The sequence below is a fragment of the Engraulis encrasicolus genome, chromosome 15 (assembly GCF_034702125.1).
Source record: "Engraulis encrasicolus isolate BLACKSEA-1 chromosome 15, IST_EnEncr_1.0, whole genome shotgun sequence".
In the NCBI taxonomy this organism is placed as follows: domain Eukaryota; kingdom Metazoa; phylum Chordata; class Actinopteri; order Clupeiformes; family Engraulidae; genus Engraulis; species Engraulis encrasicolus.
The window spans coordinates 33,830,627-33,902,715 of record NC_085871.1 but is presented as its reverse complement, the minus strand read 5'-3'; the positions used below and the strand labels follow the sequence as shown (position 1 = coordinate 33,902,715).

At 44.2% G+C, this 72,089-nt stretch overlaps 1 protein-coding gene across 1 annotated transcript; it reads left to right on the top strand.

The window, feature by feature from the left end:
• The first annotated feature begins 37,350 nt into the window (after window positions 1-37,350).
• On the top strand, window positions 37,351-60,348 carry mtpn (myotrophin). The gene is made up of 4 exons (XM_063217423.1): window positions 37,351-37,717; window positions 42,915-43,028; window positions 48,050-48,133; window positions 58,555-60,348. The coding sequence occupies exons 1-4, from the start codon at window positions 37,649-37,651 to the stop codon at window positions 58,639-58,641; spliced, it is 354 nt and encodes a 117-aa protein (XP_063073493.1). The 5' UTR covers window positions 37,351-37,648; the 3' UTR covers window positions 58,642-60,348.
• The last annotated feature ends 11,741 nt before the right edge of the window (window positions 60,349-72,089 follow it).

The following is a 72,089-nucleotide window of genomic DNA, read 5'->3' as shown; positions in this document are numbered from 1 at the left end:
AAAACAATTACATGTTTGCTACTTAAATGGCATACACTGTTTAGCAAAACAGTGTTATATACAGGTATGTGGAAAATGTGCCAATGCACAGTGCACACACATGTGCACAATGTGGCTTTTTCTCTGCTGAAATAGTGACATTGAGAACTTTGTCTGACTCACTTTCAAGAAACGGCATTAAAGCAATCAAGAAGTAATGTAATAGACTGTTGCGGGAGTGCGGTGGTGCACTGTGGTAAGACCCATAGGCCTACCTATTGCTCATGGGGACCCAGGTTCGATTCTGGCCTGAGTCATTTCCCAACCCTACCCAATCATTCTCTGCCCATCATTTCCTGTCTACGCCTTGCTCGCTCTGTCAAATAAAGACACTAAAACACTTTTTAATAAATGGACAATTTTGGCCCTTTCGTGGTCTGATGGTGGGGCACTGGGTTGCTGCACTGCATGGCGACGCGGGTTTGATTCCGGCCCGGGGTCATTTGCCAATTGTTCCCCGTCTCTTTCTCTACACTCATTTCCTGACTCTCTTCCACTATTCGGTCAGAAATAAACCCAAAAAAGCCCTAAAAAAATATTATTTATATCTATTTATTTATAATTATTATTTATTCATTATATATATATATATATATATATATATATATATATAATATAATTTATTTATTATGTATTTATTCATAATTGGTTTTTTTTAGTTTTGCCTGTTCCCTGTCGCCCTAACCCGGACTTGCCATCCGTTAGGCTCCTGTCAATTGTCAATTCATATTTCCCACCACATCACATCTGTGTTTAATTTTCCGGGAGGAGATCATTCTTGTTGCCAGACAACCTACCCATCAGTAAATGATGATCAGATTTGGCAATAGACAGCACAATTTCAATGAGCACCAGTAGCCTACCTATTCTGGCCAAAATCCTACATAGTGCAAATCCTACATTTAAAACTTCCAACTCTCTCTTTTCTCCTCTTTCCAATAGAATTCATGACACTGGGAAAGGCCATGCTTTGTTAGGCAAGACATAGGCCTACAAAATAACAGTTTGTAAAACTTTCATGGTTCTTGCAAAATGTATTCAATATTATGGAGCTGTCAAGGTTGTAGCTGTGACCATGATGGCAGAAAAGACATGCAGAAAACAGCCAAGGAAAAATAACCTCAGTGGAAAATGAATAATAACTACAAGGTGGATATGCACACCTGAACTGAACCACAACAATGGACAACGGGGAAGGTGAATGGAGAAGGTGTGTGTGTGTGTGCGTGTGCGTGTGCGTGTGTGTGCGTGTGTGTGTTTGTGTGTGTGTGTTTGTGTTTGTGTGTGTGAGAGAGAGGGGTCATGGATGGCCATGCATAACGGGAATAGGTGAATTAAGAAGATGTGGTTGTTTATCTGTGTGTGTGTGTGTGTGTGTGTGTGTGTGTGTGTGTGTGTGTGTGTGTGTGTGTGTGTGTGTGTGTGTGTGTGTGTGTGTGTGTGTGTGTGTTGGCTGGTGGGGGTGTGTGCGTGTGTGTGTGTGCATTCATGCATGTGTGTGAGATGCATGTCAAACAGAGCTGCGATCGAGCAAAGAGAGTTGTTCTGACCCCCTATGTTTCCCGGAGGGAGAAAATCTGCCCAGTTTTCCTCCCTGCACATCTCACGACTGCCTCTCGCTGAGCCAGCCCGGATCACACAGCTGGATCCCTGCTGTACATTACCATGTTGCCCTCTCGTTTCTGCACTCTATACCCTCCCCTGCTAGCACCAGATCATTCTTCAGCATTATTTATTTATTCATTTATTTATTATATATTTATTTCATACACGCACACGCACACGCACACACACACACGCACATGCACACACACACGCGCGCGCGCGCGCACGCACACACACACACACACACGCACACACGCACACACACGATCCAGCACAAAATTCAATCATGTTACCTCCATTTCATCATGAAAAACCTCATCATGAAGAATGAAGATATTCAGTCTCCATCTACCTCGTCTGAGTTTGTTTGGGTGCAAAAATTTTCATTCAAATGAAAGAATATTTAGATTTTGAATATTATTTGGATTAGCATACATCCAGCATAAATTTAACCATGATATCTCCTTGACAAATGCCTCCAGATGCTGATTTGCTGGTGCCGATTGTCTGTATCATATGTTGGCTGGTAACACTGTCCATTATGTCTTAGACAGATGTTATAAATAGGAAGGTGGGTGGGCAGAGGGGGTTTGGAGGGTGGGAGGGGTGGGGGTGGGGGGGCCGGGTGCACTGATGGTCTTGCCTACGGCCATTGTGCTTTGCCGCGCTGCACTAGTCCCTGTAGGTGTTATTTAAAATTGATTGCCGGAGAGGGAGAGAGAGAGAGAGAGAGAGAGAGAGAGAGAGAGAGAGAGAGAGAGAGAGAGAGAGAGAGAGAGAGAGAGAGTCCCTGCAGAGAAGCATATGCAAGGAACAGTTGGAGAACATAGAGGTTGAAGGAGAGGGGTTTACAGTACGGGGAGGGTGGCAGACCTTCCTGCCTAAATATAGGTTCCCCTACCCCTCTGTGGAGGCAAGCTGAGAAACATGCCATGGCAACGATGATGGACCCCAGTGAAAAAAGCTACCCATGATGCCTCCACATTCAGCCCCACACTCAAAGACACTCAAAGACATCCCATGCTGTCTCATCATTGAACCTAAGGGTGGTGGACCTTCCTGGCCAAATATAGATAGGCCTATCCCTACCCTTCTGTAAAGTGCCTACACTAGTTGGGCTGATAATCATGGCATAGCGATGATAATGGACCCCATTGAGAAAAATCTACTGCATGCATCCATGTTCCGCCTCACACTCAAAGATACTCAAAGACATCTGCATGCTGCCTCGAACCGAAGGGTGGTGGACCTTCTTGGCTAAATATAGATATCCCTACCCTTCTGTAGGTCACTGATTCTTGAGAAAGCGGCTAAAACATGTCTCAGCAATAAACTGCCAATTCTGTTGAAAATAAACTACATTTTCATGAACAAAATGAATCCAGGTAAAGACCCAGGGGTCTGTTACATAAATGTACAGTCGTTTGAAATATTTAAGTGTAATTTTATTACTTTTCATGGCTATAAACCTGCCCACACCCTGTAAAAACAGCTGTCCCAAGGACAGACATCATCATTTCAATTGACTTAAAATGTAAAAATCACTGATATTATTGAATAATATCACCATGATGTGAAAGTCCATATTGAAGTGGTTCTGCAGATATGCACATAGTCATAGTGCGTGTAAAGCAACATTTACGATTGCTCAAAGTGTGTCCAGCATATTAGTCACCACCGTCAGATTTTTTTTAAAAGACAATAAAATCAGGTATGCGCAAGGTCATTGTCATTACTTAGGACCCCTTTTCAAACCTTTAGCTCTACTGAATACTTCACCATCACTGAAGCTCCTGTAAGTTTACTAATTTCTCCTCAATTTGATAATTTGTTTGGACACTGGTACTGTCCCAACCATAAACTGTCAACACCGTCGGGGGTTTTAATAGTTTTATGTTACATTAATGTTAATTATATATACTTTTTCAGAAGCGGCATGAAGCCCCTACGAAACAGAGCGAAAACGAAGTGGCTAATGTGAGCAAAAAATGCACAATATGTAAAAGAGTGTTTTTTTGTCTCACACCGTCAGATGTCACCACCGTCAGATTTTGTTCCGCTCATCATCTTGTTCCATATTTTACTAAATTGTGCTGGTTAATGAAACATTACCAGACATGTTAGTAATAATTGTGACCCAAACTTATACTCCAGCCTCCACTGAGATGCATTTGGAGGGTTTTTTGTCACAAAATCTGACGGTGGTGACATCTGATGTAGTTCACAAAAAAGCATGTGTTTTACATGTTTTTGACAAGTTTTAAGAATATGCTTCCAATAAGTATCTACAATTATGTTGAATTGTAAAAGTAATTCACTTAAATACAGTAAACTTATTTTTTTACTTCTAATTCTGTCTGACGCTGGTGACAAAACCAAGAAAGAGCCCATTTTATGAAAAATGTAAAACATGGGGAGCTTGGCGAATACATTCACTGCACAGCCAAGACGTTCATCTATGATAATACACCTTTATATTTTGGATTTGAACAACTTAACCCCTTAACATTCCTGGCGATTTGCCTGAAAAACGCCTGAAAAGGCGTACCCAAATTGAAGTTGTAACTGTACCCCAGCCCTTTGTGCTATGGACAAAATAAGACCACTTTTGTAAAGCAGACATTCTCTAGTTTCTTTACATATAGTCAGATCCACTGTAAATTCTTCTGGTGAAATCTGTAGATTAAGTAATTATTGTAACTTTTGATAATTTTTGACCCTCGCCTAGAATAAATAAAATGTACATCTATGAAACATACCCTTTACTGTGAGGTAAGGGGTTACAGACAGAATGAAACAAAGGCAACAAGTCCTAAGAACTTACATTTCAAATTTCAAAACAAAATCTCAAAAGGTGGGCTCTCTACACCATTTTATATGTGGGTATGCCTAGGCGTTTTTGCAAGGTACCATTTGGAGTCTCCAAATGGACACTTTTGGAGACGTATAGGTATGATGATGGAAAATATGCCATTACTTGTAAATGCAACATCACCGATAAAAAAATTACATATCTTTGGAAAGGTTACACTTTAGAGAATTAGATTGTACTGTTAGAATACTCTCAAAACCCTGATTTTCTGAAAACCCTGACTAAAAAGGCAAAGGAGGGGGAAAATACATTCAATATCGATTTTTGTACTCTAGATATCTACACATTTCTGTCATTATTGTAAGTGACTTTTATATGCATATAGCCCATGACAGGCTGACAGAGGTGTGTGTGTGTGTGTGTGTGTGTGGTGGGGGTGGGGGGTGATTGGGGGGTGTTGTGTGTTCGGGGCGCAGATCGGGGGGGTGGGGGTGGGTCGCAAATCTGTGTATTTACCCTGAACTCAGATTACGCACTGCCAAACACACACACTGCACACACACACACACACACACACACACACACACACACACACACACACACACACACACACACACACAGACACACATACCACTTCTCTATGCACCTTCCCACACATAGTTTTTCTTTCTGTTACTCACTATGGGATAGAAATCCTCCTCTCCTCCTCCTCCTCCTCCTCCTCCTCCTCCTCCTCTCCTCTCCTCTCCTCTCCTCCTCTCCTCTCCTCTGAAGGAGCACAAAACAGTCACTAGAGGCACAGTCCCAAGTTTGAAAACAACAGTTATGAGTGACCTGGATGTATACCTTGGCAAAAAAGGGGGGAAATACATGCAATCTCGATGTTTGTACTTTAGATATACACATTTCTGTCTTTATTGTAAGTGACTTTTATATGCATACAGTCAATGACAGTCTGGCAGGTGTGTGTGTGTGTGTGTGTGTGTGTGTGTGTGTGTGTGTGTGTGTGTGTGTGTGTGTGTGTGTGTGTGTGTGTGTGTGTGTGTGTGTGTGTGTGTGTGTGTGTGTGTGTGTGGAGGGCGTAATCTGAATCGAGAGTAAATACAGATCTGCTCACACACACACACACACACACACACACACACACACACACACACACACACACACACACACACACACACACACACACACACACACACACACACACACACACCTGCTCTATGCACCTTTCCACACATTGAAATTAGTCCTTGTTGCTCACTATGGAATAGAAATCCTCCTCTCATCCTCCTCCCTCATCCTCTCATCTCAAGGAGCACAACACAGTCACAAAAGCCACTGTCTCAATGAAAATAGCAGTGTTATGAGTGACCTGAATTCATAACTTTTAGACAGTCACTCCTCTATTAGTTTCCCTGGGGCATACGTGCACAAATTAGTCACAGCAAGGTCTGTGTACAGTATGCTCTTGACGCAACACTCCACAGACAGTCTCACTCCCTGTTATTTGTTACTTTCTCTTTTTCTCCCCACACCCTTGTTACGTTCATAACACTAAAGGCATAGTATACAAACACTCAACCAGCGAACGTGTAGTGCATCGTGAAGGTTTATAGCATGGTGTTTTCATTCCCTAGCGTCCTAGTTTCGTGTAGCGCATATGCGCGCACAAACAGCTACAGGGTTGCAAAGGCTGTGTACAGTATGCTCTCGATGCAACACGTCTCCACAGACAGTTCTCTCACTCCCTATCTGTTCCTTTCCTTTCACGGAGCTGGTCACCCTATCTCACCCCCTTCTCTTTCTTTCTCTCCCCATGCCCTCGTTACGTTCATAACACTAAGCGCATAGCCTAGTCAACTCTGCTAGTTAGCCTCCATTACATGTAGGCTACAAACAAACAAACAACGAAATCTACCCTTTTATGTAAATACACTTATGAGGAACAATGTGCCACCTTCTATAACTGAGAACCGTTGGGTTTTCAAATGTCTAAGAGCATCATGAACAGTTTACTGAAGACATAAAGATGGAAAACATACCCCTTGAAGAGTTTATGAAATGGTCGACATCCGTCTTAGTTACAGGCAGCAGTCATATATCCATCTGAATTTCATCTGATTCATCACTGTCATGTCCAGTACATTCTTCCATTACACCCAGAAGGGTGAATCTTTATATCCCTTCGAGTTTAGATGCCGTTCTGCTCCAAACAACAAATACGGAACCGAGCGCTTACGCGCGTAGCATAGTAGCGAAAACAGCTGTGCGCAACAGCTGATGAGAAAAAAACTCGCGTCTCGGTTTACGCCCTGGTTTTTTAGTGACATTTCCAGTCAAAACCCATACAATCTACATATCACTGAGTTCCTTAGATTCTTGACTACAACACTGATAGCTTCATTTATGTGATATTTCTAGAAAAATGTGAAAACCAGGCTCCTAAGTGCAGGAAGTAAAGTTATGCATGGTCAGCACTGATTGGCTTTCAAGCCTATGAGTCATCACATACTTCACTGTCATTGGTCAAACGGTACTTGAATCTACAGAAGAAAAGTGTGGTTGCACGCAGATATCAAGGAAGTGTGTGAACACAGATCCTTTCTGGTGGATTTTTGCTTCTCAACGGCAAAAAAATGTCGCGTTTTTTCCATGTTGCAAGATGCAGCTGCCAATTCAAGCCTTTGATGGACATAAAGTGAGGATATTTACCAAAACTTTTGCACTGGGTGTGTTCTATGAAGACTAAGGAAGGGGCTGGTGGTTTGTTTGATTGACGTGGTCGATCTGATAACGCTACGAGGTCTTCAGCGGTAAGCGATTACATAATTTTATCGAATATGACTTTTCATAATTTCTTCATAAAACAGTGAAATGAATGCAGGGTGTGTGTTTGGGTCAAAAATGAGTCTTATGGCTGGAAAGACGAAAGGGAAAGCTTTAATTTGGTATGATGGGTGACTATATTTCGTGCAATACACAAAATATGAAATATGAAATATGATCATAAACGGGGGCGAGGGCGCCCCCTGGAACGTTAAAACCTGTTAATGCCACATTTTCAATAATCTAGGCCTACTTCCTAGAGTATCTAACAAATGAAGAAAAAACACATGCACAAACATACTGTGCACACACAAAAATAAAGTGTTTATGCTAGATGTCATTGACTTGAGAGGGCTATTTATTTTGTTAAATGTAGGTAATAATTAGGTCTCTTTCACTACCTTCAGATTACTGTCACCACCGTCAGTTCTTAAGTCACCACCGTAAGAAGGAGTTTTGGACATTTTAAATGAATGTGCTTACAAAATTTTCCTTTGGAGTTGTTGAATTATCAAAGTAAAAGCAAATTTAAGCCTACACGAATATTTGTGAAATTACAAAAAAATGTTTGATCTATTTAGGCATTAAGTAAGCATTGTCTGACAGCACATATTTTTTAATTAGAACACATGAAGCAGTATTAAAATAGAATGAAAGTGAATTTTCAACATTTAAAGGCGTATGTGTGAACCAAAAAACACACACAATCACTTAAAAACTCCAGATACATATGCAACCAAATCAATACACTTTTTATTGCTTTTAATTGTGTCTGACGGTGTTGACAAAAAACAAGGTATGATCGGAGAAAAACCTGATTTCTGAAAAACATAGAAAATGGGGAGATTGGCCTTGTGCATTTCTGAAAAGCCAAGACCTTTGTCTACGAGGATATACCATATTATTTTGTAATTCACTTTGTTTTTTCTTTCAAGATTACAACCTGTTTTAGCCACTTTCTCAAGAATCAGTGAGGTGTAGTTGTGTTGAGAATCATGGCATCGTGACGATGATGGACCCCCGCAAAAAAATCTATCCATGCCTCCACATTCAGCCTTACACTCAAAGACATTGACGCCCCATGGTGTCTCGTCACTGAACACAGCAGAAGGGAAAAACACAACCTGCTACATGCGTCAAAGCAAAGTAGGCTGTTAGGCAGTTACATTTGATCCAGCATATCAATACCTGTCCTGCTGTACCTCCGTCCATTTCGGCTTGTCATCCACCCATCCTGGTATTGATTTGCATGAGAGAATTAGGTCAGTATGGAGAAAAGGTGAGATGGGGGAGAGAGAGCATGTCAATACAATGCATTTGGGTTAGAGATGTACAGGATCCAAGATCCGGTTCCGGATCCGGCAGGATAATAGGGTTTTTCAGACTATCCGGATCCGGCAGGATCTTAAGCAGTGAATCTGGTATCCGGCAGTTACTGTACCTAAAAATCAGGATCTGTGGCATTTCTACTTTTTACGTAGCCTAGGGTTTTCAGTCAGTCTTTCACAACTCCAATCGCTGTATGGAGTGAAAGCCCTTTGGAAGCTTCCGTTGAATTTCCTGATGAACCAGTAGCCTGCCAGTAACTGGCACACTGCCCTTTCACGCGTCTCCGCAGGCGGGGTTTAGTCAAAAGATGCTTGCACGCGGTTGGAGCAACCTCATATGAATGACATGACACTTCGACCACTCACGTTGAAGCTTTGTGACGTAGGACGTGTCGTCACGTCAGCGCCGCCAGGTCGGGAACCAAAACAGAACAACGTCCTTTAGAAAATCAACTTGAGGTATTTTGGATAACACCGCTGAAATTGCTAACTCCTCGCACGCCGCCATTACTGTTGTGATTCAGGGAGGGGGCGGGCACAGCCGAACTACCCTGGGGGAGGGTGTTGCGTTCGATAAACGTCATACCCACTGAAATCCCTCCCTACGATCCTGATTCGTCGAGCTGCCCCGTTTATTTCGTAAACGGAGGAGGAGAGCGAATCACAGGTGCACCAGAAGGTTTGTGTAGCCCAGCCCCCTGGGCGTCAACACATAGCTTCTGGTTCACCAGGAAATCCGTTGAAGGCAGTGTGGCAGTAAGCCAATGAGTCTTAAAAATAGTTTGCGCCAACGTAATAAAAGGGCCCATGTGTGCGTGTTGGCTATGTGTTTCAACCCTTTTGTAGGATCCGGGATCCGGTTCCGGATCCGGCAGGATCTTAAGCAGTGGATCCGGTATCCGGCAGGATCCTAAAAATCAGGATACGGTGCATCTCTAATTTGGGTAACACTTTCAATGACATGGTGCACATAAGGGGGTTATGCAAACGCTGTAAGAATGACCGACACATGTCATGAACATTAATGACACATTTTTGATGTCTCTGACATCTCTGTTTTTCTTGGAATGTCATGAGACCCAAACAATAACAAATACACATTCCAAAAACCATTGATGACACATTACAGACATCAATAATGTGCCATTAATATTCCGGACATGTCATTCTTGTTTCTTCAAAGAAATTGTTACCCAATTCAGTGCTGATACTCAAAAGTAGGTTAGCTAATTTCCACGTAGCCTACCGGTATCTATAATGTGCAATATCATTAAGACAACATGGATATCCACACAGTGGAGAGAGCTTCCCACTGAAGTCCGTGTTTATTGCTTTTGCATTGGCCTTCAAGATGTGCAGATTGTCACTTGACCTCCATACCTAGTGTTATTTTGGACACTCCAACCTATTTAATCCATGGCAGTATGCACAATTATATCATTTTCCACCTTAGCTGCTTCATTGTACAAGTCCATTTCTCATGATTCACACATGGGCACCCATGTCCTCATCGTGACATGACATCCATCTAGCACAACGCAACAGCTGTCAGTTGAATGAGTTTGGGCTCGGCGTGAAAAATGATATTGCTGCTGTGTTGTGTTCAGGGCTGCTGACGGCTTTGACTGGGCCCAGGTGTCAAATATTCAGAATCCCCCCCTTTCTCTGGGCCCTGGACAACTAACCGTTTGTCCCCCCTCCTATCGATGGGCCTGGCTGTGTTGAATCGGTTGTGGTGTGGTGAATCCATGATCCTATTCATCTTCCTCTTAATCCCTTGCATGTTTTCCCCTGGCTCCTTGCTTATGGATGTTCCTTACGATGCTGAGGCGGGGTCACAAAGCCTCTTGAGGGTGGGGAATAAATAACCTCAGCATTGGATTTTTTTGCTAGCACTGACTGGATAATCCGCCACCCCTTATAGATAGACTATTTAAACTATAGTAGGCCGATAAACCAGTTACTTGAATTACTGTTACAGGATGCAGTGCTTTGTATGCTCTCCTATGGCAACATTCAACCTGTTCCAATATCAGAGTGTTTATTTTGGACGTCAGAGGGATAACCTGATTCTCGCCAGATGAATGTTGCTCCACGAACATTCATCTGGAGCTAGGCCAAAGGTGTAGGTCTGCGAAGGTGTGGTTTAATCGAAAAATCCTTGCACTTGATTGTGGAGACACTTGTATGACATTTTTAATGAGGTGCTACTTTAACTCCTCACAGATTAGAAAATATAATTGAAATTGAGGGGCGCTGTGGCGCAGCGCGCTAAGCCCCCCACATTGAGGCTTACATGCCCACGGGGACCTCGGTTCGAGTCCGGCCAGGGTCATTGCCAACCCCTGCCCCATCTCTCTCTCCCAATCATTTCCTGTCTACTCTCACACTGTCCTATAATAATAGAGGCAAAAAGCCCACAAAAAAAGTAACAAAGAAAGAAAATAATGACTGAGTCCATTGTTGTCTGAAACAACTCTCTCATTTTGCTTGTTTTTCCCTTCTTCACTATATTTACATTTTGACTATGTCTCTTCTCTGGAAATCCTGCGATCCTGATTGCGTCTACTGTAATTTGGTTCGGGAGAAAGGCCAATCAGAAGGTCCTCCACATGCTCATGTGGGCTCACGAAGCTGAGCGGAAATACGCAAGAGTCTGGCAAGAGTTAGGCAATAAGAGTGATACAGATGGGGAAGAACATACCACATGTTGTCTCTCCAAAAGAGATACATGTATGCAGTGTAATTATGCACAAAAGAAATAACATAACAATATTGCTTCAATGTGCTAAAAAGGTTTAAATAGACGCAGCAAAGAATTCCATCCCTCACAAAGGAAAGTCTGACTTTCAGTGTACGTAATTATAATGAGATGCAGAGAAAGCTATGAGTAGGCCTAGCCTCTTCAACATGAGAAAAAGAAAGAATTGTTTCATTATTGTTATCCTTATGATCTCACATTATTGTGTTAACGTAAAATGCATCCTGAAAATGGGGCAGCTGCTGGATAGTATGAGCCCAGCTACTTTAATGGCAGACCTTTGAAGAGGAAAAGTGCAAAAACTGAGGAATAAAAAAGTAATCTGGGTAAGCAAAAACCGGTTTCAAAATCAGCTATAATTATAATTACCATTCCCCCCGCCTCTCACCCTGACACGCTCTCTCTCTCTCTCTCTCTCTCTCTCTCTCTCTCTCTCTCTCTCTCTCTCTCTCTCTCTCTCTCTCTCTCTCTTGCTCTGCTCTGCTCTTTCCCCTGCAAGACTCAGCAAATTGCATCAAGGCGAAGACGTTGCCTCCTGAAATTTCAGGGTGGATTACACATGCAGGCCAATTTATGGCATTCACTGGCAGCAGAGTGCAAAGTGAGGCGAGGCAGGAGGAACTCCAATCTCATCAAATAGCTCACCTGAGGCAGTGACGGTGCCGGGAATCACACAGGTAATCACAATCACGCAAATGAGCTGAGCTGGGAGATGGAGGGAGCACACACACACACACACGCACACATGCACGCACGCACACACACACACACACACATCAATGCAGAGATATGTGAATATGCCCACACACAGATGTTTGGAGACACAGATGAGTGGATAACCCCCCCCCCACACACACACACACATAAGCAGACACACACGCACACACACACACACACACACACACACACACACACACACACACACACACACACACACACACACACACACACACACACACACACACGCACACAAGCAATGCACGCAGGCATGCACACACACACACACACACACACAAACGGCCACACACATATCCACAAACCATCATCATCATCTCCACACATTCCTTTTGCACCAATCTCTGTTTCTCTCACCCTCAATATGCAGAAAGTGAATGAACCATTTACTTACATTTTTTGTCATACTCACAGTCTCGCCTACCAAAATAAACAGCAATTAGGACAAGGCACAACAGAAAAGGAGGGGCGAATGTGCTTAATGTCACGAGAGAATGCCATCTGATGAACAACCCCATTACTCACTCAGCTCATCTCAAGGGGAGAAGGGGGGTGGGGGCGGGGGCGGGGCAGAGGACAACAGGTGCGGAGAGAGGAGAGACAAGAGCGGTGAAAAACTGGTTGGGGTTGTGTGGAGAGAAACAGAGAGAGAACGAAAGAGAGGACGAAAGAAAGACAGAACAAAAGAAAGACAGAAAGGAATTGCAGACATGAAGATTGAGATGGAGATGGGGAGAGTTAGAATGGGAGAACGAGAGCAAAGCACAGAGAGAAAGAGGAAGACCGACAGAGATTGAGAGAAACGGAGAGAACCACGTGAAGGGGCATCTTGGATGTGAGCTACAGTTGGTAGAACATGTTGCCTGCACTGTGAGTGTTTTCAACCGAGTGAGAAGTGCCATCATACCATCACCCAAACCCATCCAAGGGACCCAAACACACCCACCCACATGCCCCTTCAAATGCCCAGCACACTTACCAAGGCTAACTCTAATTTCGAAACAATAATAACCTCATCTCTCCTACTGGGGACTCTGGAGGGACCACTCTCCCCTGAACGAGGAGGTGAAAAGTGAAATGGGAATTTTATGCTGAAGTACACCCCCCCCTCCCCCCCCCCTCCCCCCCCCCACCACCCTCCTCTCTCTCTCCTCTTTCTCTCTCTCTCTCTCTGAGACGAGTTCTCTAGCTCCCGTAATAGCCAGTGGTCTTTTTTACAAAATGTACAGTAAACGTTCCCTTGGTTAGCTTAACGAAGCACGAAGGTGTGTGGGTATGCCAATCACATTGCAGGCATTTTAGAGGGCAGGAAGTTGTATACTTATTTATTTTTTTCAGCTAAAATTGGGAAACACGTTCATTTAGCGACTGCAGAGTTAGCGGTTGTCATCTTTGGGTGTTCTGATAATAAATTTTGAACTTCCAAAATCCCAGAATCAATGCTTTATGTATGTCAATGGGAAAACTTGCAGACGACAGCTTCAAGGCAAGACTGCCTGGTACCTGCCTGAGAGAAATGTGCAAGATCATGTGGTGCAGATCGCAGGGGAACCAGAGCAGAAATGTATAAGGTAAAAGTAGAATTAATCGTATAGTGCACATATACTGTACCTACCTCATTAGAGTACAGTGAAAAAACGTGCAGTATGTGTAAACTGTTAATTCTCTTAGTGTTGTAATTACGTCCATAAAAGGGCTTCTCCTTCTACCTACTACATCTCTGGACAGGAGAGACATATGGCCACACTCCTCCCCCATAAAATAAATGAAACTAGAAATGCATTCAGAGAACGCAGACCTCCGCCAAGGAAGTTCAGTTCGTTTTGGACATAGGTGTAGAGTCCTGATGTGGTTTCATGCATTTAGGCCTATAGGCTACAGTACATAGCATTTGTGTTCAGGTAATTGAACCGTCAAGTCGTAACCAAATTATAGTTCTACCTGTCTCTTTTATCATTTCCATGTCCTCTAGCTGTGGTCTGTTTAGTTCACCTTTGATTGTTTTATTGGCAAAGTGATTGTTCATGCTATAGCCTATGCCTTCTGTGATTTGCAAATGCACTTAAGCCTTAAAGCTCATTGCTACATATTAGTCACATTGTTGATGATTGGCATGCCTTTCATTGGGCTACCATCTAAAACAAAATGCAAATTAAAAAGCACAATTTTCATTGGCCAAAACCCGTAGTAGGCCTACATATTCTACAGTAGTGCAGCGGTCCCCAACGCGCAGTAATAGGCCTATATATTATATTATATTATTATTTATATTTTTGTAATAACAAGACAACATACTGTGGCTACAGAGCCGTTCCCTTAATTATTGAATCAGAATGAAATGTAAAGAATCCCCTTATCCAGTGGCAGTGCATGGATGGTTGTGGAGTGTCAGTTATTGTTTTGGGCTATTTCATAAGGCTAAACAAACTTTTGAGAGGTAAATCCACTTCTATCATTTCTAGCTGTTGCAATATCGTGACACCAACGTTGTGGTGCAAACGCAATTGCTTAGCGAGAGACATGTCGACTCGACTGGCGGAATCATTGCCTACCCCCATGGCCGTAGTTACATTTGAGGCTAGCGAGGTCCGGACCTCGCCTATCGTGAGAGGTTTTTTTTTTAATTATTATTATTTTAACGGCAAATATGACCAACTGAAACACACAAAAACATCTATAAACCTTTGTGAAGCGTCCTTTGCAAACTGTGGTTAACATCCATGTGCTATGTGTTCTAGTTTTGCCTTTGTGTTCTGTTTTTGAGAGTAAACAAGATTGATTAATATCGCAAGTGGTGCGACTCGTGGGAGAGAACGCAAGTCAGCCGACATCGCAAGTGTTTGGTCGCGTTCGTGACAGAGCATTGCGCAAAGCAAAATTACCATGCTTTCTGGTTGGAAAAATGCATTGAAATGGCAAAGTGTGCGTGTGCAGCCTGCGCAGTAATGTGCCGTCACGAACGCGCCCATTAGGCACGCGCTTGGTGAGATCTCCGATATCAGAAAGCCCGCGCTTGGTGAGATCTCCGCTAACAGAAAGCCAACCGTTGTATAGCCTACATAAAGCTCATGCGTAACAAGTAGGCTATGGTGTCTTAAAAAGCCATTTGAGTCATTATTTTAAGAAGGCCGGCTGCTGCATCAGCTGCTGCATAAAGGTAAAAGCAGGATATCTGTGAAGGTAATAGATTGTAAATTGGAAAGCATGTGATAAACACTGACAGAGGAGGTCACCGGAACATCTTCAGGTGTGGATATTTTCCTGTTAATTTGGACAAGTGCCAAGACTATCGACGTTGCCACGTCTTCGTCAGAGTCAATCGCAGTAAAATATCCACACCTGAAGAGGCTCCCGTGACTACTGTGTCTGCATAGCCGTGCCGTGAGGCATCAGATGGCTCAGGAGCGCGGAGGATAGGCTACTTTTCTTTCTCGTTGATAGACTTTTGTCTTCTGCGCTTGTGAAGAACTATAACAACTAAATAAAAACAAAACGTTTGATGCGACTCTAGCTATCCCTGTATCTGTGGAGGAACAGCTGAAGTGTAATTTCATTGGGAGAAAAATATGAATGGCTGAGCAACTTGCCATCTGAGGATGTAGCTTATTGTGCAACTTCAGGGTCAAGCTTTAGTTTCCTTACAAAGGGCTTTACTGACTGGGAGGATGCTGTTTATAATAAAAGAGGCATGATACCAAAGCATAGCCATTCAAAGGGAATAGGCTGAGTTGGCTGAAAACTACAACATATTTGTTATTATACATGTCTACATATTTACTATTTCACATTAGGCCTATACATTCATAGAGGAGGGTCCTATATATAGGCCTGTGTAGCCTATATTTATTTATTTTATGAATTCATTTTTAATTTATATTTTATATTAATAATACAATTTCGCATCATGGACCTCGCCTACTTCACATGGCTGGCTACGGCCATGCCTACCCCGACACTACACTTGTTGGAGAAGTTCCTCCTACCTGTGAATAGGCCTAGCCTATGGGAATCCGTTCATGAGGGTTATTGCGAGCTGATCTTGGCACTGTGGGCAGTTGATCGGCAACCGGGCCTGCTCTCTATTTCGTATTGAAAATCACTGTTCGCCGCATCTCCACCGTTCATTCGTTATGAAGTCTAGGTCTATGGAATGTTTGTAGTGCTGATGGCTTCAGTGCGCGGGGATTGGGGAAGCAGCAAATCACCGTGGACTAACGCAATTCGCGCGCGCCTTTCTTTGAGCTTCATTTTATATTAATGTTTTGTGACAGCATTGTGAACTTAAACGATCTGCGAGGCTGTAGCTAAGCCTGCTTTTTGATAGCGATTTTGACTGCGGTAGGCTAATGCATTTCACTTCAATGCTCTGCCCCGGTGTGGCTGTGTGAAGGTAGCCTACGCCAGTTAGTGAGTCAGGTAAGTGGTGCTGCTCAGGGCTCCTCCTCAGTGGTCCTTGCGCACCCTGTGGCAGGCCATGTAATAGCAGCGTGACGAACACACACACAAATTCGGGCGATCACATAACCTCCTGGCGGAGGTAATAATTTCAATTAATTATGACATGGTTTGAGCTATTGGTCAGTGGTGTAGTCTACTTTTTTGAAGTCGGTATACTGTATATATTTGAGCATTTTTTGCGGTGGGTATACCGTAGGGCTATATATTTGCGATATTCTAAATAATGGATCAAACAATTTTAAGTGGGTATACTGAAATCCCAGAAATGTTCAAGTGGGTATACTGTGTATAGCGTTCTACGTAGACTACACCACTGCTATTGGTTAAGGCAGAAGTTTGTGCCCATCCCAGGTAGAGGTGCAGGACCAAGGCTAACTGAAGTTTTAAAGTGAGGAGTCTCTCAGACGTCAAATACATTTTTCAGTTTCATGCAGAACAGCAATTCAACCATAAAGATTCAATATAAAGAAGACCATAATGGCCAAAACAGAGTTCTGCCATGGAATGAGACTCAAACTCAGAGTTGCATACTGACAATAAAAATTTCTTCTGTGTGCTGTTTCCCAACACTATATCTGCAGCAGTGGCGGAACAATTGTACACAGGGCCCTAGGGCAAAACACTTATCGGGCCCCCTATATGACCTGACAAGATCACAATTTGGCCCCCACCACCAATGCAATGCAAGGGTGCCCTGGGCCCAGGGGCAAATGCCCTGCTCGCCCTCCCTATAGCTCCGGCCCTGATCTGCAGGCCGGTGGGGTGAGGTGATAACAGTGGAGCTGCACGTCCCTTTTGACAAAGGAAGGATTGAAAGGAGACAGAGAAGAGGTGAGGTGTGGGCAGCGAGAGGAGAGGGGACGGGAGGGGAGAGGGGAGTGCGAGTGTGAGAACAACCCCTGGGTTTCTCCAGTGATCCAGAGATGGCCTCGCGCTCCAGGAGCAAGCTTCGAATTAGACCTAATGAGCTCGTCCTGCGTTAATTTAATTTTGCACAGTCCCTTGCACAGGAGTCTCCTGCTTCCTTCTGGTGAAGTGGCACCCGCTGATGTGACGCCATTAGCATGCTGGATGGGAGATATTACTGCTGGAGGATGCGGGGGCGAGGCAAATGGGGAGGCAAGACGGTGGCAGGAATCAGGCCGAATAGGGCACACACACACACACATACCGACACACACAGATATACACAAACACATGTGCGCACACAGACATACAGGCACGCACACACAACCCCCCCCCCACACACACACACACACGCCTGCACACACACACATAGACATACATGAACACAGATTTTTCCGCACTCACACACACACACACACACACACACACACACACACACACACACACACACACACACACACACACACACACACACACACACACACACACACACACATACATGCAAAGACATACTCCCATTATCCCTGCACACATTCACGGCAAACATTAGCATGTTTTGCTTACTGGGAACTTTGTAGGCTATGCAGATTATGCAATTAGGCCTATAGATGCTTATACTGTCTACTCAGTTCAATGACTGCCAATCCTTAATTGTTTCTCATATACCGGTACACACAGATTTGCATGTGTTTGCATCCAGAGAGAGAAAGGCAGGCACATTCACACACACACACACACACGCGCGCACGCACACGCACACGCACACGCAGACACACACAATGGCCACTAATGAATTAACTACGGACAAACACCCACACCCACGCATGCACGCGCACAAACACACACACTCGGCTGGTTCTAATAAAGTCGGTGCCCTGGGAGAACACCCCCTTTACTTTTTGTACATTTAGAAATTGGTATTTGTAAACATAATGGCGTACATCTGATCAAGCACATATGTTCTAGTAGGCCTACCTATTAACACACTGAGTGCCCATGAATAATCATTGCAAATGTTAAGTTTAATGTTTTATTTCATTTGACGTTCTAATTTTGTGGGACTTATGGCTGTTACTGGTGCCCCCTCAACATTTGGCGTCCTAGGTAGGCCTAGGTACCTAGGTAAGTCACACACACATGCACGAACACGCACACGCACACGCACACGCACACGCACACGCACACGCACACACACACACACGCGCACACACACGCACACGCACACATAGACAAAGACACACATATGCACATGCACATGCACATGCACATGCACACAGACACACACACATTAACAAATTACCGTAATCCAGGGAATTATCCATCACAGTTTTTTCCTCCATGTTTTTTCCATTCTTCAGAGACATTTGAAAAACTTAAAGTACAGTTAACACACCATGACATTTCCCAGCCATATAACTGTAGACAGTGCTATAACTGTATAAATATGATGACATAGGCTATGACGTAGGCCAGACGTGGGCAAACTCAGGCCCGGGGGCCACATGCGGCCCCCTGAGCCATTTCATGTGGCCCGCAGAGCCTTTCCAAGAGAGGCAACTTTTTAATCCAAATTCAAACCTTTACTGAACATTCTTAAAATGCTACCTAAAACAAGAGTCTTTTGAATTTGACATTACCCAAAGACATAGGCTTCATCTAAATACATTTCATTACAATGTGCAGGAATATCATAACTGACAAGGTACATCAGCATAGTACACTGTTTCTTATTATTGACACAAGCAAGTTGCTTGTGGCATTTGGCCCGTCGGTCAATATTCTAAACGAAATGCGGCCCTTGAGCCAAAATAATTGCCCACCCCTGACGTAGGCTATACTGCTGATTGCATTTTCTTTACAGACAGGATAACCACAGCAACAGTTTTTAAATGTATTTTATGATTTTTTTTTTCAAATGCTTACACAGTGTGTCAAAAATGAAAATACAACATCCAAAACCTTGTAAAATGTAAGAATGTAGAATTGCTTTCACATGCCTTCACAATTAGCACAAGCACAGTGTACAGATCATTGATAAAAAAAAGTGAAAAATTCCTCCAATTTCATTTGTTTCATTTTGACAACTGTTACAGTAAATTGAAAATGTGAAATTGTGAAGAAAGTGATGACAGACTAAAAATGCATTTGATTCTTAAAGCGATGGTTCGGAGTAGAATCACCCTAATGCCATTTGAACCGTGACACCCATCCACCTTTACACCCGAAGTGTTTTCTGCCGCAGGCTTACATCAACAGAGTTGCCGTGTTATTCGATGTTTATTCCGGATAGCTTGACTCAAGCGCATATGGATCCTGGACACCGTCTCCAAACTTTCCCCACAAAAATAACATGTCATGACACCAAACTTCTACAGTATAACAAATGTGGTTTGTACTCACAAAAAGATGAATTTGAAACTTTGTACATAGTCCAGGAGTTTATTAGTAACAACACACGAGACGATTAGCTTTTCTGCTGCTAAACATCCGTCGACGTCACTTCCTCCAGCTGGGACTGTCCACAGCATGGCAGGTTTGTGTTTTTGTCCACAGCCAGGATATATGCACGAGTGTGGCATCGTCTTCTATTTATTAAACGTGGTAAAATTTAAATCCGAAGTGGTTAATTTCTAGTTGTAGCGCAAGCTGTCTTTTTGAGTTTTCCGCCTTCCGGACTCACGTGTATTTGTTTCCATCAACAAAGTCCCAGCTGGAGGAAGTGACGTCGACGGATGTTTAGCAGCAGAAAAGCTAATCGTCTCGTGTGTTGTTACTAATAAACTCCTGGACTATGTACAAAGTTTCAAATTCATCTTTTTGTGAGTACAAACCACATTTGTTATACTGTAGAAGTTTGGTGTCATTTTTGTGGGGAAAGTTTGGAGACGGTGCCCAGGATCCATATGCGCTTGAGTCAAGCTATCCGGAATAAACATCGAATAACACGGCAACTCTGTTGATGTAAGCCTGCGGCAGAAAACACTTCGGGTGTAAAGGTGGATGGGTGTCACGGTTCAAATGGCATTAGGGTGATTCTACTCCGAACCATCGCTTTAACAGCTGGAAGAAACTGTAGGCTCACAAGAAGAATGTCTTGGCCTAAAAACATGTAATTTATGAAAAACTACTGTTTCATTTTTAGAAATGGCCACTGTGCAACACGGTGCACTGTGTAGGATGTGGTACAAAGTAGGTAGGCTACTGCAACTATGCTGATCAGTAAAACTGTGCTGTTAACTGCCAAAGTTGATCTTTTCATGATCATTTACTAATTAATGAACTAATATTTACTAGTATGACCAATGTACAGTAAGCATTTCAGCTAAAAATGCCTATTTCTGGAAATACGAAATGGAGAAGATCCCCCTTTTCATGTATGAAAAGTGCAATTTTCCTGGCCCTGCCGTGGCCAACCGGTGGGGCAATCGCCTGCCATGGGGCTGACCCGGGTTCGATTCCTGACCTGGGTCCTTTGCCGAGCCCTCCCCGTCTCTCCCAATTCGCTTCCTGTCCACCTCTGTCCTATCAAATAAAGTTAAAAAAAAAAAACCCAAAAAAGTGCACATTTTCCCAGTCATACTTAGAATTTTAGGATGGTGGTAAGTATACATGAAAAGGGTAACATTAGTGAATGTGCAGCCTGAATTGTGGAAATGAACTACTAAAAATCTTACACACTGCACCTTTAATTAGTCAGAGTATGGGAAAGCGCTTGTTGGAAATTGAGAAAAACTGTGAAGCTTCACTTGAAATCTAGTGTCTTGCTTTGAACGTGGCTGCTCTTCGCTGCTCGTTCTTGCTTTTCTTATTTTTCATTTCTGTCTTTTTTTTCGGACTCTGATCGAAGTGTCTTTTATCTCATGATAATTAACCTTATCTCCAGTGTGCTTCCATTCTGTTTCATTATGAAGTGATAAAACTTTGCAGAGTCAGCAAAAAACAACGCCGCATTCATCCAGCCGACGACAAGGGTCACCTTGTGTGACTAAGACTTCATTTCCCCCCTAAATGAAAAAAAAAGAATAAAAAAGAAATCCCATTCTCCAGACCCATAAATATTTGTATGCGATAGAAGCCTCTGCCAAAAACACACTTTAGTTGGCACAGACTTTGAAAGGTGGACCTCTACACATACATTTTTGTAACTAAGCCAGAGTTCTACGTTACAAAATGGGTAACCAGTCAGTGCTCATTGCCTTTGGCACTTTTATCCAAAAAGAAAAAGAAAAAAAGAAAAGAAAAAAATACAATAGAGGATAAACAGAGAAGTCTTCCCCATCAGTCTTATCTCCTGAAGGTGCCTGCTGTAAGTTAGAAGACAGGCTTCATCTGTTCTGCTGTCAGGCCTCTCTATTCCTCCCAACAGGGCTGGACTGGCCATCTAGCATACCGGGCATTTCCGGTGGGCCCTGCACCTCGTGGGTCCCTATTTTCAGAAATGTAAAAAAAGTAATAAAATATATATTTTTTACATCTTTGAAAATAGGGGCCCACTAGGGTGCGGGGCCCACTGGTAAGTCAGTTCTGCTTCGCTAATTCTGAGGGGGCCCTTTAAACCAAAATTGCCCGGGCCCTCTTTCTCCCCCCAGTCCAGCCCTGCCTCCCAATATGTCTCTGATTCCAAAACAGCAAAGTTCACCATCCTTGGCAGATGAGGTGTATTGATTTTGCCGAACAGCAGTCTCAGCCCAAAAAAGCCGAACATGGTGCGTGGATAGAGTGAGTGAGTGAGTGGAGAGAGGGGAGAGAGAGAGAGAGAGAGAGAGAGAGAGAGAGAGAGAGAGAGAGAGAGCGAGAGAAAGAGAAAGAGAAAGAGAAAGAGAAAGAGAGAGAACGAGTCAGGAGGGGAGAGATAGAGAAAGAAAAGAAAGTGAGTCGAGGGATGGAGAGCAGATTGAACAAAGAAAGCGAGAGAGAATGAAATACAATATGAGTGTAAAAAGAGAGTGCAGAGAGACGCACAGAGGCAGAGAGAGAGGGTAGGACATAGACAGAGACAGAAAGATCAAGAGACAGAGAACGTTTCCTTTAATAGTAAGAAACCAGACAGCACTGATATGTTGGGTCTTGTTGTGTTGTGTCTGTCTGTGAAAAGCGCAGCAAAGCCTAATGATTTACAGTTTCTCATGATTAGCAGGCAGACGCCATGACCTCGAGACGATGACTGAAGGCCAGAGAGACAGACAGAGAGAGAGAAAGAGAGAGTGAGAGAGAGAGAGAGGACAAGATAAATAGATCTAATCATTTTAACGGATCAACTAAGGCTGAAGAGAAGAGAGTTCACACAGCAATCTCTCTCTCTCCCTCCCTCCCTCTCTCTCTCTCTCTCTCTCTCTCTCTCTCTCTCTCTCTCTCTCTCTCTCTCTCTCTCTCTCTCTCCCCCCCTCTCTCTGCTCAATCGCCCGGATAGCACTTGTATTGAGGAAGGCTGGAATTGGATTTGCATGCCTGCATTGATTAATGAATGTGTATGGAGGGGGAACTAGAGATTTTCAGGCTCAGATTCATCTTCACTCGGAGTCGGCAACAACATCCTGAAGCTATGCGCAAACACAATGAGGAAGTCAAGCAGAAGCATGATGGCGTGAATAGAGAAAAAAGGAAAGACTGACTTTTTATATGTTCTTCTCAGTTCCTCTAAGTTAACTTTGAGTGAGTGAGTGAATTAAGAAAGAGTATGATTTTTATGTTTTCCCATTCAGACTTGACGAGTGTGTGAGCTGCTTGAAGTGAGTGAGAGAGTGAGTGAGCGGGCGGGAGAGAGAGAGAGAGAGTGAGTGAGTGAGTGAGTCAGTGAGTGAGTGAGTGGATGAAGTTTCATATCCGAAATCAATGTAAAACCCCTCTCTCTCCTCCCTGTCTCAGACTATGCAAGAAGTTTTAACATATGCAAGCAAAATGCTGCTGAGGTGAGCAAAATATATGTTTCCCTACCCCAAACTGATTAAGGCCTGCCTTCTTTTCCTCTACTTTGCCAAAAAATCAGACCAAAAACAGTGGTTTTCATTTAAGGGGCCTTTAAAAAAAGACCAGCGACAGCAGTAATCCAAACAGCCTTTGCTTTGTCACTGTTCCTCGCTTGTCACATTGACAACAAGATTTATGCCACCGCTACAGAAAGAGCCAGATTGATCTCATTTTTCAATGGTCTCACCTGAAGCAAAGTCTTTGCACCACTCCTATCGTCGATGAGCTTTTACAAAACATGTTGTACAACCACAAACAGAACCTGAAATTGGACAGACCTTTTGAAGTTTCTTGAAAGTTTATGGAATGAGGAATAGAGATGCCCCACGGGGGCTTGAACCTTCTGGGGTACCAAACTATGGCTGTGACCACTACACCAAAGAGCCAGTCAGAATACACAACTCGAGTGATTATGAATCCCTTACATTACCATACTCTGCCGGGATTCGATCCAAGACCTTCAGGGGTACCAGAACCACAGAGCCAGGCGCGTTGGTGTGACAGTCAAGAGTACACCCATAAACCTAGTGATGGTCACTCCATCACAGTCTACATGATCAATACGGATGAAGATTTAACAAAGACAAACCCCCGTAACTTTCAAATGTCTGAGTACACCTAGCAGAGTAGGCTACCGATTGAAACCACTAACACCGGGGACACATACACATGAATTTGGCCAAGCGACGCAAACTTCGTCATTCCTTCCAATGAGGGAGGCAACGGCAAGCAAACAGGAGCAAAGTGAAGTGAAAATATTCAGCCAAGTTCAATAATGTTCAAATAAGGAGCTAATTTCGCCTGAGGTGGCCAATCAAATCAACAAAATCAGTGTTTCGTTCTCTTTGATTCACTGTGACGACCTGATGACCATAGAGCTGTCAGAATGGAACACTAAATTTCGCCGTTCTTTGCTTCGCTCGTTTCACCTGCATGTGCCCCCGGCATGATACTGAAAACAAATGGGTAGTAGCCTATTTGTCTTTCATTCATACCCCAATTTCACAGGCCAAGCAACAGCCCAGAACAGGCATGTAGAGCAGGTTGTCCAGGCTGATTTGAACGTGATATTCAAATGCAGTAGACAAAGGCAGTATACCGTGCGCTCAGGACCCACACTCCATAAATTATCAGGACATGTTATGAAGTGTCTATTAGGTGGCCGATTGCCTCTTGTCTGTGGTGGCGAAGGCAACAGCAGCGGTGGTGATGATGATGGGTGGGTGGGTGGTGGAGGGGGTGGAGGGAGGTGTCGTCTTTATTTCCTGGTGACAGAGAGACCCCATGGCTTCATCACAGAGCATAATGGATGGCAAGGGGAGAATGTAGATAATGGGTTAGATACGCAGTGAGAGATGGAAGGATGGAGAGAGAGAGAGAGAGAGAGAGAGGGAGAGAGAGGGAGGGGGAAATGGAAGAGAAGACAGGAAGATGTGTAATGCAAAGTTAAAGAGAAAGGTGGAGAGAATAGAGGGAGTGAGGCGTGAGGAAAAAAAGGGGAGAGTTGGTGTTTGGGGTGTGCCCATGGAAGAAAGAAAGAAAGAAAGAAAGAAAGAAAGAAAGAAAGAAAGAAAGAAAGAAAGAAAGAAAGAAAGAAAGAAAGAAAGAACGAAAGAATGAAAGAAAGAAAGGCACCATTTTTTTTCTCCCCCCCTCTCTCTCTCTCTCTCTCTCTCTCGCTCTCTCTCTCTCGCTCTCTCTTTCTCTATCTCTCTCTGATACACACAGCCAACATCACTCAGGCCCAGTTCCACAGAACGAGACCAAGGCTGTAGCTGATTCTCCTTCTAATAAAGATGTCACATCCTATCAGTGGCCACATCTACCACTACTACATGCTGAAATCCCACAGCTTCGGTCCAGTCAGGGACAGCCATGGGCAGTCAGCGGTGGACGGCGGACGACAGCCTGGGCTGGGCTGGGCTGGGTCGCCGTACCGTAACATGATGGATGGTGGCCAGGAGCAGTGCATGATGGGGAGTTTAGGGGCGGAATGATGGAGGTGATGAAGGTTAGTGGTTATTTTCTTCGGGGAGAAATATAATTTATGTCGTTGTGCACTCTGCGTCTTGTTCTACTACTGGAGGATGAGGAGGATGGTGGTGTAGCCATGTGGTTGAGCTCAAAAAGTGTGTGTGTGTGTGTGCGTGTGTGTGTGCACACGCGCTCCGCTGGCAAGATGCCGGCAGGGCGCACTCCTGGCATACCATGCGAACACAGAAAAAAATTAGGTCTGTGCTCGTCGTAAATGGTGCCGAAAATGCAGAAAGAGCATATTGTGTTGATATAACATGAACATTAAATTAAGCTTAAAATGTGTGTGTGCGTATGCGTGAGTGTGTGTGTGTGCGTGTGTGTGTGTGTCTGGGGGGGGGGGGGGGGAAATAGACTGTACAGGATCTATCTATCACGTACAGGTACATGGAGATGAACACACACACACACACACACACACACACACACACACACACACACACACACACACACACACACACACACACACACACACACACACACACACACATTAGCATTGCTACATGTACAAAACACATTAACACATTTTGCTGACGGGGAACTTTTTGCACCTATATAATGCTACATGCTATTACTGCACTATTGCAATGATGCAATATCGTATCTACACAGCTTAATGACTGTCATGCATTATTTGCTACACATGCATATGTGTACATACCATAGATAGGCCTAATTACTCGATCTGTCATAGACACTGTGCCATACATACAGACACCTTCAGTACACATCATCACTACGCTCACAACCAACCCCTGCACACGCACAAGCACGCAAGCACTCATACATACACGCACGCACAGACACACACACAGACACACACGCACGCACACACGCACACACACACACACACACACACACACACACACACACACACACACACACACACACACACACACACACACACACACACACACACACACACACACACACACAGAGACACGCACAATCTCCATGCCAATCCACACGCCCACAAATACATATAGTGACCATGACCCGTAACAACCAGCGGTTAGCCCATGTAGTCCTAATGCATAAGGTCCTGTGAGTCACCATGCACCTTCCCAGCTCAGTGGGCAGTGCAGTGCAGTCAGAGAGAGGAAGAGAGGAACGGGGCCTTTCGCCGTACCTCAATAAAACTTCCCCGGCTTGTTTGGCCGCCTCCCGTGGCTAAATTCGCCTCCACGACAGGAGCTTCTGGATTTTCATATCTCCACGGCCTTTCATCGCCACTCCCGTCGTGGTTTTTGGTTTCTCGCCACCACCGTTTCCATAACATCATGGTCACAAAACCCTCCATACCGTTTATTTTTGTTGCGTCTTTCTGTTGTAGCCTACTTTTGTCGAGTTTTGTATTTCTGAATGTATGTGTTTTTGTTTTTTATGTTATGCTCTGTAAAGCGCTTTGGGTATCATGAAAAGCGCTATACAAATCCCATGTATTATTATTATTATTATTATTAAAAGAGAGAAGTGTCAATGGCCTATTATTTGCGGGTTCTATTTTCACAAAGGGAAGGAGTTTGGTGTAGTGGGGATTTTTGAAGTGGGGTTACGCTATCCGTGACGTCATGAATTGGATGTTATTTAAATAGGCTACTTATCATTGATTGACAGAGGTTATTCTTTTTTTTTTTTTTATCTCACCTCAGGAGAAGTGGGTGGACTGCGTACCCCCACGTACCACGCCCACTACACCCCTGGGCCCTGCCCCCCCCTTTATGCTGACCTAAGGACTGTTCAACTGAATTGAATGAGCTGCATGGATTTAGAAATGTTAGATTGTAACTTTCTGGGGATCGTTGAGGATCTAGGCGTACTTGAATGAATGATAAAGCCAAGCCTAAAGCTGCAACTTGTAGGCCTACTGTTTGAATTTGGAGGAAAAACTAACAGGGCAAGTGGACGCCACACGCCCCTTTTATGCAGACCGGATCCTGTTCACGTTTGGCACCCATAGCAACGCATTAAGTTGCCGTATCTCTATATAATCTCAGAATCTCTGGTGCCCAGGACAAAGTAATGTGAAAGGGCCCCTCCATTCAATACATACGTAAAATGTAATGACAACCCAACCCTTGGCCCAGAACAACTGCTCTTTTGACAATGACATCTTGGAAAAATTCCAGTCTAGCTTCAGAGCTAATAGCACTGAAACCGCTCTCATGAAAATGACTGTGCTGTGGTAAAGCAGCTGTAGTGGTGGCTGGTGAGATGCCCTAACTCAGTCCCAGTGGAGCTATGCAGTTGTAGAGGTAAAAAAATGTACTCGCTAAAGAAGACAAGAACGTCTGTCTGTTATGCTCAGGGCTGGACTGGGAGAGAAATAGGGCCCATGCACTTTTGGCTTCAAGGGGCCCCTCATAATTAGCGGCGCAGAACTGACTCATTGGTGGGCCCCGCCCCCTCGTAGGCCCCTATCTTCAGAAATGTTAAAACAAATATTATTATTATTATTGTTATTATTATTATTATTATTATTATTATTATTATTATTATTATTTTACATTTCTGAAAATAGGGGCCCACAAGGGTGCAGGGCCCACCGGGAAATGCCCGCTATGCCAGATGGCCAGTCCAGCCCTGGTTATGCTAACCTAGAAAAAAACACAAGAATTACACCCGAATATACAGCTTTTCAACCATTTTTTTTTTTTCTAAAAAACAGTAGCCACAATGTTGCCACATAGCCACAATGGGCAGTCAGTGTAGCTTTAGTCCTAGTGGTGGCATGCCCCATCACAATAGGCACTGCAATAGGCAGTGACCTATAGAGTAGCTGCAGTGGTGAAATGCTCTCAGTCAGTCCCAGGGGGCAGCACTCAACAGCTGATCCCTAGGGGAGGTAGATGCCAGAGGCAGCAGTACCAGCCAGCAAAGCTATGCAGCTGAGGCTTTCAATTTAGCCTTGTTTTAGCTGAATAAGATTATTATCAATATCAACTAGTAATTCTAGAGCTATGGGAGTCAATGTGATGTCTAGGATAACAGAACATGGTCATGTAGGCTACTGAAGGCCCAATTGACCGTATAGGACAACCTTGAATTGGCCTAAAAGATGACACCCCCCCAGCCCCCCAAACCCCTTTCAGGCTAATGTTTTGAGGAACCTGCCATGCCATCCACATCAGCAGCAGCAACAAGTGAAGCTTTTATACCAGCTACTGACAGATAAACTATAAAATGCACCCGCTGACTGGCAGTGGCACAATCATTAAAACAAAATCATTATCTTGCGACAGAAATCAATGAGCCACTTTGATATGTTACTTATTGACTGCAGGATGGCAACAGGGGTAAATGCCCCCTTCTCCCCTAGCTATTGTCACACCCGCCCATATACCCAAAGCACAGGCACACACATACACACACACACACACACACACACACACACACACACACACGCACGCACGCACACACACGCACGCACGCACGCACGCACACGCACGCACACACACGCACACACACACACACACACACACACACACACACACACACACACACACACACACACACACACACACACACACACACACACACACACACACACACACAGGTGCGGTAAATGCTCCCCCCTGTTATTGCCACACCCACCCTCACACCCAATGCACGCACACACCCACACCCACACCCATACCCACACACGCACCCACACACCAACACCCACACACACACACACACACACACACACACACACACACACACACACACACACACACACACACACACACACACACACACACACACACACACACACACACACACACACACACACACACACACACACACACACATGTTTGGCTTGGACACATGGATGTTTCTTCACTCTCCCATTACGCCATGGGAATAAATGAATTTCAGCCAACAGGGGGGTTGCTATGACCTCCTTTACCTGTGTGCTTTAGGATTCTGGGATGCTTGCATAGCTCAGTGCACAGAGAATATTTTAACTTCAGTGGACAGAAAATATTTTACTTCAGTGAGCACACATTTAATACTCTGCTACCTTTTCTTGGAAAGAGAAAAAAGCAAGACTAGAGGAGAGTAACAGAGGTCAACAGAGGCTTGCCTGGTTACTGTAACACCCTGTACGCAATTTCTCATAAGTTGTGGTTAATGATTGCTCATGTCCCTTAATTGGGCGGTACCAATTTAGCAATTTAGCAAATTCAATCATTGGGCATATTAGCCCATACTAGTCAATCATGTCAGTTGTAGTCAAACAAACTGCAAGCTTCAGTATATCAAATAGCACACGTCATTGCCTTTCCTTCCCTCATTGCCTTGCCTTTCCTTCCTTCCCTGGCTGCCTCGCTCAGGCCCCCATTTTTTGGGGAGCAGCTATGCCAAAGATCCTCCTAGTAAGATACATAAAGCCCATACTTTTCCTGGATTCCTATGACGTCAGGTAAAGGCCTCTTTTGGAGACCTTTGGTTAGGAGACCTTTGAAGACTTTAGGTTGAGAATAAATTGATTTCTCCTAACGCTACAGATGGCGGTAGCGCTCATCTTATGCAAGCCGTCACCAAACGCCACAGAAAGAGAAGGAGGCAGAGGGGACAACGCCCCCTATGAGACCGAACTTGAGCTAGCATTGCTCATAGAAATAGAGTCTGCAAAGTGTTTAGGGTATCTCAACATATTGAGATACTATGATTTTCTTGTAGGCTTTATTAAGCTCCGCATCTATGCATGGTTACACACAAACATCATATAACACATCGGAAGACATAATATATCATCAACTGCATATAGGCCTCATTGCATGTTTTACATAAAGAAAAATACCCCAAAAAACGTACTGCTCTTCACAAACCTCTGGTCCAAATCAACCTACACAAGTCAGGTAAATGCATACCACACTTGGAGGTACACTTTTTTCAATGGATTTATATTCAGGCAGAAAGTCTCTTTGCCACCAAGTATGAGGCATTACAACATTATGTAACTGCACCAGATGTTCCCTCCAGACCTCAGTTCTAACTTTACCTCTTCCCTTTGAATCTCTTTTCAATCTGTTTTGTTCTCAACACTGCTGCACATGGCTGACAGAGGAAGCAGGAGGATCTATATGTCTGCATGAATGGTATTAAAGTGAAATGCATCTTTGAGGGGGGAAAAAGCCTCTATTCGTTTTTAAGTTCAGAGGAAAAGGACACACAGTTCCACACCTGTTTTATTGCTTTCCGCTATCTTTCCATCCTTGTTTTGCATAAGCACCCCAAGCAAAACGAATTCTTTTTTGGGGGGGTTTCAATCACGCTTTCTTATCAAAAGTTTTTAATTCACGACCCAGCAATGCCAGATGCTCCTCTCAATCATTTCCCTCCTCCTACCTTCAAACCATAACTTCACAAATTGGATTTGATTCCAATGCAATATCTCAGGCTATAAGTTTTCTACTGTCGGAAAGTTGAAAAACCAATCATTTTGCGTTGCCACCTTGAAGGTTATATAGAAGCCACCTTTGCCCATATGAAACCAGGTGTATCTGTGCTGCGCTCACCATATGGTGGGATGAACAGCCTCGTGTATCTCCTTCAGACACTCATCAGGTAATCATCTAGGCAGCGAAATAGGCTCTTTCTGTATATAGACTCACGTCTGGAAAGGGCACTCTAGTAACTTCTGACTGACATGACATTTCAATATGCTACAGGTTCCCAGATGGCTTTGGCTAAAGACATCTGAGAGGGCCCACCACCCAATACAATGCAGTGAAGACTCCTTTCTGGGCCCCCTCTCTCCCTGGGCCTGGGACAACTGACCCTTTTCCCCCAACACTGCCGGCTTCCTTCTGTCCGGACACCAGGTTAGAAAAATGTAGAGAAATGCAGCATCATAGCAACTGCATTTTGGACTCGTGGGATGCTGATGTGTTGCACGTGATGATCATATTATTACTGTAGACTAGAGCCAGCGTCTTGCCTGCATGTAAATGCTGTAAAACGTTGTGGTGCTGAACTGATTTGATTTGCATTTATTGTTACAGACAGCAGAGGCATAAGCATGCGTGTTGGATCATGTTTCATTTATGCATGTGTAATCCCGTGCCGGTTAGGCGTATGGGCGACAGCTCCACGCCAAACTGATTGAGATGGATCAGCTGACTAGTCTAATGTGCACAGATTACTGCACAGCCGACAAATATCCAATGGACCACGACATCATGACACGACATGAGTGAATGGGATTGTGAGGTATTTTCCGGCTCAAGCCATGGATGGAAACCATGGAATCATGGGGCCTCTTTGTTGTCAGAGAGAGAAAGAGAAAGAAGGGAGAGGATGAAGAGGAAGGAAATGAGGAGGATGAAGCCCGAAGAGAAGGAGGGAAGAGGCTTGATTTCTTGCTGCTGACAAGTGAAAGTCTTTGCCGCATGCTAAAGGGAGAAATTGAGGCAATTTCATTACGTCTCTCCTGGATGCACATGGAAGCCATTTAAACTTTGCCAACCGAGCAATGAGGCACAATTTTAAGATCTCCCCTTTCACTTTTAATTACCACCAAACTGAAAATAAAACGAGAGCCTAACTAGCTGGCTGTCAGATGCAGACAAAAAAAAACAAGTGAAAAAGTTTTTTATTGGCAAATACGTCAATAAAACAATCCAAAACTTAATAACTTGTCAAAATGCTCACTCTCAATGATGTGGAAGCACAGGATCTTGGCAGCATGATCACGGGGCGAGACAGAATGGTATAGACTCTAGAGGAACATATTAAAGGGAGGAATAAAATGCTGCTTATTGTGATGATTTATGCCTTCGCCCAGCACGGCAACACAACAAGAAATATTACATCCATATACTGTATTTATGGCACCAACAATGAATATTGAAACACAGATACATTCATTTTCTTTTGGATGGTGTCCAACAGGTCTTTGTTTTTTTATGATGAAATGAGATTATTTTCTGATACTGAGGCATTGTTTTACCATACAAAGATGGACATGTCAGCCTCCATCATTTAGTCTGAGTGCAGTTTGAATCATTTGCAGCATATGCCCAATAATTCACCATCACAGCATCTTGAATTCAGGACAGAAAAAGTAAGTGTCACACCATGCTACTAAAGTAAAATCACCTTTTTAAAAAATGTGAAAACAGAATTACAGTATTGCATTACTCTCCGATAAAATTGACAACCAAATAAATTAATATTTTTTTTGCTAATGTTTTTTTTTTTAAAATTAAGAGAGAATGTAGGCCTGCTAAATGAGAGTATCAGCAGGAGGTATGCATCATGCAATTGTTTTGAGCTCATAACAGAGGATGTATACAATACATATTGTTGGTTAATTATACCATTATCATAGGAAGAAGCGTGCTTGTAATAAAAAAGCACATTATTATGGGCATATAGGCCTATGATCAGTGATGGAACAATTGCTTACAGGGCCCCAGGGCAAAACACTGACACGGCCCAAAGGTCACAAGACCCCTGCACATCCAACCTCCACGACCATCACCACCTATAGGCCCAAGGGCAAATGCCCTGCACCACCATTACCACTCCTGCTAATGCTCTGACCCTAAACCATTTTGCCAAAATTATTCAAATTTGAATTTTTCGGAAAATGTTTTTCATGGACAAACAAGGAAGCAAAGATGAGTATTGCCAAGCATAGCCATTTGGCCTAAACTAAACAAGGTTGTGACACCAGGAGCCTCCTCAGCACAACAGAAATTCTGTCTTCCTGGCAGTTTATTGGAACCATTTAAACAGCGGACCACGACAGGGATTTCCCCCACAGTAGGCTACAACCCCTCGCTGTCTTTCAGCAGTATTTCTCATGAGGCATATAAGAACTATCCACGGCTGTACGTACGTATAGGTGCTGATTTGGGCTGTGTGTGTGGGTGGATGTGTGGAGAAAGGCTTGATTTTATTACCTTCATTGTTATTCTCGATGCAGAGCCATGTAAGGATTTTTCCCCCCGAATGGTGACTTTTATAGTGCTGCTATATGTCCTCTGGCCGGATTGCTTTTCCTCCTCTGCAGTGCTTATTTCATGTAATAATAGTTCTACAAGGAGCTTTGTCATCAGTCATATTTCACCCAGGCGACTGTTGAGAACATAATAAAGCACCCCCACCATCATCACCACAGGAAGTGGGGATTCACAAAGGGTATCAATGAGATGGAGGGGGCACAGGGCGTGCGGCGGAAAGTCGAAGATTGTTAGAATGATGAGAGATCTGCCTGTACCCTTAAAGAAACAACAGTCTGCTACCATTTGAGGCGTGTTCATAATCTACTGGTTGTGCCTAGGGTAAAAATCCAGACAGGGTGAAATGGCATATAGTCAAGTCAAGTCAAGTAGGTTTTATTGTCAATTTCTTTACATGCACTGGTCATACAAAGAATTTGAAATTACATTTCTTGCTTTCCCATACAGATATAGACTAATCTAGGTAAGCCATTATAGCCATAGCCATTATAGGCATAGCCATTATGCTGCTAAATGATTTCTTTTCTTTTCTCTCAAACACATCGAATGACAGTTATGTATGATAATGTCCTATACAAATCCTATTGCTATGGCTATTGGCTGAGGTTTCTTCCTGACTATAGGGGGTCTTTTTTTTCTCAGACTTCACTGAGCTTTTTTTTCCCCCTTACAAACTATGAATCAAGCGAAAGGGAGTTTTTCCTCACCCCTGATGCCACCAGGGGCCGCACCTGAGCGCCCAATCTCTGTGTGACTATCTATGACTTATGATAGGCCCAGCCACTATGGACCTTACACATCTAAGAATCCTGGTCCTATCATACGTTGACCTTATGACTCTACATTCTCTGTCTATCTCTTCTTCCTCTGCCTTCCTGCTTTTTCTGCCTCTCCTCTATACCTCTCCTTTTAAATCTATCTCTAAAATGTTTTTTTTTTTTTTTTTTTCATTTGTTAAGCACTTTGAGTTACATGCCTTGTATGACACAGTGCTATACAAATACAATTATTATTATTATTATTATTATTATTATTGCAATGTGCTATGTTTTCATACCACCTTGGCCCAGGTAAAGCAGACAAGGAATTAAGATAAGATTTATACTGATAGATATTTAATATTAGGCCTACCTCCATGCGGCAGCTTTACTTCAGGCAAGAAATAAAGAAAGTTACTGATTGATATTCAGTATTTCAGCATGGATGATGGCAACAATTAACATAATCACCAATTATCATATATCGTACCACAGTGGTTTTCAAATTGGGGGCCAGGGACCCCTGGGAATCCGCAACATGTTGCAAGGGGGCCGCGGCAGGAAAAGTAGCCTATAGCAAAGTTAAATAGGCCTAAATATGGAAAAATTCAATGACTAACATGCCAAAATAATCGAACCAAAAAACTGTATAGTAATCTATTGTATCTTTCAACATTACAACTATTATTGTTGTTGTTTTCTATTGTATATCCCAGTGGGGCACTGACTCACAGACCTGGAATATGGTTGTGAAATAGGGTCCAGGGAGCACGGGAAAAAAAGTGTGGCACGACTCCGTTAAGGGGGGCCTTGGCTGGAACCTACCGGTATAGGGGGCCTCGTCATGTTAAAGTTTGGGAACTCCTGGCCAAAGTTAAACCAAATTTCCAGTGGTGATGATGGTTTTTCAATTGACTTTTTTTTTCATTTACCAATACCGTGTAAAAAAGATGGAAAGGGACACCCACTATAGGCCTCTCCCTCTGTGTTGGTCTGGACACTTTACTGGATGTGTCTGGGTCATTGAGATACATCTACGGTCACTGGTCTGGGTGCAGGGTTCCATTAAGACTCTGCTGAGAATAGCTGGAAGTTAATGGAACATTTACATGCCGTGCACAGTGTGTTGTTTCCTGAGATGTATTGGGGAGACTGGAGTTGGCTGTTTTTTTTTCTTCAATCCATTTTCAAGAAAAAAACGTATATTGCAATGCACACAAAAAAAAAACATTTAGGCCAGACAGATTCAAAGCTCTATGTGTCAGGTTCATTTGTAGTAGTTCAGATACACCGCGCTCTTCCGTGTGGTGCGTCTCCAGTTGAATAACTTGGAAGGTGAAAAAGTGGATCGCACTCAGGTTCTTCTTTTCTTCTTTTTTATTTTGTATTATTTACATAGCAGCAGAAGTGTACACAAACGTTTCGGCTGTTGCCTTCGTCAGTGTCGAGTGCGATCCACTTTTTCACCTTTCAGGTTCATTTGTAGTCATAGATCCCAGAATCCATTCTCTTCAAAAGATAATGGTTGTCAAAGGCACCTTGCGCCATCGCGGTGTGGGTTGTCACACCCAATGGTTGGTTGCCACAGTGTTATTCTGATTTGGGAAATAAACAAATTAAACATTTAGGACCTAATAAAAATAATTCAACATTTTTAATTTCAATGAAATGTGTACCTAACCATAGCTCATGCATACAACTTTAAGTTCCATTTTCTACTTTTTACTGTTTAGAACTTGAAAATGTAGTGTAGGCCTACAGATATTTAACACACATTCTGAATGTAAAACACCATGCTGCTATGGCTATTTTTTAAAACTAAAATAAAACAACAGGCTATGAAAAGTATTGGGACAGTGAACCCCGAAAGCAGTGTGACAACTAACCCCAACTAACATGTCTCATTTGTGTGAGGCTAGCTCCCACATGGATTGCCCTAGCTAAGAAAAAAATTAGACAAAAATTGTAGCTTAAAAATTGTAGGCGATTTTTATGTCAACCCATAATACAATGAGTGAGAAGAAAAGTGAAAAGTGAAAAACACACTATGTCTCACCTCAAGGTTATTGCTTTACCTCCACAATATCAATGTAGATGTCTAATGACACGAATTACAAACATTTCTGTGTCAACTGTTTTGATCAGCGACCTAGCTATAGGCTGAGATGGACAAACATAACATGTGACAACCAACCCCTTTTTCCACTAAAGTTTTTTTGGACTGTGTGGAGTAGAATTAGAAGTAGCCTCGGCCTACGATATCAAGAAACTGACTTGAGTAGAAGTATACTAGTAGTACTCTTTTAATATGCCTGCTCAAGTGGAAGTAAAGTATTGTGGGCCTAGGCTACTTAGTATTGCAAGTAGGCTAGATGTATTTAAAAAGATACTCAAAGTAAAAGTAGGCCTATACGCAGAAGTAATAGGCTAATTAAACTGCTGCTCAAGTAGGCTAGCCTACTCAAGTCAAGTCAAGTGTAGGCCTACTTTATTGCCAAAAATCTATGTTACAGGGTTAGCACAGAAGTTTGACAAATTGCCTTTGACCAGTTTCCAATGTGCAGTTTAACTAAAAACATTTATACTCTCTCTCTCTCTCTCTCTCTCTCTCTCTCTCTCTCTCTCTCTCTCTCTCTCTCTCTCTCTCTCTCTCTCTCTCTCTCACACACACACACACACATGCACGTGCACGCGTGCACACATACACACACAGAGACACACACACACACACACACACACACACACACACACACACACACACACACACACACACACACACACACACACACACACACACACACACACACACACACACACACTCAACTAGCCTACACATACTGAAAGTGCAGAATATTTTGAAAGGCCCTTCAAGTACAAGTCCCTGTTATGTAGGGCCGCCCTAATGTAGCCTGGTAAACTTTAAGCTAGATGCATTATCATTATTTTTAGGAAAACCAACACTATAGCTCTATCATCCTAGACTGTTGCTTATCAATTGAATTGCCAACAGAACCTGCAGGCCTAACCTCTTGGCCTATCTTCTTTTTGTTTTTGTTTTTCTTCTTCTGTGGGCTTATATAAATAGTTAAGAGTGGAAGCATGAGTGGAATTAACTTGTTGGAGTTTCTCGCTGACTTTTATTTTGAAACGGTAGAAGCGGAAGTTAAGTCAACTTCGGTGGGGCAAGTGCAAAGGCGGATCCCCTGTCTCATCTCTTTGAAACTTTTCACTGACATTTTAAACGTTTGTACGGTCGTTGCAGATATATAACAACAGTTCTTGGCGTGTATGAATTGCACATTAAATGTTCATACGTTTTTGCTCAACGCGTGGCGCATAAAAAGTGGCTTGCTGAAGAGTAAGCAACGCTTTTGACGAAATAGCTACAGATTAGCTCCCGGGCTAAAGTGGATAACTGTCTTTCTAAAAGCTACGTCTAGAGAAACCCAGAATCAACGAAAATGGGGGATAAAGAGCTGATGTGGGCTTTGAAAAATGGAGACATGGAGGAAGTGAAGTCTTTGGTAAAGGTAAGACGTAACGTTTCAACTTTCTTAATGACCAGTTCAGTAAAGTAATGCCCAAAGAAGAGAGTTTAGCTAGCTAGGCAGCGCCACCAGGAATTCACTCGAACATTCGGTGCAAGTTTGGCGTTAGCGGGCTTTGCTATGGTTGCTAAGTTATCTGAAATTAATTCGTGTATGATTTACAAACTGATAGAACCTATAGATGTTATGATCCGTGTTGGCATAAGGGATGCCACGGTGCCGACGTGTTGTTTTTAGCGTGTTACGTCTCCGTGCATTAGTTTAAACGCTACAAACATTTTTGTTAGCTGCCTTGCTGTCTTCTATCTAATTGACATCAAACAGCTTGTTGCATCCGATTCAAAACATCAGTTCGGATGAGTTTGACAGGTGTAGCTACTTCCCGCATTTGTCTGAAGGCAAACCGATCTACTCATGGCTATTTGCAAATCTGTTGTGGAAAAGGGGTCAACTGCTGAATAGCTGCTGAGGCAGTTACACATCTCTAGACTATTCTGTTGGCGAAGGTGATTATTTGAAGTGAAAGCTAGCATCTACTTTCAAAAGGATGTTGCTAAATTAGCATCGTAGCATGCAAAGGACGTAGCCTGTCAAACTGAAGCAAAAGCAGAAGTTGGCTACCAAGACAGAAGCAGGCTACCATGGATATTTAATGCCATCGTCAGTAAACATCCAAACGTGGAAACTTGAATTTCGCCTCTAGTTATTATGTTTTTCCATTTGGCCTCCTGTCAAGTTATATATGTTGTTTCACTGCACTCCGAGAACCGGGTTTTGAGTTGGACATGATGAATGTCTGGGTTGCTAGCAAGCTATCGCAAGGTGGGCGTGGGCACAGGGACGACTTATAAGATTTGCTAACATTGTTACAAGTCCCTCTCCGTGGCTTTGACAGGTTGGTTGACTGTTTTGGTGTGCTTTTGCCACCCAGAACGCAAAAGCGGCCGCCAGGTAGCAACCGTCAATTGACAAGTAGCCGGTTAGCAATCGGCAATCCACACCCACATCCTTGGCATGTACCGCCTGGTAATGGGACAAGCAAGTAAATCCGGGGGCAGTTGTGAATGAATGAAGGGAAAGTAGCCGACAAGGCCAACATCTGTGATAACATATTCCGATTTAATCGTTTCAACGAGCGTACTGCTTCATGATTGAAAGTGAAAACCCATGTAGCTCGGCTAAATGCTGCAGAGTAGCTTACTGTCTGGCTGCTTCAAGATGGCCTGCATTTTTCGGGTTTCACCAACCAAAGCCCAGCCCACCTCAGGCTGTGTCATGGCACAAAACAATAACCGCATAACTGAGGCCTGCTGAAAGGAGTCGTTGTTTATCATCAGCCAGCCACTTCCTCTCTGGGTTTCTTCGTCATTTATATGGGATATGGTATACAGTGGTTAGAACTGGCTTTTGTGTAGGCCTTTAACTTTCAAAGTGGTGCACATACATCAAACACAAGCAGGTAATTGGAGTGCTTCTGGGTCTTCACCTTTTTTCCTTGGTGCTCATCAGTGTAGGGGCTCTCAAACTTGGTCCAGAAAGACAGATGCTGAGGCACTCAAGGTTGCATTTTTTTCCCTTTTTTATTTGGCTACAATGCCTACGCGTTTCGGCCCTTATGGCCTTTTTCAGGGCGTATCAAGAGATGTTGGTGAGATGATGGTGCATACACATCTACACTTCCTTAAACTTTAAGTTAAAGCTTTCATGATATACAGGGGACTTGGCCAGGTAAGCTTTCTCACAGGAACAGTCTAATATTCTCCCATGGGCATCTATTGTTTCTCGAAGAAAATTGTAAGTGAAGTTGTACTTTTGTGTGCGTGTGTGGTTTGGAAAGGCCACGTGGTCCAAAATACAAAATCATATGTTTTTAAGGGGACCTAGTCAAGATGGCAACTTTGACTGGAAGTGCTTGGGCCATCGCAGTGGACTGTGTGGTAGAAGGACAAAGATGTGGTCTTTCACCTTGACATTTGAGAGGATGGAAATGTAACTGTAATTAGTGAATAACTGGTGGCAGTAGTCTCCAGCAGGTCTCCTCTGGTCAAAATTATGAGGGCAAAGTTGCATGCATGTGCGACTGTTTATGGTCTGGAGGCTTGTAAACCAAATACCACACGCATAATTAAGTTACATGATTAGGAATGAAGTGATTACATCACTGTCATATGATACTAGATTTAATGGTGTCCTTTTTGAATGTCAACGGCACCCATTTACATTTTTCTCATATACAGTCAAAGTCTGAAGCATGCAACAAGGCAGAAACGACACGCATGACTCATGCACCCAAGGATGATGTCAACGCCTATGGATGTTGACCCAAAGACCCTGGACTCTGGGATGCAACATTATCCTTGAGTCTAAGCATGCCCATACAGGCCCGTGCTTGAGTTCACCTGCCTGCCCTGAAACTGACACACTCCCTGGGCAATAAAATAATTTATTTGGAGGACACTCGTTTGCCATCAGTGACACCACAGCTATTCATGGCAGCCCCCCAGGAGAATCTGCTGCTGACCCTTTCAACCCCACCACTGACAGACACACACGCACACAGGTTGGCAACCTCAGTAATGGTCAGAGCCTGAAATGTCATGCTCATGCTCAGTGCCTAAAATGGCAAACAGACACACAGGCTCAGCCTCAGGGCCTAAAATGTGTATAACCCTTAACCCCTACACACACACACACACACACACACACACACACACACACACACCCACACCCACACACACACACCCACACCCACACCCACACCCACACACACACACACACACACACACACACACCATAGACCTCAAAGTCTATGCTCAGCCTATCCTTCTCCACAAACACAGACCCAGAAGAAACACCCTACACATCACTAGTAGACTGTGGGCTATAATTGGTATTTGGGAAATGTTGTAGAATACTGAACAAATTTTACGGATTACTGTGAGTCATGCTAAGCCTGTAGTGTTTTGCCATATGCACGCATTAGTGTTACAATGATTTTCTTTCTACCTAGAGAGCATCTGAGCTTTTTACCATCTAAATTCTGCCTCATACACACCTCCTTGGCCCTGTCTTGTGCATTAGCATGCATTAGCATAATAAAAAAAAAAACATTTCACTTGGCAGGCTATTTTCGTTTTAGTTTTGTTTTTCACATCCCCGTTTGAGGGTGGCATCAGCCAAAATACTGATTAATGTACCCTCGAGGGTTCGCGTCAGCAAAAATGAATTTGCCACTACTTGCTGTTCTCAACAAATAGATAGACTACTAGGATTTCTGGCCCGGGTCAAAGATGGTGGTTTTTTTGGGCTCAGGCGTCAGGTGGTGCAAAGGCATTTAATAAAAATTCGGCCATAAATTCATTAGTAATTGGTGGTTGATATGCTGCAATGAATATGCTTCTTAGATAGTCCAATAAAAAAATTAGATGATGCAATAGTGGCACTGATTGCCGTTGCGCCGCCCTGACGTGTGCTACTGCTGAAACATCACTGACCCGCCTACAGCGATCCACAGCCTAGCCGAACACTTTAAGCTGGCTCTGCTTCCCCCAATGAGGAAGGATCTGACGTGGCCTGGTATCCAGAATCCAAAACCCCTTACCCCCACCGCAACACAGGGGAGCACTGGCGTGGGATTTTTTCCCCGCATATCTCTAGATCAGTGTTTCCCAACCAGGGGTACGTGTACCACTAGGGGTACGCGAGCACACTGCAGGGGGTACGCGGAAAAATGTAATAATAACAAATATATTGAGTGTAGTCACATTGGGATAGAGGAACAGAGTCTGAATGAGGGCGAGGGGGTACTCATAATATGAAAAAGTTGCTAAGGGGGTACGCAAGACGAAAAAGGTTGGGAAGCACTGCTCTAGATGACCAGCACAGAGGGGCGCTAGGCGACCAGGGCCTCCTGTCCTGCCATCGATCTGACTCATCTGTCGCCACGCATATTCAGTGTCACAAGATTACACCGCGGCACCATGTAATGAGATACAGATACGGCACTTCTCTTGTCATCACACACACACACACACACACACACACACACACACACACACACACACACACACACACACACACACACGGTAATGAAGATAGTACCGTGTGCAAGTTTAGTTGTGTGACTAGGTAGCTTTTGTGTTGTGTTATCTGAATGGAAGTGATGCGGTTTGTGTTTGCACAGTATCGGGTTGAAGGCCAGCTGCGGCTGCCTCTGCTGAAGCTGCTACTGCTACTGCTGCGTGCTTAGCCGGGTTCTAGTGGTCTATGGTGATGCGCCTAAGTACACAAACACGCATGAGGTGTAGGTGCACTGAAGCAGCAAAACCAACGTCAAATGATGTGGTCAATGGGGTTGTCTGTCTAATACTGATGGCTGACACGCTTGTCATGATCCAGAAAACTCTACCAGACACAGACATGCACAGAGACGCACATAGACATGTAGTTGGTCTGTCATTTGTTTGTTTTTTGTAGAAAATGCTGGTGTGTTTACAATGTAGTTTTTTGATAATTGCTTATGTGACACTGTGATGCTACCAGGGTTTTAGATATTGCCAAATGTTACTTGTTGCACAGGTGATGACAAACATCTACCACTGGCTCCTTGACTAGGTCCCCAGAAAAGTTTTTTTTTTTTATTGTGAATGTAATTCAAATTACATTTTGCTTGTTTGTTGTTTTACCAAAAATTTCATACGAAACTGCACAACGTAGCCTTTCCAACGATGGCAGTCGCATGTTCTCTGACAGTGGCCTGACCCGACTAACACATTTTATGCAAGTATCATTGCTGGGTGAAATAGGTGGGCCCTATGAAAAAGACTGTACGAGGTAAAAGAGTTAAGTGTGGGGGGCATTGCAGTGCCGTGAGAGGAGATAAGTGTGAGTTTACGGTTTCGGCTATACCCATGGCTGGAGTGTGAGTCGGTGTACATGGCTCCTCTTCTCTGTAACTTTCACACGGTGAAGGGAGAAAGGTGTGAGTTCGAGGTAAAACCACAGCGAGCAAAGTCAGAGGAGGATGGAGTGGCTCTCTGGCACAATGTGGTCACTGTAACTGACAGTGTGTGCATGTTAATGTCTGAGTTATAACCTCTTCCTTCCAGGTAATGTTAAGTCCCAGATAGCCAGTTACTGACAAGGTGTGTCTGTGTCTGTGTCTGTGTGTCTGTTGTAGGATGAAGATGTGAACCGGACCTTGGAAGGCGGGAGGAAGCCTCTGCACTATGCCGCCGACTGCGGCCATCGTGAGGTGGTCGAGTTTCTTGTCTCCAGGGGGGCCGATGTCAATGTAAGAGCCTTTTCCATCATTCACCTCACACACACACACACCCCATGCCATCCCTAAGAGTCCTATTTTAACCGCACACACAAACACACACACACCTGGTGTCATCTTAAGGAGCTCTATATGCAAAACATACAAAACATGTTCCACAGCATTTTAACATTTAGGAGCCCTCTGACAAAGCATACACAAACACGCATGCATTCCCTCCTTATGTCAACGCACCACATGTGCGTATATCGTCACTCCTACTAACCCTCCGAGCAGGGCTGGATTAACTTGATATGAATGCAGCATAGGGGCCCTCACATACCAGGCGGCCCCAGTTGGGCAAAGGAAACCAGAAACCATTTATTTCTGAATTGAATTGTGACAAGAATTATTGAGGTATTGAGTAAATTCCATTTGATTATGTTGTTATATTCTTTTGTTGTCAATCCAGGGCAAACACGTTATCCTTCTCAGAAGACTCGCACGGTTTTGTGGCAAAGTGAGGCACAGTTTTCATAGTTTGACTGACTGATTGATTTAGTCATTTATTCATTTATTTATTGCGTTTCCGAATTTCCCTTTCTGTGGAGGCCTACTTGAAGCCTGGCCTGTAGCCTGGCCGTCTTAATCCGGCCCTGTCCCCCGAGGCCTTTCCCACCCTGCCCATTTGCCTCCTCATTTGCCTGTTCGCTAGGTGTGTGGCAGCCTGCTGACAAAGGCTCTGCTGTGTGCTCCACCACCTGCGGTCTGTCTGACCTCCTCCCAGGCACCACGACCCCCCGGCAGGTTTTTAACAAGCACCCTGTGATTGACCGTAAAGGGCTCTGCATACTTCACGTGCGCACTTTGGCGCGTGTGGCGCGAGAACCATTAATGACGTCATCACTTGCGACAGACTATTCATACTTCAGAAGCGCTTTCGCTCGCATTGTCGGAAGTGCCCTCTGCTGTTCATGAGAGAAACGGCAGTATTTTTCGCAACTCGCAGCGTGAGTTCTACGGATGTATAAAATAGAAAGCCAAACACGGCTGCTGTAGGGCTACTGAACGTCTGACTTGTGACTTACCACATTGAAACATATATTTTTTGTTGTAGCCTACATTGCCAGATCATTCCAAGACCATGTGAGAGCATTGTTCTGGCAGCAGAATTTATAAATAGATCGCCGAACACAACGTGCTTCTGAACAAAGTAAACAATTGTTTCACTGAACAACATTTAAGAGAGAAGATAAAAGAACTCTCTAGGACATTTTATTATCCTCAAAATGATACAGGATCCATTCTGTAGTAGCCTACAGTAGTTGTAGCCTCTCTTCGCAACTCCTGCTTTGTCTGCCTACCTGCGTGGTCGCTGGTGGCGCACGACAAGTTACAAAAAATGTGGGGTGCACGACGTCGCGCCACGGCAGCTCGCGCCACGGCGTGTGACGTCATTTTGAGTCACGTGACGGCGCGAGTGAGGTCGCGAGTGAAGTATGAAGGAGGGTAGCGCCAGTCACGACAAGTATGAATCCCCCTTAAGCGTAAAGACCTGTTTCTCTTCTACGGCCTGCACACGAAAATGTCTGCCTTTTTTGAGAGAGCGAGAGGTCCATACCATACCATACATGCTGTACACCAGCCATTCCCAACCTTCCAAATACCAGGGCCCACTTTCGAATAATTCCCACCAAATCTCAAAATCACAACTTAATACACAAAACTAGTCAGTACATTCACTTTCTAAAAGGAGACTCCAGACTGTCATATAAACTTAAAATGATTTTCAAACAATAAACAACTACAATGTTTTAGTTTAACCATGTCACATACAGTTCACACTTCACATTAATTAAGTAACATTGCAAAATTTGATGGGATCAGCCTGTGGAATGTCCAGAAATATATTATTGTTAGGACATCCCACCGCCCACCACTTTGGGAACCGTGACTGCGGTACACAATATCAGTGGGTGTGCTCAAGATGCTTAAGCTGTGGTGTGTTGTGATTGTGCCGTAAGCACATTTGGGTGGGCGGTGGTGGGGGTTGGGGTGGGGGGATGTACTGTATATATAAGACAAAGGTGGTCAGGTGGTAGTGAGTCAGGTACAACTGACCTTGGGTGTTGGTTGTAATCCTTTTAGTGTAATAATCCAGAGGTCTCATTGTCTCCGCTAAACAAGTCTGCCCTACAAAGGCAAAGTGCAGTAACTACTCCAGGATTGAAACGGAGGAAAGGGCCCTCAAAAGCCTTGGTATTGAGTGGGTTATTGAGTTGCGGCAAATAGTGTCATGGAGTCAGTTTTCATCTAAAATGGGAGCAGTGGACGGACATAGAGACCGACCGATTTAATCGGCCGATTTTTGCTATTTTTTAATAAATCGGCATTGGCCGATCTTCTTATTTGGCCGCACCGATTTTAAGTCATCTGCAGGCTATCTACTTGAAATGATCAATTCTGGTGACCGCCAGCGTGAAGTTTCGCTCTAAAATATAGTAACGGACAATCTAAGTGAAATTTTATTCATTAGCAAAGCATTTTTAGCATGCATTTTTAGCAAGTATATTACGATAGCATATCTGACCGCCAAATATCGGTATCGGCATCGGCCTTAGAAAAACCCATATCGGTTGGTCTCTAGAGGGACGGTGCCACCAGCATATAGTAGAAGCCACTGATTTTGAATTAGGTTTTTCTTGATTCATGGCCGTTCCTTACCGGGTCTAGCTCTAGCTCTGATGCATGGAACGGGAAAAATAAGTAGCTCCTACTAACTTATACTGCCAATTTTAGAATAATACCGTCAACATTCGACAAGAGCTTTTGAGTTGCAATCAAACTTACAGACAGGCAGGCCTCAGAGGAAGAAGAATGCATGCAACAATAACAACGTAACCTCCTTTGCTGAATTAGCTGGGTCAGGCTGAGACTGTTGGCTTATGAGAAGGTGGGAGGAATCTATTGTTTAAGTGGCCCCCTTGATTACAAAGTACTCCCCAGTAGGAGTGGCTTTAAGCTTACTGACACACTTAATTTGCACATTATTTTTATCTACCGTATAGTGGTAGTCAGTAGTGGTGTCAACAATAATTGATTGAGCGATGCAATGCAATGCTGGACATGGGCGATCCAATTCAATGCGGCAAGTTCCAGAATCGATGCAGCAATTTTTTAAAGTTTCAAATACTTCCATTGATATTTCGGGAGCAAATTAATGTTAAATTAAATAAAAGAACTTCAAATCATTGAAAACTGCAAGACTGATACAGAAAACAGCCAATAAATTGTTGCTCAGTATCTGACTACTTGTATTGCCTCATCATGACTGATGAAACATTTGCTTTGTTTTCAGTAGAAATGTAATGCATTGCAGTACACAGTATTTCTCATTGCGGCACAGCCAGACGCTCACTCTGTATGAAAAGTTAGTGCAGGAGGAGTGAAGTATAGGCTAGTTGTACAGACTGCTCTACTAGGCTAGGGAAATACTTCCCTGAATGCGGACGTGCCCAGACATCTCTGACGTGCTCTAATCAGACCAAGCCATAAAGCGTGTGCATCTCATGTCATGAGGTGTTCTGTTTCAACTCGTTGGTATGAGACTACTACTGCTCCGCTTGATTTCAGGGAGAGACTGACTGTACTGCGGGCCACACCAGAGATGATTTCCATATCAGCTGAGGAAGTGGCTTTTTTTACGACTGCTATTTGGCACTAATCTCCCAGATACCATTTTGAGATTTTTTTTTTTTGTATCCCTCCTCTGTGCCTCTGCAGCAGAGGAAACGCTGATAAGTTCCTTTTTGCCATGATTTGGAAGTTGTAGCACCTACTTAACAAAAAGAAGAATACATATATATATATTCTCTCTCAAACACAGACATGCACAATGCACACATTACGAAGCCTCTAGGTGGTCTTTGTGCTGTAGTTTTAACACATTTTGGGCGTGTGTGTGTGTGTGTGTGTGAGTGCGCGCGTGTATGTGTGTGCGTGCGTGCGTGCGCATCCTGTGTTAGTGGTGGTGGTTGGGGGGTGTTGTGGGGTGATGTTCGGGGATTTGTACCTGTGTGAGTCAGGCCATTGAGTTGTTTATATCTTTATTTTTCATCCTTTCACACATCAGTCTTCTGTCACTTGTTTCTCCTTCTCCTCCTCTGTCTCCTTTGTTGCTCTGTCCCTCTTTTCTCCAGCTCTGTGTCCTCTGTATTGTGTTGAGTTTGTCATGGTGTCTGTCTCTGACTGTCTCGCCTGGCCTCGCCTGGTCTGGTCTGGTCTGTATTTGTGTGTCTTTTGTGTGCTCTTACTGTCATCCTCCTGTTCCAGCTCTTGATTTCTGTGCGTATGCTTGTTTATCATCGGCCTCAAGTGCCCCCACCCCTCCACCTTCCATCACCCATCATCAATATGCGGACAGGGGGAGTGAAGGTTCTGGTCTATGGAGAAAGTCTAGCCAGACAATGCCCTCTCCCCCACACACACACACACACACACACACACACACACACACGCACACACAAATAAACAAGCCTCCTTTGCTAAATAAAGTGTGGTATGTGAGTGCCCTCTCACTGTGTGTATGTGCGAGCGCTGTTGCTTGCCTCTTCCAGTCTCATCCCCCACACACAAACAGATAAGGAGTGCCGTTCTCTGAAATGGCCTGATAAATCCACACCTCTCCCTGGGTAATTCATCGAGGAGATAAGCGGGGAGGAAAGGACGGAAATAAAAAAAAAAGAGTGAGAGAGAGGGAAAGAGCGAGCGAGTGCGCGCGAGAGAGACTACCCTCCTCCTGTGCAGAGAGGATGGAAACGGCTGATGCACCTCCTTATTTTTGCGTAGGAGGCCGCAAACACACAAAGGGTCCCTGCAGGTTTCTAAATCAAACCTATTGTGTGCTGTTTTGTTTTTGCTTGTTGAACCTAACGCTGTCTCTCTCTTTCTGTCTCTTTCTGTCTCTTTCTGTCTCTTTCTGTCTCTTTCTGTCTCTCTCTCTCTCTCTCTCTCTCTCTCTCTCTCTCTCTCTCTCTCTCCCTCCCTCCCTATAGGCTGCAGACAAGCACGGCATCACTCCACTGCTCTCTGCCATTTACGAGGGTCATCTCTCCTGTGTCAAACTCCTGCTGGAAAAGGTACTGAGCCGAAACTGCCTCTAAAAACCTCACTCAAGGTGTCCCCAACTGTGCTTACTCTCAACTAAGTAGTCCAATCTTTGGTAGTCTTCCAGGTTCCAGGTTAAAATCAATCGGCTGTCAGAGAATTACCAGGAGAGGGTCCTGTGCGATTACACAACTCCGAAGTCACCATTCACATTGCATGTTAGGGACCCCCTCGAAAAAGAGATGGAACATCCCAAGGGGCTATCCCTTAATAAAAGAATTGAATTGAAGTGAAGTTGGTGAACCACTGAAATGATTTTGGGAAAACATTAATGTTGAAGACAAAAAAACTATTCCTTTTTTTTAAAGGTTGCTTTAAGTTAGATTTGTAGTACTAGTCCATGTTGAGGATTTGTCCTCTACATTGGACTGAGCCTGGGGGTAGGATACACACAACACACACGCAGCACAGCCATGAAAAGGCTTTCCTTGAAGAAGAGATACTCCAACCGTGGTGGGCAAAGCCACAGGCATTCACACAGCTGGCGCGCAGAGAGAGGGTCGTGTCGTGTCATAGAGAGAGGGGCTTGGAAGCTTCTTGCACATGTAGCAGAGAGAGACAGTCTGTGCCAGTCAGAGATGGAATGCAGAGTTAGCTGTCTTTCCTTGTTGTAGAGTCGGGATGAAAGAGCCTACAAAATGTCCTGTGTAGCCCACCCACCCATCACCACCCACCAGTTACACACACACACACGCACACACACGTTTACAGGTATACAATATCTCTCTCTCTCTCTCTCTCTCTCTCTCTCTCTCTCTCTCTCTCTCTCTCTCTCGCTCTCGCTCTCGCTCTCGCTCTGTCTATCTGTCTCTCTCTCTGTCTCTTCATTCTCTCTCGCTCTCGCTCTCGCTCTCGCTCTCGCTCTCTCTCTCTCGCTCTCGCTCTCTCTCTCGCTCTCTCTCTCTCTCTCTCTCTCTCTCTCTCTCTCTCTCTCGCACTCTCTCTCTCTCGCACTCTCTCACTCTCTCACACTCTCACACTCTCACACTCTCACACTCTCACACTCTCTCTCTCTCTCTCTCTCTCTCTCTCTGTGTCTCCTTTTACCATGCGCCTTTTCTGTCCACACAAGCAGGCGGGAGGCTTCTGGAATGTTCCCAGAGAGGGAGAGAAAGAAAGGGATAGACAGAAAGAGAAAGAGAGAGAGGATTGCAGCGCTCCCTTTTGTTTGTTATTTTTGTTTGTGTGTGTGTTTTGCTCCCATGCATGGTCAGTTTTTTTTTCTCTTCCTCCCCACAGGTCTTTTTCTTTCTCTTTCTCTGTCTCTCTCTCTCACTCTCTCACACCTCTGCTTTCCTCCAACTCTCTCTGGAAGACGCTTTCCAGAGCTGTTGCTGGCTTGGTCACCTCTCCTCTGCTGCTGCTGCACGCCTGAGGCTGTGCACAACGCAACCCCCTCTCTCCATCTCTCCCTTCCCTTTGCATCCCCATCTCCTCCTATTTACTCTCCTCTCCTCCAGTGCTGTGTCTCATCCTTCTCTTCCCACCCCCTCACCCCTCTCCTCTCTCTACCCCCCCTTCACCTCTCCTCTCCTCTCATCTCCTCTCCTCTTCTCTCATCTCCTCTCCTCATCTCACCTCCACTGCCTCCGTTGTCTCTCCCTTTACTGCGCGCCCTCTTATCCTCCCATGTCCTCTCCTCTCCTCCTCAGTGCTGTGTCTCCACTGCTGATGCATCTGAAAGCCACTGATGGTTTCACAGCGCGAAATGTAATGCTGAGCCTGGGAGTTTGTGGGCTGCATTTTCTCTGTGGTGTCTCGTTATAAAGTTTCACATGCCACGTGTTCTTTCTTTCTTTCTTTCTGTCTTGTTTTTTTTTTTTTTTTTTAACTGATAAAAAATGAACACTGCATCACCATACCTGGATCTGTAGTCGTCCACAGAAATAGTCACACGTTTGTGGACTCCCAGTCACATTCTCTCTCTCTCTCTCTCTCTCTCTCTCTCTCTCTCTCTCTCTCTCTCTCTCTCTCTCTCTCTCTCTCTCATTCAATCTTACTCTCTCTTTCTCTGTCATTCATTTCCTCAAGCACATACATACACACACTTTAATTTCTTTGGGAGCTATAAGACAGAATTGAATGGTCTTCAGGTTTCAAATATAGGGTCTTTGCTGAAGCATCTTCTTATCAGCTGCCGTCTCTCTCTATAGCCTGCACCACCACTGCTGGATTGGCCAAAGTGCATACAGGGCATTTGCCCGGTGGCCTGTTGATGATTTTCTTGCCTAGTCCTCCTCCTAGTAACAGTCAGCTAATGCAAGAGTCTCCGAAACAGTATAGCATTTTGGCCGTTCCGATGAGGCCAAGTAGTTCAGGATTGCTGTGGATGATTACACTATACTGTATACTGTAATAACGGCCCATCAAACCACCTTTGCAAAGTATTTCAGTATTCAGGCAAAATGGCTCAGACAAGAGCGCTGCGTCCATTTATACAACTTCCAGTGGCAGCAGCCTGGTCTTGGCTGGAAATGCCCTGCCTGACTTTTTGCCCAAGTCCAGCCCTGGCCTGCACTGTGTATAACCCCCATGTTATGCTATGGTTTTTGTATCATTATTATTACTCACTTTGGAGTCCTATGCTTCAAATAAGCGTCTCTTCACTCATCTCACTGACAGCCCGTGGAGTCTGTTTTGACCTGATAAGGGTCTTTTGTCTTGTTTTGGTGGTGGGCCTGAGGAGAAGGGATGTGAGGTGAGAAATGGATGGGGACAGAGACGGTGTAAAAAAAAAGGAATTGTTGGAAGAGGGGGGAAATGCCCGTAGCCTTTACAAGAAAAAGACACTGATGAGATCAGATGACTGACTGTGCTGGTAGGTAGTTCCCTGGGGCGGGGGGGTTGGGTGGGGTGACATGGGGGTTCTATCCTGTTAAATGCCTCCCTTGCTTTTCCACCATCTCTGATCTAGTAGCCATCATACAGCGGCGGTACAGAAAGCGTTCAGATCTCAAGCTGTGATCATGTCATGATGGGCTTGAAGCAATCCGTGTATTTGACATTCAGAGAACACATTTCGCCCAACTTGCGTAGTTTGAGGTCATGTGTGTGCTAGCGAAGAGACCTGATCATGCTTACAGTACCGAGGAGCCGACTACCCACTAGATAGAATGTGACAGTTAAGATAACACAAGACCTGGACTTGGATCTCTCTTGGACATTATGGAGATATCACCTATGCCGTTTTACGATGTGTTTGAGCAGCACCCTGCTGTCTCTGAGGTTTTGATCTTATGAAACGCTGTGCACAGATTGTTCAATTAAAATGGCTTCCAGGGGATGTGTTCAAATAATATAGCTTACCACGCTGTGTTCCTTTGCTGCAAAAATCCTATCGGTTTCCAAAAAAATGAAGACTTTAAAGGGGAGAATGCATTAGAAAGAAGATTGCTTCATGAGTGGCCACATCCAATTCCTCAGTGTTGATCATCCCCCCCCTTCCTGCTATCCAGCACATCGCCATCAACTGCTCTCCCCACCTCTCTTCTTCCTTTCTGTCTCTCTCTCTCTCTCTCTCTCTCTCTCTCTCTCTCTCTCTCTCTCTCTCTCTCTCTCCCTCTCTCTATCTCTCTCTCTCTCTCTCTCTCTCTCTCTCTCACAAATACACACTCTCTCTCTCTCTCTCTCTCTCTCTTTCTCTCTCTTTTTCTTTCTTTCTTTCTTTCTTTCTCTCTCTCTCTCTCTCTCTCTCTCTCTCTCTCTCTCTCTCTCTCTCTCTCTCAGATCATCTTATCGTGCCCACTCTTTCCTTTGAGAGACACCACACACACACACACACACACACACACACACACACACACACACCATCTTTGCGTGCAGGCAAAGTGAGCCTCCATAGCTGGCCTGACGCCCACGAACTGAAATTGGCAGCACTCGGGCGGATAAAGTCGGATATTAAAAAACGCGGCGTCGGTCATTAATTCAGCCCGAGGCGAAAGAGGAGAAGCAGGAGGAGGGAGTAGGTGAAGGAGACGGGGAGGAGGGACGGGGGGACAGGGGTGAGCGCAAGGGATTATCGGTCGTCGAGGTGGGCTATGGTGGCTCCGTCGCATTGGCGAGTTGCAGAGAGCTTAAGACAAGAAAGGTCAGAATCGCATATCGGGGCTCCAGTGAGTCTTTCGCCGGCTTTGACCCAGACACACACCCCCTTCAGAGTAGTTAGTCCGTGGCACATGCGTTTGACATTTTAGCCGCTCCCTTGGCTCACTACAGTTCATCATTGGTGGGAAGGTAATCGCCGGCAGAAAGGCAGTGCTTTCCATGATTTTTGTGTACCGGTAGTTTATTGCTGCTTTTCTCTGAAGAACACTGATTCCTGCAAAAAATGTTGTGACTGCAAAGATGGTGATGGTTTTGGTTAGCACTGTTGAGTGCCTATTTTCAAACTTTTAGGATAGATGCTGCTGGTTTCAGGGGCTGCTTTTGGTGTTCTCTCACCAGTCATTAATAATAGATGTCTTTCCAACACCACAGTGTGATTTCGTCTGACTTCCCCATGAGCCCTGTGTATTCCACAGTAAGGTGTACCGTTAAGATTTTGTTTTTCTTCGCTATATTTGTTTTGTTTGCACTGGTGCATGCACATACCTTGAGAATTCGGTTATTAGTCTGTGAAAAAATATTTGATGCCGACAGCACTGGTAGAAGTATAATGCCAGAATGCACTTTCCCAGCACAGCACAACCCTTGCTAAAATAATGTGAGCTGCATGTCAGATCTCAGCTTATTTCTTTCTTTCTTTCTATCTTAAAGGTGCAATGTGTAATATTTTTAGTCGTTTATTTCCAGAATTCATGCTGCCCATTCACAAATATTAGCTTTTTCATGAATACCGCCACCATGAAGGTATTCATTATGACTGGTAAAATTGCACTTTTCATACATGAAAAGGAGGGATCTTCTCCACTGTCCGCCATTTTGAATTAGACATTTTTAGATGCAAAACTTACTGTACTTTGGTCATGCTTGTAATCAGTTTATTATTTAGTAAACATTCATGAAACGATACAATTTGGCAGCATAGTTGCAATACTCAGGCCACCATCCTACACAGTGCACCTTTAAGGCAGCTACCATAAAAGACAGATAATACAACATGACAAAGTCCCTGGAGCAATGTGGGCTTAGGTGCCTTGCTCAAGGGCGCTTCAGCCATGGATGGAGATGTAGGGGAGAGGTCAGGGGGGATTTGAACCGGCAACCCCTAGATTGAAAGACCAACTCTCTAACCATTAGGTCACGGCTGCCCCACATCTATATGCCAAGATTTCACACGTAGATGATGGACTTCTGAACAGTCATTTCCAATAATAAAATGCAAAAGTCAAAAATGGCGGATACATTGTTTTGCAACGAAACTCTTCAAATGCAAACAAATATAGCTTGACAGGTAGTGTAAGCACGCTCATGAGGTTTTTCTCTTTTTGCTTTGTTTGTCTCTTTGTGTGCCTTTTTTTTTGCTTGGGTAAGTAATAAATTAAAAGCTCTCTTGACAACTGCTGCAAAAAGGTTTGCCCTACAAAGTGAAGTGACACAGCGGTTAAGTAATAAAATAAAGAGAGGGAGGGAGAGAGAGAAAAGAAATGATGCTCATCGTCAGATGGTGGGTGGGTGCAACCCCTCTCTGTAGTGACATTTATCAGTTAGACTAAATGGGTGACCCTGCCTAACAGGAAGCCGGTATTTAGGACCGTGCAGAAGACAAACCATTTCCTCTCCTCTATATTTAGCCTCTCGCTCATCATTTTCAACCCCTTCGCGCACAAAGAAGTGTGGCTCACTCAGAGTTTGGGGACCAACTGTAACAGCTTGTTCATTGTGTGCCACTTCCTTTTTTTATATCCTTCTCTCTTTCATAACTCTTCTTTCCCCTTTTTTGATATGTGGATATTGAGTTGTTCTTGGATGTACTTCTTGGGTGTAGTAGGGAGACATCTCTATCTTGTCTGCCCATCTTTGTATGGGTTTTTTTTGGTCTGTTGCTTACCTTGGTGGGTTTGTTTGATGTAAAATCTTTTCATTTTGACCTTGTGTCAGAGTGGGAAAGAATCCGTAGTTATCGCGCCACAAGAGCCTCGGCCTCGCACCTTACCCACATGCTGTCTTTTCCTGGTGTCTGTACTCTGCCAGGTAATTTCTCTTTCACCCTTTATGTTCCTCTATTTCTCTCCTTATCTCTTGCTTTCCTCTCCTCCTCCTACGCCTCACTTCCTTTTTTTCTGTGTTTCTCTCACTGTGTCCTCTCTCTCTCCCCCTTTATGTTCACCTATTTCTCTCCTGTCTCTTTCTTTCCTCTCCTCCACCTCCTCCTCCTCCTCACATCCCTCCATTTTTTTTCTCCTTCTTAACTCCTGTCTTTCCCTCCATTCGTCGTCTCTCTATCAGAGTTTGGTATCGATCGGCAGCCCCCTGCCTTTGCCGTAAGTAATGCCATGTAAAATATGTCCACTAGTCGCCGCGAGCGCTTGAGTGGAGGAGGCCGCGCCGGTCAATAGACTCCCGTAAGCCTTTCTCGCTCACTCTCAGCACCGCTCTCTTGGGTGCGCGTGTGTGTGTGTGTGTGGGGGGGGGGGTGTGCTACAGCGGTAGCAGTAAAGAAGAAGAAGAGATGTGCAGGAGGAAGGGAGGTGACGGTGGTTGTGGTTGTGTGTGCCGAGACCCGGCTGATAGATTATACATGGAGAGTCTCTCCTCTCCACTCAATAACAGCCTAATGAAGACTTAATGGACAGCTCTGGCAGCAACAAGCCGCACCTCTCCCCTGCCACCAACATGATCTGCCTGCCTGCCTGCCTGCTGCCTGCTGCCTGGATTGACCTAACTTTTTCATGTAGCGTGAGTCACGTTAACAAACACAGCTGGATGTGGATAGCTTCATTAGCACTATCAGCTCAGCTTGGAGCTACTGCTTAAAGTTCTTACAAGCTCAGATTGTCCTTCCTGGTCAACCTTGCATAACACAGCATAACCTGGATTATACCAGAGTGAATCTTACATATTTTCATCTTGACACTAGCCATGGGGCTACAACCTGAGAAAGTTAATGTGGATGACTGGCTTGCTTCTCTGTAGTCTAAATGAGGCAGTTCCACTTGCAACCTGTGGCAGTTATCCCCTATTGAGGAAGTTTTCAGAGATGGGATGTATAAGTGATCCTCAAACTCCTTTTGTGTACTGTTATGGGCAGATCTATTGCCAGTCACACAATTGATTCTGCTGAAATTACACATAAAACGTGGTCATTTGTATCAAGTTTTTTCCATATATTTTTTATTTCAAACCTTAAAATGTACAGCATCTTAAAACTTGTTTTACTATTATTTGGGATAGGACGGTGAGAGAGCACAATAGGAAATGAGTGGGAGAGAGGGCTGGAAAGGATCAGGAAATGACTTGGGGTATGAATTGAACACGGGTCCCCGGTGTAATGGTACAATGGTGAGGCATATTGGCTCATTGAGCCACCGCACCCCCATGTTTTACGTATTTTTTTACATTGATTTTGTTTCGGGCAAAGGCATTGCAGATTTGCTAGACTTGTCACAAGTGGCATGGCTGTGACCAGTAGTGCATTAAGCTTACCGAAAATGCTGAAACTATTCTATGTATAGACCTTCAGGCTTGTTAAAAGCCAGAGGTTGTAAACACACTGCATGTGTTTGGAAGAAGCTACAGGAGCTAAACAGTCTTTGCCACCAGGTCTAGTACCCGGATGCACAAGTGTCTTAACTGAGAAGATGGTTAGGAAGTGGGAGGAAGTTTATATGCTTTGTGTGTATGTGTTCACATACAGGTGTGTGTGGTATGTCTGTGAGTGTGTGTGTACTTGTGTGCGTATGAGGAAACTTGAGAGGGTGTGAGGAAGATGGATCGCACCTGACCTACAGTAGGTGAACAACAGCATGCTGTGAGACCCTTTGATTCGGTACAAGAACCACGCAAGAGTAAAGACAAAGTTACTCGCTCGCTGTGAGCTCCCTTTTCACAATCGTAGGCATGAGCCAAAAGCAGATCAAACGTGCGGGGCACCTGTTAGGAGGCGTGAAAGGTGTTGCGCAAAGCAGGTTGCACCTTGCCCCCTGGCTGACAGCTGAGCCACTAACAACACACAGACAGGCTGCATAGCCGCTTTCAGGAGTCTGCCAAAGCTGCTTGCAGGACCGGCTGAGGGAGAGAGTCTCTTGCGTAATCCCTGCCTGAAGTAAGTAAGGAGCCTGAGTGGAGTGGGTGCTGCAACGCTTAAGCCCAGTAATGGGGGGGTAAACGGGTATGTTTACCCAGGCCCTTGGAGAGGGGCGTGGGGTTGTGTGTGCCAGAATTGGGTCCCCATCACATTGTACTAGGTATTGAGAAGTGGGCCCTTTCAGATGTTTTTTTATCCCGGGCCCAGTCAAAGCTGTCCGAGGCCCTAGTGCCGCTGACCATACGGGCAGCCTGTCTGTTGACCAGACTTCAGTTTTAATCCTAGCCTGGCTCAGTATGTTTTGCTCCCGAAACCTAGTTTTGGTTAACACTGGGGGGCTTGTGTCTAGGAGGCTTTGAAAAAAAAAGAAAAACTGGCCCTGCTGTTTCGTGCGTGTTTTCGCAAATGTGATGGTCTGATGGGGGTCAGATTGTGTGCCACTTCAGCCTTCAATTAGAGGTGGGCAATTGAGAGAGTGCCTCGCAGCTCCCTTTTGTGTTTGTGGAAATCCTTTCGATTCAGATTCTCGGTCCACTGCCTGCGTGGTACCAAGCCCCCCCCCCCCCCCCCTTTTCCCCTTGGCATCAAAAATAGGTCAGGGCCTCTTGCATCTCTAACTTTCATTCTCTCTTTTTCGCTTTCTTTCTCTCTCTTTCTCTCTCTTTCTCTCTCTTTCTCTCTCTCTCTCTTTCTTTCTTTCTTTCTTTCTTTCTTTCTTTCTCTTTCTCTCGCTCTCTCTTTCTCTCTCTCTCTCTCTTTCTCTCTCTCTGTCTATGGCATGCATACATTTGGACCTACATCTTTCTTGTGTCCATCCCTTTGTGATGGCCAAACAAAAACAAAACTTGTTACTAACTTTGATGTGGAAATGTTGGAACAGGAGTCTAACCTTTGTCACTGAGCCAATACAGTTTTTTTTTTTTTTTTTTTTCATGGCTTACCTTTCGGATGATGCTAACAGAGGCCTCGGCCATGCCATGCCATGGCTTTATGCTTGTTTGTTTGCTCCGGGTTTTCCCTCAGTGACTCATTACAGGAAGTCTGCAGCATTTACATAGATTTGTTTACACCATAACGGTCCAAAGACCCCATGCTTCTTTCATACACAGTGCATCCATATAACACACACACACACACACACACACACACACACACACACACACACACACACACAAACTGGTGATTGAAAGGGGGAGAGGGTACACCGATGGCAATGCCAGTGGCTGCATAAGCACAAGCCTACAGCAACTGGGATGGCCTGCAGCTGACACTGATGTTGACAAGGTGGGGAGAGGGAGATGATGTCAAGTTGCTCAGCAAGGTAGAGTGGCTCTGAGCAGTAGGAGGCAAAACGCAATGGTTGAGTCTGCTGGGGCCATCTGTCACTATTGTGGAACTAAAACAACTCTACCAAATAAAAAATAGGGTTGTCGACCTTTAAAATTCAACCTGATTCTGCAACTCGTTTCAGTGGTTCATCTGTCTCACTGGTTGAAGCGTCCATATTTGGGTCAGTTTACTAGCAGCACACGTCAGAGGTGGGGCAACCACAGCTAATGTCACTATTGTATGGATTTTTTTAAAATTTATTTTTTTAGTGGGTAATCTAAGAAGCATATTAATTGCAGTACATTAATGACCAATGACTAATTTATATATGGGCATTAGCTGTGGTTGTACCACCTGACATCTGAGCCCAAAAATAGTCACTGACCCCTTCGCTTTGACACCAGCCCTGGGCTGTAAAATTGTTATGGATGAAATGGTTGTTTCTTTATAGTCCGAATAAGACAATTGCACTTAGCAAACCTGCAGGACAAATAAGCAGCACAACTACTTGAAGTTCAGTTGAAATATCTTGTGGGAGAGTGTGCATGCATGGGTGTACAACAAGGGACGTTTGTTAGTATGACAATGTTACAGTGTTTTGCTGTGTTCTCAACAAATTAACGATCATGGTGTGCTGATCTGTTCTATTTTCTGTTCTCTTTGTTGGGTGTTACCAGGCCTAGCAGAAAAGTGTGCGTGTGTGTGCGTGCTCTCGTTTCCCACAGGTGTTGAAGTACGAGATGGTAACGTGTGTGTGCGTGTGTGTGCGTGCACGCGCACATGCTGGTGCTGGGAGATAATAATGTGACTGTTGGTCTTTGTTTTCTCCCTGTGTGTGTCTGTGCGTGTGTGTGTGTGCGTGTGCGTGCGCGCGTGCAGGGGGCTGACAAGGAGCGGAAGGGACCAGATGGGCTGAGTGCCTTTGAAGCGGCGGAGAGCAGCGACATCAAGGCTCTCCTCAAGTGAGGCGCGCACACGGCCCCATGGGAGCCAGCCGATGAGGCAGGCGGACGGACGGACGGACGGATGGACAGGCGGACGGACATACAGACGTGGCGCTCTCCTCTCCTCTCTTCTCCTCTCTTCTCACCATCCCACCCCCCGTGCGCACTCATTCTGAAAACAGACAAGACGTGACGGACTGACGCAGACGCTTCTTCCTTCATCTCTTTTCCTTCCATCCATCCCTCCATCCCTCCATCCATCAATCTATCCATCCATCCATCCTAGCAGAGAAACAAATTATTCTCATAACGCCGCTCATCTGTGCGATAGTTGCGTTTTGGTTTTCTTCATGACGTTCTGTTTTTGATTTTTTTTTTTTTTTTTTTTTTTACTTTGATAGGATATTGTTATTTTATGGTGGAAGGGCAGGGTGATTTTTTTTCCCCCTACGATTTTTTGTCTGTAGGAAAAATTGTTCTTCAGTGGACAGACAAAAAAAAAATCAACAAAAATGATCACGCTTTTGTTTAAGGACCAATTGCTGAACAAATTTCCCCCATTCCTGCGTAGTCTGCCTTAAGTCCTAAAGCTTCAATCAGAAAACTGTCATTTCCGACTTTTATTGTTGGTGTGAGCAATTAAAGAAAAAAGAAAATTAAAAAATGGCACTTGAGGACGACGTTCATGCCCTTTTAAGAAACAACGTCCTGCATATGGGCATGAAAGAACAACGTGTATATATATTTTTTTCTACACACAAAGTACTGTAAGGCCACACAGTTACTGATATGGGGTAAGACTAGTCACCGAAAATAGTGGGTTGGAATTTTTTTTAAAGATATATGGTGGTAAAATAAAACTGCTTTTGAGCACAGGTAAATGTGCAGCTGCCCTTCTTTTTTTCTGGCTATGCTGGATTTGCCCTTTTAACGGCCTATTTAAAACTTCGATAGTCTTTCCTTGCGAGTTGAAGGGGAGGTCTGATGGTGTAAGATTATTTATGGCTGCTGCGAATGACTAACTCGCCATCAGAACCTGCATACAGAGTAAAACCCCTCCACTCTTTTCATATTTCACCACACGTCACACTTCAGACAAAGACACACACACCCCTTGGTAACATTCAAAACGTTTTCAATTATTGACCAATTCACAATTACTCGCAGTGTAAAGTGTCAGTTTGTAGTTCAATGTTTGCAGTTGAATTAAAAAAAAAAAAAAAAAAGGTACCCAAAGGAAGAAAAAAAAAAGTCATGTTCCTCTTACCTACAGCTTTTTACCGTAGCTTCTTTGAAACAGAATAACCGTTTTAAGGTGAAAATTAATTTTCCCTTTTCAACTGCTTTCTTTTGCTTTTACTGAATTCCCTTGTTACTGCAATCATGATATAATGTATGGTAGTTGCGATTGTTGGGCACATTATGTAATGGGTTTTCTGGCCTTGGGTTTTGTTTTCTCACACTCCTGAGTTTGATTAAGTCTCCTGCTGGCCTCATTGCATGCCAGAGCTGCTTCTGCTGCAAAGCTCTTACAAAAGAAAACAAACAACACAAGAGAGAAAAAAAGAAAACGACAAAAAAAAACATCCAAGACTGCTTTCCTCCTGCTTTAAGTTGCTCTCGCTCTCCGATAGTGGTCATATGAGTTGGAATGCTTAATAACTGGCATCATTGTGAGAAACATGTGGAATTAAGAACTGAAATAAACAACAAAAGGAAAACAAAAAAACACAGCCTGACTTTGTTTTATTCCGTCACACACACACACACACACACACACACACACACAGAGTCAGTAGACAGGGCTGGTCACGACCCTGGTCGTATGAATAATTGCATTCACAACTCAGTCCTCTCTTCTCTCATATACTGACTCACGACTCGCCCATCCCAGCCCACACACTGCTACGTGCGCGACCTGGGAGATCTCTGTTCTGCTCCACTCCGCCGCCCGGCACCAGGCGTAATTTATAATGACCATGCAGTTATCGGCCCAACCTGCCAGGCTGATGGCCGATTCCACTCCACTCGCCGTCTCCTCTAGTCCCCTGTGCTCTCTGAGCTCGGTGTGTGTGTGTGTGCGTGTGTACGTACTGTATGTGTGCGGCCTCGTACCAGACAAATAAGCCACAAGCCCACGTCTATAGTTGATTCCTCATTATGCCGTCTGGACTTGACAATGAGATGAGGGCCTCATTACATAGCGTTACAGCCCCACCTTCATTGCTCTTGTATAGGCTCTTCTGTTCTGCCTATGGTGCCTTTTGGAGAGAGGACACCAGCACACATTGTTAAGAGATGTGGAGAGGATTATTTTCTTCTCAGTATTGTGTGGCTCTCCTTTATTTGTATGGAAGACTGATCTTTATTTTCTGAAATAAAGTAGCATTCTGGTTGCCTTCAGCACAAATCAGTTAAGCTGCTGTTAAAGCTATTTATGTAGTGCCATAACACTGTCCACAGTCGAGTTTCCTTTACAGATTGCAGTTGCGAGATGGACTGGAGATTGGTCAACCAGCGTCTAGCACGTTGAGCAACGAGAAATTCCCCTTTTCTACCATCTTCCTCGTGAAAAAAAAGTACACTTCAACAGACTTGAATAAGTAGCGAATGAAATGAAAGTTGCACACACTGAGTACCTTATTGAAATAAACGGTAACACTTAACTTGAGGCAGGTATGACATAGCAGTGTCGTAACATATGCATCATCTAAATGTCAAAAATATTTTATGTCATTTGGGTATGGTAAAGAGCCCTAACCATGTTAACTTTTCATGACCATAAAACGTCTGACATTGACATAATGTTCATGACTGTCATGACACTGTATGACGCCAGCGCCAAGTTAAGTGTAACCAAATAAACATTAAATTACATACAGTGCTGTTGTATTACTTACACATGTGACATTACCTGGCTGAAGGGGAAAGTGTTAAGGGCGGATATACTGTTATTATTCCCCTAATGTGTCCACATTTGATCCAAACAGCTTTGAATAAGCAGATTTTACTCGGGACAGGCAGGCCTGAAGTCACCTGTGTTGCCAGGAAACTTGCCTTTTACCTCTGATTTAGTTTTTTTCCTTTTTGGGCCAGTGTCATGTCCTCACTCGCAGCAGAGTTGCAATGCATGGTACAATCTATCCATCTACATAGGGCCAGGTTTGTTTGTTATTGACAAACTTCATGACTGCTTAAGCAATAACGCCTGGGAATTGATGGTGCAGTGAACCTTTTGTCGAGTCGAAGGAGTTATGTTACCTCCTTCACCTTTTTATGGTTTGGAAGTCTGCTGGAGTAGAGGACCTGTGGCCCTGTGATCTTTTGTCTGACATTTGGCTCCCCATAAGAAATCATTAATAAATATATCAGATCAGCAACACATCAGTCAGTGCCTGTGAAAGCACCTCGTGAACCTTGGTGTTTGTTGCCTTGTGTTTATCGTGTACGTTTTCATTGAATAATGGATTACAACACACTATACACACCCAGTCGCAATCATAGCCATTTCCATTTACTCAGTCTGCAAGGTGAGAGAGGGCAAGAAAGTCTCTCCCATGACTCATAACGTGAGAAAAAGAAGGAATCAATCAACAGTCATCAAAAGTTGAGTCACGCTTCAATTAATTTAAGTTCTGTAGAACCAAGTTTGCATTTTGAAAGCCTTATTAAAAAGAAGGAAGCATGGAGTTGAAACCACAATTTTCAAACCATGCCACAATGTCTCATGACTCAACATCAGTGGCCCACTTGCAACAATACGGCCGCCCCGATCCCTTTCAAGCCATTATGTTATAATTTATTTGATCAGTTTGCAGATTGCAGATTGCAACTCCCAACCCCTCATTGAATGAGACATTCTGATTCACATTCAGTCTGCAAGAGTATAAACAGTAGCAACAACAGAAGACCTGCAGGGAAAGTTTCCCAAGACAAAATCTTGAGGCCATTATTGGCCACAATAACGGTCTGATAAGCTGCCAAAACGTTAGAAGACATCATAAGCAGTAGGTCATCATACCTCCCACGGAGCATGTTTGGGTTTCATCATGTCATGAACATGTTGGTGCTCCCTGGGTGGGTTATCATCAAACACTGAGCTTCTCTTTACAACTGAAGTCAGTCATACTGTATTTCTACGACCAGCATCCAACAGATAAATAAATGATGACATAAAAATATCAAACTGAGATCAGAAAACATTCCATAAGTGTTTTGTTTGCCTCTCGTCTTAGATGGTGCGTGCGTGTGTCTGTGTTGTGTGCATTTACAGTATGTGTGCCCACATTTACCAAAGGCGTGTGTGGGTGTGTGCGTGCACATGCATTTCAAGGGGCTGAATGACATAGTGGCTGTAATAGCCTTCATAGATCTTATTAACCCACAATATTGCATGTTTTGTTTTCAGCCTTAGGCCCTTTACTAGAATAACATGGGTTTAGTCGAAGATCTTGATAAAACATTGAGAGCACACATTTTCACACAAAATCAATGGCGACAGCTGTACCATGCTATTGATGTCAGCCTAAATGAAGACGACTTTCTTCAAGTTCTTCTCTCTCGTTCTCGATGAATTCGTCAGCTAGTGGAATTATGTCCTCCGGCTTCTGGAGCTTGAGCCTCTTATACTGACGACACTAGAAGAATAAAGCAAAATCAGTTTTTCAAAAGGCTTGAATACATTGAGATGAAATTAAAATGTTTAAAAGTGTGGTCTTGACTAAATGGAGGCCTATTTGGTTGTGACTATGAGTCGTTCTGAATTTAAAAGTGCCTTTTTTCCCTTTTTTGGCTGCGTAGAGCTATCATATTCTGTTCATGTCAAGTGATATCCTACTAGGGGCCTAATAAAACTATGTGCGTGCGTGTGTGTGTGTGAGAGAAAGAGAAATAGAAAGAGAGAGACAGACAGCTTGTGTGTGTGTGTGTGAGAGAGAGAGAGAGAGAAAGAGAAAGAGAAAGAGAGAGAAAGACAGCTTGTGTGTGTGTGTGTGAGAGAGGGAGAGAGTGTGTGTGTGTAGCCTATGTGTGTGTGTATGTGTGTCTGAGTGTGCCTGTATGCGTGTACACGATGTACTCCAGCTTAGCTTTCCAACTGGGCTTCGCCTGCTTGTCTTTGAGAGGATTTCCACTTGGACTTCACAACAGCTCCTGCTAGACGAGAGAGGGGGGTGGGTGGGTGTTTGCCCGCTCCATCCAAAACTCATTTGGTATGGATGGAAAGGAGCAGACTGGCTGGACTCAACGCTCCAACCTTTTTCCCTTGTCAGATCAAATGATGCATTGCCAGACTCTGAATACTGGAAAAGGTTTCAATGTCTGTGGCCGATTTATCATAAAACACAACACCGAGCCAGACAACAGAACAAAAGAATGTTTGTAACTTTTGTGACTTCGAGGATGAGATTACCACGAAAGATACATGTGTGATATCGTTTGTTTGCAAAAGGGACCAGGGAGGAGAATGTAATGTTTGAATTCCTTTTGAATTTCACATCAAAACTTATCAGATGCGGTGTCAACGGAAGCTGGTGGATCCTTGAACTCTACTTCCCCCTGCTGTTTTGAAGGAGAACTGCAGGGTAAGACGGCTGGTGAAGAGCCCTGTGCACAACACCTCCAGTTTGTGAGTCCATGCGAGGTCTGTTGCCTATTTTCAATAATACATTTCAGCCACTCGGTCTCTCTCTCTCTATACATCTCTCCATCTACCCTTCTATCTCTCGTTATCTATCTATCTATCCATCCATCTGTCTGGGCTCCCTGGTGAGCCTCAAAAAGTCCTCAAAAGGGTGAAAGGAGCCCGGCAGCAGACGTGTCTCAAGACCCAGAGGGGAGATCATAGTCAGCTCACAGACTCGTCTCGTACCACCAACTGAGAGTAAGTATCTGTTTCACTCTCTCTTTTCTTGTGTCATATTCTTTCACGCTATCTTTATCTCTCTCCTTTTTACCTCTCTCTCCCAATTGTGACTCTCTCTGTCTCTTTCTCTTTCTCTTTCTCTTTCTCTTTCTCTTTCTCTTTCTCTTTCTCTTTATCTTTCTCTGTCTCTGTCTCTGTCTCTTTCCCTTTGTCCTTGTCTCTGTCTATCTGTCTGTCTGTCTGTCTGTCTGTCTCTCTCTCTCTTTCTCTCGCTCTCTCTCCTCATTCAGCCCACATTTTTCAAATATCGCTCCCTCTGTCCTCTCTCAGCCCATTCCCATCTTCCTTCACCCCCTGCTCCCTGCTCTCTCTCTCTCTCTCTCTCCCTCTCCCCCTTTCTCTTTTCAGCATGTTTGCCACTAAGGTGTTGAATGAATAGGATCTGCTTGTATGGGTAATCTGCCTAAATGCATGGCCGCCCCTCAGCCATGGAGGAACAGTAGCAGATTGATTGCTAAGTGTCCATATTACAAACATAATTGCCAGCTGCAGTAATTAGTGAACACACTCACCTCCTTGCAGCTCATCCCATCTCTCCTTCTCTCCTTCTCTTTCTCTCTCTCTCTCTCTCTCTCTCTCTCTCTCTCTCTCTCTCTCTCTCTCTCTGTCCTTCTCTCTCTTTCATCCTGCATCCCTCTTTCTCCCTACCCTCCCTATTCTCTCCTCCTCCCCAGTGTATAGGCCTATCTATTCCTCAGTATTTCACTGTCTCTCCACCTCTCGTTCTCTCCATTGTTGTCTTTCTCTCTCTTCTCCCCCATGACTTTCTTCTTCTTTCATTCTTTTTGTCTTCTCTATTTTCCTCTATCTCTCGGTTTCAGCCCTCTCACTCTCCTCATCCTGTCTCACTCCTCTCAACTGTCTGTCTGTCTGTCTGTCTGTCTGTCTGTCTGTCTGTCTGTCTCTCTCTCTCTCTGTGTCTCTGTCTCTCTCTCTCTCTCTCTCTCTCTCTCTCTCTCTCTCTCTCTCTCTGTCTCTTCCTTTTCATCTGTTACAGCAACTACATGCAGTAATAGGACTGTGATCAGCTGGAAATTGTGGTTAATGCAGTATTAAATATATAAATATTTATCATTATTATAGTTACTTTTGTGCCTTTAGATATTTTGCTAAATGCATACTTACTGTATCTATCTTTTCCCTTTCTGGGTAGAGCTTAGTCCTTTGCATGCCCGTCCTCTGCCCTCACCATCTGTATCTCTCTCTCACACACACACACACAGACAGACAGACAGACAGACAGACAGACAGACAGACAGACAGACAGACAGACAGACAGACAGACAGACAGACACGCACACACACACACAGCCCCACCTTAATATCTTTGAGGGGCCTTCCCATTGACTTCCATTCATATTACGTAACCATATTACGTAACTAAAGAATGCTTAACTGCGCCCAAACAGAAACATTCCCTAACCCTAACCTGTCAGTGTTTTATATTTTTACTTTTACCAGTAACAAAAAAACTACTCCAGTAAAAGTGGTCAAAACATGTGGGGTCCGGAATTTGGGCCCCACCTTGTTGGTGTGCTTCAATAGCAGTGGCATCACGAAGGTGGACTGGAGCAGTACACACACACACACACACACACACACACACACACACACACACACACACACACACACACACACACACACACACACACACACACACACACACACACACACACACACACACACACACACACACACACACTCACATTACACAAATTCTCAGTTTTCTGACACTGATGGATTGTCATTAACTCAGAATAATTGTGTGAATAAACAATTTTCAGTCAATCCATAACTTATTTCCTTGGGTATAGTCCATTTGTCTGTGTGCAGTCTAGCGCTCAGTCATCCATGAAATCAACCATTAAATCAAAGCAGCACCAATCGGAAATCACTGAGAGTTTGATGTTCACGTTTGTTCTTTTGATTTCTGGAAGTGCATTGACTGAAGAGAAATACTACCTTCTGGACCTCAATCCTCAGCCTATATTAACCCTCTGAGGTCTAAGGCTTTTCAGAGGCTTTTAGGCTGCTTGCACCACCCTAACATTTTCAAGTATTTTCATTTCATATATATATATTTGGGACCTGGAAGGTCTGAGGTTTCTAATGGTGTGACTTATATGTTTCAATGACAAAAACTCACAGAGTTACAGATTTGTTTTTGGAGACACATTGCCCTCTGAAGGGCACTCGGACCTCAGAGGGTTAATAATGATTTTTGTGTGGAAAAACCCCAGCTTGCTATTCATTCTGTGAGATGTTTTGCCACGTAAGTATGCAGTATGACAGTATGCAGTATTTCTTAGTTTGTGAGAAAATGTGAGTTAAAAATTAGAGATGAATACATTTAAATAAGAATAAAACCAGGCTGTGTCTGCTTATGCCTACGCTTAGCAGGGTGTTGGTGTGCCTGTGTTGGTATGAGAAGAGTTGCATGGGGGGAGGAGAGAGAGGGAGAGAGAGAGAGAGAGAGAGAGAGAGAGAGAGAGAGAGAGAGAGAGAGAGAGAGAGAGAGAGAGAGAGAGAGAGAGAACCACGACGGATGGCTGTGTAAAGAATATTTGACAGCTCTGTGGAAGTGTGATCCATTAAAAAAAAAGTTGAGGCAAACGAAATGAGTCTAAGTGCTGCACTCATTCGCCGCCGTCATATCGAGGCTAATCGCGCGAAAGGCGAAACCACTCCTCGGCCCAGACTTTTAATTAAGATCCAGTCCAGCAGGCACAGAGAGGTACTCTTTGCTGCGCAGGGAGACGGGTACGTATGGAGATGGGAGGAGAAGAGAAGAGAGCAGTGGAGGACAAGAAAAAGGAGGAGAGGAAAAGAGAGGACAAGAGGACAGAAGTGAAGAGAGGGCAGGAGAGAACAGGCAAAGAGGACAGGACACGAGTGGAGGAGACAGAAGACAGAAGAGACACGGAATAGGGAAAGAAAGAGACGTAAGATGAAGAGGAGAGGAAGAGTGGAAATGAGAGGACAGAACAAGGCGAGGAGATGGTGTGATGAAACGTTTGCTCCTGGTTAGGTACAGGAAGAGAATACATGATGCAAGAGGAAGGACGGTGGGAAGGGAAGTGGAGGAGTGGCAGGAGTGGGGGGGACACTCATGAGAGTGATTTGTTTACTGTATTTATGTGTAGGCTTATGTGTTAATACATTTTGATGTTTTATGTCCTACCAGGGACTGCAGATGTAAATGTAAAACTCTGATACAATGCATTAAATCAGTGTTTCTCAACCAGGGTGCCGGGGCACTGTGGAAACGTGCTGTGGAAACGTGGCTGATAAATCAATTATGTAATATAATAATACATATGTATCTAAATTAATAAATCAGTTCTTAGTCAGTGGAATCTTTCATCTGCCATTTACGCATAATAAAGTAAATTTTGGTCCCCCAGTAAGCTGCAACTTTGAATGTAGGTTGTGTGACGTCTCCAAATGTGTTACTTTTCTAAGTTTGTGTGGTATCGTATGCGATGCCATGTTACGACTTGTTGGTTTGGGGTGCCTTGACATTTTTTCATGAATTGAGGGTGCCTGCATTAAACACTGCATTAAATGGCAACATTTATGTTTTAATTGTACATTGGTCCCTAAAATTTGGAACAGAACCGAAAAGAAGGGGAAGGGCCTGGCGGGGAGGATTAAAGTTACTGAAGAAAGTTTGGGTGTTTCCGTGGATTAAAATGTTCACATTTATAATCATACATCATTGTACAAGATGCATTTCATCGCAGGATCAGTCACAGTCTTAAACCATTAAGACACAGCATTATAAATTTCCTGTTATCAGAATGGAAATGACCAAGTCGTAGTGCTTTACGAAAGTCCCTGTGTAATGTCATAGTATTGTAGTACAATGGTAGTTAACTTTTCAATGACTGCAGCGTGCCATTGGAGGTACGGCATGCAGGGGCTACAGGTAGGCCTACCATGTACCTGCAAACTTGGCCTGACAAGTACACAGTACACAGAACCCATGAAATCAAGCCAGGTGTCGGCCATATCATTCTGGACCCAGAATTGGAGTCATTACATGTATTGACGGAGGGCCAGCCAATGTATGCGTGTGTGCGTCTGTGCCTGCCTGCCTGCCTATGTGGGCTAGCAAGTCTGTGTGAATGCGTGCATGTTTGTATATAATATTGGGATCATGTCAGGTGTGTGTGCGTGCGTGCGTGCATGCGTGGGTGTGTGCAGGAGTGTGCTTGTGTGCATGCCTATCAATGTGCCCGTGTGTGTGTGCCAGTCAGTATGTGCGTGTGTGTGTGTACGTGTGCATATGCATGTGCGTTTGTAGGAGTATGCCTGTGTGTGCGTCCAAGTGTGTGTGTGTGTGTGTGTGTGTGTGTGTGTGTGTGTGTGTGTGTGTGTGTGTGTGTGTGTGTGTGTGTGTGTGTGTGTGTGTGTGTGTGTGTGTGTGAGCGTGCCCCCTGTGTCTGTGCCTGTGTGTGTGTGTGTGTGTGTGTGTGTGTGTGTGTGTGTGTGTGTGTGTGTGTGTGTGTGTGTGTGTGTGTGTGTGTGTGTGTGTGTGTGTGTGTGTGTGTATATGTGTGTGATATTGGAAAGTATTCAGATGGAGCGTGCGTGCAGCGTGTTTGGGGTGAAACCCAGTCCAGACTCCGGGAGACATAAGCGTTCTCAGCTGGATCATAATTTGTGCGGCAATCGATTCGGGCCGGAATGTCATTAGGAAGGTTTTAATTGGGAACAAAAGGGGATTTATTATTGCCGTTATGACGGCTGAGCTCCCCCATCCTGTTGCCGTGGCTCCCGGCCACACGGATGCAGTGATCTCTCTCTCTCTCTCTTGCTCTCTCTCTCTCTCTCTCTCTCTCTCTCTCTCTCTCTCTCTCTCTCTCTCTCTCTCTCTCTCTCTCTCTCTCTCTCTCTCTCTCTCTCTCTCTCTCTCATACACACACACATACACATGCAGCATCACTTCCCTGCCCCATATCTCTCTCTCTCTCTCTCTTTCTTGCCCAACAACACCCCTTCCCTGTCACCTCCGATACACACATTACCTCCCCCCCCCACACACACACACACACTGTCTGAGTCTTACTCTCTTTCTCTCTCTCTCTCTCTCTCTCTCTCTCTCTCTCTCTCTCTCTCTCTCTCTCTCTCTCTCTCTCTCTTTCTGTCTCACAGCTGAGCACTGATGTTTGCTGGGTAATTTGTTGAAGTCCTCTGCGGTGATGGTGGCAACAGGGCTGGAGGAGTTTGATTGGGTTCAGGCAGCGTGACTTTGGCAAAGTTTGCTGACTGTGTCTAAGACATGCCAGAAGGCTGGGGGGGGGAGAAGGAGAGAGAGAGGGGTGGGGGGGGGGGGAGTGGAAACAAGACACAGACACAGACACCTGCTCTCAGTTGGTGAAATGTGGCTGTGTGTGAGAAGCGAGTGAAAGACAAAAAGAAAAGAAAAAGAAAAGAACTGAGGAAGAAAGGAGAGAAAAAAAGAAAAAGAAAAAACACTATAAAACAAATTCAGCCATTTAGTCGTGCGGTTGCCTGCAGCTAACATGAATCAACTGTCTCCAGTGGTTAACCGGCAGAGCCATTCAACACCAGTCTCATCCTATTTAGCCGTCCTCAGGGGTAGAGTAAGCCCCTTTGCCATGTTAAATACCATCTTTTACACTCAACTGTTTCCTGCAATTAACTTGGTTTCGTAATCCCTTTTTAGCATTTCAGTCGATGACCAACTATATGGCTAGAGATAGCAGCTCAATCTCCCTTAAGACTTTAGCGATGCAGAAGTGTTACTTTGAAACTTTGGTCTGTTGATCATTGGTGAAGTGTTTTTTTTCTCTCGATATCTCATCACCCCAGGGCTAGGAGGAGAAGGAGAATCACATGCACACTTGCCAGGCCTGTGACAACCAGACAAGAAAACTAGGCAATTGTCTAGGACCCCCAGAGAATGTAATCATGAAAACGTGGCCACCAATGGTAGTGTTTGCTTGTGGAATAGCGAGTTGACTAACAAAACGCAGGCTACGTGCCAGGGGGGGGGGGCAGTGCCTAGGGCCCCCAAATAATACCTTGAAACAGCCTGCGTGCACACTTGCCACTAGACAGGTTAAGTGGTGGTGGGGTCATAGATATGTCAATGCCAACTTCTAGAGTTTGGATTGAGACGACTTAAATGGGTCTTTCTGAAAACATTTTCAAAAGCCTCCTGTCCTGCTCTCATGCCAGTAGTGTGACAGTAATTGGGTCACCTTTTAGACTTTTAGCCTGAAGGAATGCTCTGTATCTGACCTAGGAACAGTAACATGTAATAGCAGGCCTACCACAGGTTTCACAATGCTCTTTGCGAGCCTCATGTCACATTCCGCTTCAAGCTAGACCAACGAGATTTTTCGTAATGGTGCAAGTGCCAGACAAGCCACACAATGTACAGTATGTCTATCCTCAGGTACCAGATGGATTTTTATAGGTTTTTTGTCTTCTTCATATCGACACATCTTATTTAAGACAATTTTTCATGACAGCAGAAAGGTCTTCCATGTACCTTTAGTGGCCTTTCACATTTGAATGGCCACACAACCATCACACTACCAAGGTGTATAGGCTGTCCACCTGTGCCCATTGTAGTGGCAGTTTCAGTAGTTTCAGTATTATCATTAGAGCAGTTTTCTTTTCTTTGCTTTTTTCCTTTTCTTTTCTTTTATTGTCTTTCCCAATTCACATGTCTTTTCCACATACAAGTCCCTTAGGAGCAGAACCTTAAATCAATGACCACCAAAAATGGAAAACAAAACTTTACTTGCTGCTGTTCTTCAAAGTTTTGAAGAGGTGGATGTAACATAATGATTGTTTTTTTCCTTGGCTGGCTGACTAAAGTCTGAGGACCTTAAGGTAGTCTTGTTTGTGGTTGTGGGGTGCAGATTTGAAAATTGAATATAAAACCTTATTTGCTGCGGTGCTTCAAAGTTTAAGACCTAAAACTAAGTTAAATAAGTTATTGTGGATGGGTGGTGTGTTTTTTATTTTGGTTTGGTGTGGTGGCTTCAGTTTTGAAATGGTGGTGGATGTTACATAGGCCTACCTAATGACTGTTTTCCCCCCTTGCTTACAGAGAGGCGCTTGCTGGGTGAAGACCAAGGACCTTAAGTTAGGTTTTCTTGGCAGGAGGCCGCTTGGGGGCGTATAGTTTGTGGAGTGGATGATGGGGACTTCTGAGATACCACTTCTGAGATTACCTTTAAGTGTCACCACCACGTTATAACAAACATAATGTAAAATGTGAAGTAAGGGTTAACGTTCGGCGAGAAGGTCGCTACCGTGGAATAGCAGCACGACAGAGAGAATCTTTAGACCCCGACGCGGAGCGGAGGGGTCTTGTTCTCTCTGAAGTGCTGCTATTCCACAAAGCGACCGACTCGCCGAAAGTTAACCCGCTTATTATATGGATATACTTAAATGATTCACACATGCGGGGTCATTTCTTTAGACCTATTTAATGTTAAGATTGTTGCTGCGCAAAACAAAACAGTGCCGTTGTGGAACACCGCTAGGCAACAGCTAGGTAGGCT

Coding starts and splice junctions, on each gene's coding strand:
- mtpn (XM_063217423.1), top strand. CDS start 37,649: ATGGGGGATAAAGAGCTGATGTGGGCTTTGAAAAATGGAGACATGGAG. Junction 37,718..42,914: donor AAGTGAAGTCTTTGGTAAAG/GTAAGACGTAAC, acceptor TGTCTGTTGTAG/GATGAAGATGTGAACCGGAC. Junction 48,134..58,554: donor TCAAACTCCTGCTGGAAAAG/GTACTGAGCCGA, acceptor GCGCGCGTGCAG/GGGGCTGACAAGGAGCGGAA.